Source organism: Schistocerca serialis, chromosome 1 (genome assembly GCF_023864345.2).
Source record: "Schistocerca serialis cubense isolate TAMUIC-IGC-003099 chromosome 1, iqSchSeri2.2, whole genome shotgun sequence".
NCBI classification, from domain to species: Eukaryota; Metazoa; Arthropoda; class Insecta; order Orthoptera; family Acrididae; genus Schistocerca; species Schistocerca serialis.
In genome coordinates this window covers 1,105,552,615-1,105,624,703 of record NC_064638.1, presented here as the reverse complement: position 1 = coordinate 1,105,624,703, position 72,089 = coordinate 1,105,552,615, and the positions used below count along the sequence as shown (strand labels likewise).

The following is a 72,089-nucleotide window of genomic DNA, read 5'->3' as shown; positions in this document are numbered from 1 at the left end:
TAAACACAACACCGTACTTAATAGCTTCCATAGTAATCACCTCCGGGATATGCAAACATGTCGGTCGGCGGTCTCGTTGAGGAAAAGAAAGCTATTCCTAAGACAGCGGTTTGGGAATTCATATGTGTTAGACTAATGACCACTAGACCGATTTTATTTCAGTGTTATTGTCAGCCTTATGGTGATTTTTCAATCAAGATGTTTTCACTGCGATATTACGCTGCTACATGAGGCAGAGAAAAACCATAGGATTTTAACAGGGTAGTTACTATTATGTATTAATGTTCCAATACATCTTACAGAATAGTAAGTTTATTTAAAAAAGTTTAACGTTTTAATTCAGGCTTCGTTGCTAGATTCAGTTTGTCTGTGACATTCTCGACTCCATTCTTGGTAAACCATTAATTATTTTCGTCATCTTTTCTTTAGTTTTGTAGCAGCAATAAATATAATCTCACATTATGATCTATGGTAAAAGGCTGTTGTTGTGGTCTTCATTCCGAAGACCGTTTGATTCACGGCTCCATATTACTCTACGCTGTGCAAGCCTCTTCATCCCTGCGTAACTTCTGAAATCTACAATCATTTGAACCTGCTTCCTATATTCATGTCTTGGTCTCCCTCTATAACATGTGCCGATCTATTGGTATTAAATATTGCAATGCAATCGAGGAAGTTTCCTAAGAGTACAGACCTAGTAAAGCATCGTACAGAGGGACGCAAGGACCTTGGAAAGTCGGAGAAGAAGATACTGTAATCAGTCGAAATGTGGCGTGAGAGAAGCATCTAAAAAGGTAAGTGGCCACATAAATACAGAATCGATAGCTGCCAGAAATAAAAGATAATGACTGAATGACAAGGGATTTCAGATCGATTCCGTATTTCTGGATATCCGGAAGGCTTTTGACAGTGTACCACACAAGCGGCTGGTAGTGAAATTGCGTGCTTATGGAATATTGTCTCAGTTATGTGACTGGATTTGTGAGTTCCCGTCAGAGATGTCACAGTTCGTAGTAATTGACGGAAAGTCATCGAATAAAACAGATGTGATTTCTGGCGCTCCCCAAGGTAGTGTTATAGGCCTTTTGCTGTTCCTTATCTATATAAACGATTTGGGAGACAATCCGAGCAGCCATCTTCGGTTGTTTGCAGATGACGCTGTCATCTATCGACTAATAAAGTCAGAAGATCAAGACAAACTGCAAAACGACTTAGAAAATATATCTGAAAGGTGTGAAAAGTGGCAGTTGCCCTAAATTACGAAAAATGTGAAGTCATCCACCTGAGTGCTAAAAGGAACTCGTTAAGCTTCGGTTACACGATAAATCAGTCTAATCTAAAAGCCGTAAATTCAACTAAATACCTAGGTATTACAACTACGAACCACTTAAATTGGACGGAACACAGAAAATGTTGTGGAGAAGGCTAACCAAAGACTGCGTTTTATTGGCAGGACACTTAGAAAATGTAACAGATCTTCTAAGTAAACTGCCTATACTACGCTTGTCCGTCCTCTTTTAGAATACTGCTGCGCGGTGTGGGATCCTTACCAGATAGGACTGATGGAGTACATGGAAAAAGTTCAAGGAAAGGCAGCACGTTTTTTATTACCGCGAAATATAGGAGAGAGTGTCACAGAAATGATACAGGATTTGGGCTGGACATCACTGAAAAAAAGGCGTTTTTCGTTGCTACGGAATCTTCTCACGAAATTCCAATCACCAACTTTCTCCTCCGAATGCGAAAATATTTTTTTGACACCGACCTACATTGGGAGGAATGATCACCACGATAAAATAAGGGAAATCAGAGCTCGTACGGAAAGATCTAGGTGTTCATTCTTACCGCGCACTATACGAGATTGGAATAATAGAGAATTGTGAAGGTGGTTCGATGAACCCTCTGCCAGGCACTTAAATGTGATTTGCAGAGTATCCATGTAGATGTAGAAAGACTTCTATGATAAAGTAACAGCTACAGTGGACATAGTAGCTAAGGAAGGAGCAGTAAAGAGGAACATTTATAGAAGGTGATGGCTATACAACAGATAATGAATTGAAAAATGTTGTACGTATGAACGTCTCGGCTACTGGGAAAATATTTTATTTACACAACCAGTCTCAGTTGCCAGACCATCGTCAGGTTCATGAAGGTATTCACAGCATCATGTTAGGCTGAACATAAAGTCGTTATCGTCAGATGATAAACCATTAACAGTGCACTGTTATCACAACGTAATATAAATTACATCGTCAGTCTAGAGAAACTTTGCCAGGGAGCGTACGCGTTCGTATTAAAACTGTAATTGGTGTTTACGCTGTGAACAGATTCAAACAGCACAGAGGCGACTTTTATGAACCAGATATGGTCAGACGACTGAAACTGGTTGTGTAAATAAAAGTATGTCGCCAGCAGCTCAAGGCGGTAATATGACATTATTCAAATATATCAGAACTGTGAGGCACCGTGTCCTGAAAAGAGGCAGTGAACTGGAACGTGAGAAGAGACGATCGGATTACGTCAGTGATGACTACAAAAAGTGAAACTAAAGTTGTAATTAGCTTGGGCTACTCAAGAAATAGAACAACATCAGACTTAAGATATCTCTGAAAAGGCATGACAATCATTAGGTACATTTACATAATTTTAACTATGTCGTACATACCTCCCTAGCGTCACTCCTCCAACATGTTTGTTGTCGTTTGGCACTAAGCGCATACAACGTCACGTCTTTACTGTCAGAGCTAAGTTAATACAGTGCCATACCAAATACCAAATCTATAAAAAAATATTAAATAGTTGAGCGACAGGATTAAAAAGCATAGAAAAATTACAGTTCATTGTAAAGCCCGATATAACAGAAAATTTTGGTTGGTTCATGAAGCTGGATGATGGAGGTATTTATTTCTCCAACACTTCTTATAAAACTTGAGAAAATGAACCATAGGTTGCTGTCTATGCAAAGTTGTGTGCGTTTTGCCATAAGATTAGGAGTAGTGTAATCATGTATACCCTCCTGTTAGGAAATTGTGTGCACTTTTCCATACTGTAAACACAAACACTGTACGGAAGATCTCACGTCGGTTCTGAAATCTAGGAATGTTCCCATTTCAGAAGCGAGTGAAATGCACTTCATTACGCCATTGTGGCTGCAAGGGATCCCCATAAAGCTGTACCTACCATAGGCTGCTGTCCTGCTCTCACGGCCGAATATGACCCTACATGTCAACAACGAGCTTGGCCATTAAATCAACTACGCTAAAAGTACAGTAACGCTAATAACTTGTGAAAATAATAATATGTACCGCAACCTACATCCATCTGAACATGTTTACTGTGGAAAGACATTGGTCATCGCCTATAATTTTTACTCCATCTTCCCTCCAGTACCAAACTGACAATTCATTGATCCGTCAGGATGTGCCCTATCAAGCAGTCTCTTCTTTCCGTCAAATTCTACTATAAATAACTTTCATTCACGGTTTGATTCACTGCCACTTCATTAGTTATTCGATCTATACACCTTATCTTTACATTCTTTTGTAGTAGAACATTTCAAAAGCATAAAAATCAAATTAAAACAGTCTCTATCGCGAAACTTCCTGGCAGATTAAAACTGTTTGCCGGACCGAGACTCGAACTCAGGACCTTCGCCTTTCGCGGTCAGTGACGAGCAGATGGAGAAAAGGCGGGCAGGGGTCGGAAGGAACCCCCGAGGCGTGGCCGCGGCCCCCCCCCCCCCCCCCCAAATCCCCGAATCACTCCCTCAAAGTAGGTTTTTGATTTATTTATTTTTTATTTTATTTTATTATATTTTTAACCAGGAACAGGGTAAGTGAACAAAATATCTTTATTGGTACAAGTTTAAATACAACTTCTAGCGGAATCTGGAGACATTACACTCGTACAAGGCGAGCAATTTTTTTTTTATTAACAAGGTGTAGGAAAAAAAGAATAATAACACTGATGTAAGCTAAGAGGTGTGAAGCAATACACAGTGGAGTGGGGGAAAACCAACGTGTTCTGGTATAGTGCATAAAAGAAAGGAGCACGTGTCCATGCGCCTACTCCACTGTGGGTTACAATATAGAAAGTAGCGCGGAGAGTCTCACATGTCAGCTGGGGTGGGGGGGGGTGGGGGGAGACGGGAGTGCTGTAAACGTGTGGCACCATCCAACTGAGCGGGGGTGACTTAATTAATGATCGCGTGTAGGTAATTGGCGAAGAAGAAGCGGTACCGCGGTCGGTGTTCGACTTTCCTGTGTGGGCGGTTTGTAAGTACTGCCAGAAATCAAGGCGTGGTTTGTCGCCATCGTTATACATGTAGGCGATCGTCCATCCCTTGACCCATACAATCGCATGATTTTTGGTGGCGGGGAAATAAGTATCATCCGTGGGTCAATCGAGTCCGGCGGAACGCGGAGGTAACAGGCAACGAACTGTCGGACAAGTTTCCAGACGTCACTCGTGGCAGCACAATTCAGTTGGTGGACATCGTCATCCATGAGGTGGCCAATGGAACGAAGTGGAGAGTCCGTTAATCCGATGGCGTGAAGACGTTGACTTGTGGCGAATTTTCCACTTGCGACGTGGTATCATGTTGCCCGGACGCCAACTGAGCTACCCAAGCACGACTCACGCCCCGTCCTCACAGCTTTAATTCGGCCAGTACCTCGTCTCCTACCCTCCAAACTTCACAGAAGCTCTCCTGCGAACCTGCAGAACTAGCACTCCTGGAAGAAAGGATATTGCGAAGACTTGGCTTAGCCACAGCCTGGGGGACGTTTCTAGAATGAAATTTTCACTCTACAGCGGAGTGTGCGGAGTATCAGCGCACACTCCGCTGTAGAGTGAAAATTTTCATTTTAGTCTCCATCGCGATTTCACATATTTTTTATTTGTTAGCAACCCGTTTCGGCTCTTTCCTCAGACTATCTTCAGGCTTTTCCCTAACTTTAATTCCCTTTCCCATTTTTCCTTGGTCTCCTTTACTGTTTGCTCAGTACACAGACTAAATTACACTGATAAGCCAAATCACTGTGGCCACTGCTTACCGAGACGTTGGACGCCACATGGTGGCGTTGCGGGCACATGACGCGGTAACACAAGTATGTAAGCGAAACAGAAGACACTGACAGGAGATTGCCTTAGCGAAGACATGTGCTGCAAATGGGGAAATCCATTGACATACGCGACTTTGACAAGGTGCTGATTATTATTACTCAGAGTCTGTGAATGAGTATCTCGAAAACGGCGAAACTGTTCGAATGTTCACGTGCTACTGTCCTGAGCATATACGGAAAGAGGTAGAAGGACAGTGAAACTACCTCTAGGCATTAAATGGTTGGATGTCCAAGACTCTTCACAGAATGTGAGGTTCGGAGGCTTGTCTGCTCAGAAAAGTAGGATAGAAGGTGATCTGCGGCAACTCTGCCCAAAGAGCACAATGCTGGTGCACGCACAAGTGTTTCGGAGCACACCGTTGATCTTACATGGTTGAACATGGAGCTCCACAGCAGACCACTTCTACGTGTTCACATGTTGACACAACGACATCGTCAATTACGACTGCAGTGGAGACGGGAACATCGGGTCTCGACATCGATCAGTGGAACCGTGTCGTGTCTTCGGGTGAATCACATTTTTGTTACAGTAGGTCGATGGTCGTCTCACAAACGCCGCCGTCGAGTTGAACGGCGGCTCGAAACGTGCAGTGTATCTCGGGCGTAGGCTGTTGGTAGCGGTATTATGCTATGGGAGACATTCTCCTGCGCTTGCATGGGGCCTGTGGCAGTGATCGAAGACACGCCGACAGCTGCGAACTACCTACGTCCCTTCATGCTTGATGTCTTCCACGATGGCGATGTCATCTTTCAGCAGTATAACTGTCCGTGTCTCGGAACGAGAACCGTGCTATAGTGGTTTGAAGGGCATTATAATGAACTTAAGTTGATGTCCGGGACTACCAGATTCCCATGAAGTAAATCTTATGGGACCTATGTGAGTCGCTAACGCCGCCATCACCGCGAACGTAAATCAGCGGGCAGTTATTTACGCGAATTAGATGATCTGTGAGAAGGCATCTAACGCCACATACTTCCACAAACCTACTAACAAACTGTCGGATCCCTGATGTACAGAATCAGTGATATATTTCGTTACAAAGATGGACACACAAGTAATTAAGAGGTCCAATAAAAAAACCATGAACAATGCACTGTTATCACAACGTAATATATATTACAGACAGAAGATAGAGTTTCAGTTATTAAGCAGGTGGTTATAATGTTTTGGCTTATCGATGTATATGCAGGATAGGCTACTGCATTGTTCATTCCTTTTTTCAACTAGTACATTCGTTTTAACTTTTAGATAGCATTCCGTTCCCTCTAATTTATCCCTGGTACATTTAGAGTTTCAGAGAGTAACTTCTAGTCAACAACGTCAAAGGTTTCCTCTAAAGTCAAATAATATAAGCCTAGATTTGCCTTTCTTCAGTTGAGTCGTAGGTCAATATTCCCTCATGTGTTCCTATATTTCTACAAAACTCAGACTGATCTTCCTCAAGGCTGGTTTATTCCAGTTTTTTTTTTTTCATTCGTGTGTAAATATTATTTTGCAACCATGATTTATTAAACTGATAGTTCGGAAAAATTTACGTCTGTCAGCACCTGCATAGTTCGGATTTAGTATTACTACGTTCTTCTTGAAGTCTGATGGTATTCACCCTTCTCATGTAACATGCATGACATGTGTAGCCGTTTTGCCATGTTATCTTCTCCCAAGGATCTCAATAATTCCGAGGCAGTATCATCCACTCCAGATGTATTGTTTTCACTTACACTACGTTCTTCATATTAGGTGCATTGTGCTGCCACCTACTGCCAGGTACTCCATATCAGCGACCTCAGTAGTCATTATACATCGTGAAAGAGCAGAATGGGGCGCTCCGCGGAATCACGGACTTCGGACGTGGTCAGGTGATTGGGTGTCACTTGTGTCATACGTCTGTATGCGGGATTTCCACACGCCTAAACATCCCTGAGTCCACTGTTTCCGATGTGATAGTGAAGTAGAAACGTGAAGGGACACGTACAGCACAAAAGCGTACAGGCCGACCTCGACTGTTGACTGACAGAGACCGCCAACATTTGAAGATGGTCGTAATGTGTAATAGGCAGACATCTATCCAGACCATCACACAGGAATTCTGAATTGCATCAGGATCCACTGCAAGTACTACGAGAGTTGGGCGGGGGGTGAGAAAACTTGGATTTCATGGTCTATCGGCTGCTCATAAGCCACACATCACGCCGGTAAATGCCAAACGACACCTCGCTTGGTGCAAGGAGCGTAAACACCGGTCGATTGAATAGTGGAAAAACGTTGTGTGGAGTGACGCATCACGATACACAATGTGGCGATCCGATGGCAGGCGTGGGTATGGCGAATGCCCGATGCCCGGTGAACGTCATCTGCCAGCGTGTGTAGTGCCAACAGTAAAATTCGGAGGCGGTGGTGTTATGGTGTGGTTGTGTTTTTCATGAAGAGGACTTGCACCCCTTGTTGTTTAGCGTGGCATTATCACAGCACAGGCCTATATACAAGTTTTAAGCACTTTCTTGTTTTCCACTGTTGAAGAGCAATTCGGGGATGGCGATTCCATCTTTCAACACGATCGAGCACCTGTTCATAATGCACGGCCTATGGTGGACTGATTACACGGCAATAACATCCCTGTAACGGACTGGCCTGTATAAATTCATGACCTGAGGCCTATAGAACACCTTTGAGATGTTTTGGAATGCCGACTTCGTGCCAAGCCTCACCGACCGACATCGATACCTCTCCTCAGTGCAGCACTCCGCGAAGAATGGGCTGCCATTCCCCAACAAATCTTCCAGCACCTGATTGAACGTATGCCTGTGAGAGTGGAAGCTGTCATCAATGCTAAGGGTGGGCCAACACCATTTTGAAATCCACCATTACCGATGGAGGGCGCCACGAACTTGTAAGTCATTTTCAGCTAGGGGTCCGGATAGTTTTGATCACATAATGTGGGTCTTTCAGAGTTCTGTCAAACTGATCTCGCAGACTATATCTCCCATATAATATAACCAAGAGAAGTTCACTGGTACCAAACACAGGCCTTAACTGGAGGACGGGATTTCTGACAATGTTCGCTTGAGTCACAAAATTGTATGGTACTGAGTCATAGACTATGGGAAAACCGGAATGGAGGAGAATCGATGTGTTTGAGATGAGGTAGTAATGAAGAATGTTGAAAATTAGATGGACTGATAACAGATAAGCAGTGAGGAGGTTCTCCAGAGTATCAACGAAGAAAGGTACATATCGAAAAAATTGCCAAGAAGGAAGGACAAGATTATAGGACACGTGTTAAGACATCAGGGGATAACGTCCAATGTACCAGAGGGAGCTGCAGAGCGTAAAAGCTGCAGGAGTAGACAGAGATTGGAATACATCCAACAGATAATTGAGGACGCCTGGTGCAAGAGATGAAAAGGTCAGTGAGTTGAGCCCTTGACATCCGTACAGCTGCTTATGTTTTCTCGAAAGATTTCTTTAATTTTCCTATAGGCGACATCTGTCTTGCTAATACTCATTCGTGGTTCAACAGTTTTGTTTTCTTCCATTGTCCACTCCTACTTTGGCTATGGACACTTTCTGTTAATTTAATTTTTTATACGTCTGTATTTCCTTTTATCTGCACCTACTGCTGAATTTTTTATATTTTCTCTATTCGTCAATTAAAACTATACACTTTCATTTAATAAAAACAAAGTCGACGTAATAATTCGGTAGGTATAATCGTTAAAAGTTACTTCTTTAATATTAGCAGCCACGCTCTGTATGAATGCATTTGTCCGCGATCGGGAAAGTAACAGCGCGTAAATCCGTGGATTTCGCTATTTGTTTAATTGAATGGCGTGTTTACCAGATAAAGAAAACAGTTAAGATTGTCGTGTCTGTAAGGAGATTTAGCGGGCACTAGTGGTATTTAACGGCGGCCGAAATAACAGAGGGGGCATTAGTGTAGATAGCTGAATTTTGTTGATGGACTCGACTACGGTCCTACTGAAACCAACACTGCTGCGTTCATCTAAGAAATCAGAATGGCCGCGCCGGAATGAGTAAATAGTATCTCCAGAAGACGATCACATGCACTGAATTACGTTGTACGAACACAAACATAATTAAACTTAGTCCGCCGTATACATTCGAAACAGCTTGAAAGTTCTTGATCATTGAGACAGACAAATCCTGAGTGGAGGTGAATGGTAAGCACACTGTTTCAGGGAAGACGAGTTGCTAATAAAAATAATCGTGGACACTTCTAGCCGCACAGTTGCCGTAATATGCTATTCCCGGCTGGGAATGTTGTCTGTTGCACGTAATGAGTATGTTCACCTAAAATGGTGAATGGTTCACCAGTAATTATTTACTTTCAGGGTGATAGTATAACCCACTTTGAACAATAAGTTATCGACAGTAATATTAAAAAAACATAGCATCATACAACAAAACTGTTTCGACTGCACGCTTTCTGCCGTATTCTCGATATATGAACAAGTCATGTGGTAGAGAACAGAGCAATAATAGCGTCATCACATCGCATGACATATTTCTGGTGGACGATGGTTTATACGACTTTGCACAATTTGCAGCCTTCCTTTTGATTTCAGCTGAATTCTTTTCTTTTCCTTCTCCATATGTAGCAAACCTACTTCAAAAGAGTTGTGTTTTTAAGTCATCACTTTTTCGACTAGTTTATATTGTCCTCCATCTTTTCCATTCTTTTTTAGTCTTTTCATCCCTACGAAGTACTGCCTCCAACATCTTCTGTAATCTGTTTTGCCTAGTCTAGTATCTGTCTTTCTCTACTGTTTTTCACCTTTGCTGCTTCTTACAGCCGCATATCAACTATTACTGGATGTCGTAGTAGATGTTCAATTAACACGTCCCTTCATTTGCTAAGGATCTACCGTAAATGTGCATAGCCACAACGTACGTTATGTGCAGGAGATATCGTTAGCTTCTTCATAGGCATCAACAGTCATCAGACCGCCGAACAAATGAACACTGAGGCTTTTTGGGGAGTTCGATGTGCATTGCGGAATACGGACGTCAGCATGAACAAAAAACCGACGTGAAGGTTGCAGCAACTGATTGTGGACCATTAGTTTCCTCGTTTACTGGTTCAGAGCTGCTGTAAACTTTTTGAAATTTCAAACCATTCTGCATTTCACCCGACACGTTCAAAAAAAATTGTTCAGATGGCTCTGAGCACTATGGGACCTAACTGCTGAGGTCATCAGTCCCCTAGAACTTAGAACTACTTAAACCTAACTAACCTAAGGACATCACACACATCCATGCCCGAGGCAGGATTCGAACCTGCGAACGTAGCGGTCGCGCGGTTCCAGACTGTAGCGCCTAGAACCGCTCGGCCACGACGGCCGGCGTCCGACACGTTCAGACTATCAGCTGATTTCTAGCCATGTATCGGAATCAGCTGACTAGTGCATAACTGAATGATAAAATAAATAAATAAATATTCATTTCTGTTAATTTAACAGATAATACTAGCAAAATTATTGTGAACTGACGTAAATTTATTGCGGGCTCTTGAAAATGAACTGTAAATTCTTATAAATGTCTTGTGAAGTATTAGAAACGTGTTGCGAAATGTTTCAAGTGATTGTGAAATGTTGTACATGTATTACGCAATCTTTCTGAGGTAAACAGAAGACTAGAGTACCAACATCCGTTACAGTTTCACAGATGACACAGAAATACGAGAGAGCTGGTGATTTGACTGTTACTGTAACGTTATTACAGCAACGGTGGTGTTGAAGCTTCGGGTAGAACATTATATCCATAAGTTGAAGTTCTTGCGATCGGTGAGGACATTCGACATGTAGTAAATTAGTTAGTGGACAACTTGGATAAGACGTGGTCTTCCTGAAAACGTAAATATATATTCCATTAAAGAAGTTGGCGTTTGGCGCATTTGTAGGTTTCTGTTCTAATATTTTCTCTTACCAGTTAGTTTATCTGTTTCAGAATTGGGTTGCTGTCCCGTTTCACTGCTACATACAATTTGATCTCCCATATGGCTTAGAAAGTGTCTCACTTGTGTGTCAGCCGATATGGAATGCCGGGGTTGGAGCTCAGCAGAGAAATATCTGCTGAATACGAAGGTATTCAATGAGGAGGCGAGTGATGATTTTTATTGGAATATGAAGTGCACCGTGGCTCCCAGTTTTGTTAATATGCTCTGACAGAACGTAAAAAAAAGTTCTCGTTAACCTGAAGAATAGTGTGATCACTACGGTGCTTTAATATGCATCGTCCTACGTGCCGTTGCATTCCTCCGAGCCCTAAAATGACTTGTCCAGCCAGTCATAGGGGGACACACAGCTTAAAGTGTACTTCGAACTACGGAGCAACTCGGCACGTTTCACACCGACAAAATATTTTCACAGGAGAAAGAAGTGGTAAGTAGCAGATAAAGATAATGGGACTGACCAGGGGCCGTTCGCGCGACTTTTGGATCCTCCGTCTGGCACTTATGATTTTTCTTCTCTTCTTCAAGAAAATGAATTCGTTTCTTATTACTTAGCATGAAGAGAAATTGCAATAAACATATGACTTGCTGCTTCATAAAAATATAATTTATTCTTTATTCTTGATAAAACAAATAATTTCTCCTCAGTTAAACAAATTCCATAATTAAAATAAATTATTATTATTTTGCTCAAGATAAGTGAATCTTCATAAAATGGAACTTTTTCTATTCGCTTGCTTTCTCTAAAAAGAGAAAATAATATAAATAATAGAATATATCCGATTCTGCCTTATTTTTTTCACGTTCCTCAGAGAAAAAAATAAACAAAGAAAGTATACCTAAACAAACTGCTTCTTCTTTGAAATTCCTTGATACATACTGTGGAATTAATGTGAATTGAATGGCAAATCACCTCCATAAAGTAGTTTAAACAGAACTGAAATCAAATGCAAAATATGTAGTACACGAAGTTACACAAATGACGTATGCCGAAAGAGTTCAACGTGGTATTTATCCATCTTCAATATTTTTAGCAGCAGAAGTTATATCATGCTCCAATTCTACTGCCTTATTAGCCTATTCCTTGCCTATGAATTATTATTTTTAACAAATTGTCAAAATTTGTCTTATAATCTTGATACAAATCAAGTCTAGTATAATACTTGTATCCCTTAATTGATTCTGTTCCTCCTTACGGATCAGATAGTTGACGAAGCTGCCGACAGCCACATTTTACTAACGTGTAGTATCTGAAGAACCGGTATCTTTAGCTCCTGTAATACAGCAATTCCACTGATTTTCCACTGTTTGCCGCAACGAATCAGGATCAATTCCACGAAGGTCGTCATCATTTCCAGTATCTATCAACATCTGAAATGATCCAGTGGTTGTTAATGTCTGCTCGTCCTCTTCGGCTTATATTTCAGTGGCCCAGTCCTGTACACCTGAGGTTTTACCTCCATTTATCTCTTCAGATTTTATTCTTCTCGGAGTGAGACCTGTGGTTGTCGGTATGTCTGTGCTTTTACTTGAGCTGATAGAGGCTTTACTTCCGTTGTCTTCCTTGTCCAGACTGGTTGTGGAATCATCGGCGAAGTATCTTTTTCTTCCTTCTGGTAAGTCATGAGCTTGCTCTTTGTAGTTCAACTTGATTTGATGTGATTTGTCTCTCGTTTTGGGGACCTCAGTTTCAGCTTCCGGATGAGTTAGTCTTCTTTTTTTGTCCTTACGGGGTGGTGCAACACCACCTTCAGATCCATTGTTTCCTCGACATTCATGTCATTCGGCACAGACTTCGGTAGCAGAACTTCACAGGTATTGTTTTCTGTAGGTCCCATTTTCTGCTGACTAGACTCGCAGTGTCCTAACTTAGCGTTCCTGTCTAAGTTTTCAGTCCGTGACACTTTCTCATTCTCCGTTTCCTAGATGTTGTTTGTTCCACAGTCGGGGGTTGCGCTGTGCCGCAGGGAGCGGCCGCATACGTCACCGGTATGTTTACAACATCGGCAGCGCGCTAGACCGCGTCTCTGGACGGTGGCTGGGCCACGTCCTGCCGCGACCACTCAGCACGCGCTTGCTCAATGGAGTTGCATATTGTAAACGTTCTAGGTTGTCCATCGAAGGGAACTAGTGTACGGTAGCAAGTTACATTTACTAGTGGAGGGACGTATTTCAGTAGATCAATGTTAACGCGCCCAACTCCATTCAGAACAGGCACGGAAAATCAGTTACCACGCGTCTCCCCATAAACAGAAATTACTCGCCCATATTCACTTCAAAATTGTCTTACATAATCACATGGGATTTGAGAGAGGAGCTCGAATATCCTTACGGTGCACAACCCTAAACCAGCATAAGTTATTTGAACTTCACAATATTTCCGTCTAAAAAGAAAAAAAAAGAAAAAAAAAGCACTCCGTCTTCAGGCCATGAGCGGCCTACCGGGGCCATCAAATCGCCGTGTCATCCTCGGTGGAAGATGCGGATAGGGAGGGGGGGGGGGGGGCGTGGGGTCATCACACCGCTCTCCCGGTCGTAAGATGGTATTCTTGACCGAAGCCGCTACTATTCGGTCGAGTAGCTCCTCAATTGGCATCACGAGGCTCAGTGCACCCCGAAACATGGCAACAGCGCATGACGGCCTGGATGGTCACCCATCCTAGTGTCGACCACGCCTGACAGCGCTTAACTTCGTTGATCTCACGGGAACAGGTGTAGCCACTACGGTAAGGCCGTTGCCAACTTTTCCGTCTGCACGTGTAAATTACATAGTGTCCTTGTTTATCAATTACAAGATTAGAAATCTTTAAGCTTCACATACGCAACAGTGGCGAACTGAGGGAGTTATAAACTAACAATGTCAGCCGGGCGCTGTGGCCGAGCGGTTCTAGGTGCTTCAGCTAACCTAAGGACATCACACACATCCATGCCCGAGGTAGGATTCGAATCTGCGACCGTAGCGGTCGCGCGGTTCCGGACTGAAGCGCCTAGAACCGATCGGCCACACTGGCCAGCTGTGACTGATAACCTCACATAGTGCTTAGAGCCATTTTTTGAACAATGTCATCTGAAGAAATTCTAACCACCTCACCAACAAAACTGTAAAACTCACGTATACTAGGCTTCACACATTCATGATCAAAACTAAACTTCAAAGTGCAATAGCCACATAGTCAACGACCAATAGAGAGAACTTGTTTCGGTTTCAGAAGTGCACAGCTCAGCATCAACACGTCCGCTTGCAACGATGTTTTAATGAGACTACCACTGAGCTGTCTTCGTTTTAAACAAAATCGTTTATTGAACTGAAATACAATGAATTATGACGATTGACAAGAACTGAAGCACAGACAAACAAAGCATCCTGTAACAGCATACACTTTGTATCCACAACAACATAATATTTTTTAAACAACAACCATTGATTTTAAATTTTTACAGAACGTTATCTTTAAACTATATTGATATATGGTTTGAACTTCTTCTATATACAAAATGGAGAAGCGGAAAAGCAGTGACAAAGGATTTAAATTATTTGCTTAAATACGAATCTCACGTCTATTACAAGGCAGTGAACGTCTGGTATTTATGTCAATGAAATGAGTGATTTGTTCAAATTTTTTGTGGATGAAAGCGATTTGTCCTATTTTTTAAAATTAAACTGTATACTTAATGAATGCTGAGGGAATTAAATTACGAAATGAGATGCTTAAAGTAGTAAAGGAGATTTGCTATTTGGGGAGCAAAATAACTGATAATGGTCGAAGTAGAGAGGATATAACATGTAGAATGCTGAAGATTAGATGGGTAGATCATATAACTAATGAGGAGGTATTGAATAGAATTGGGGAGAAGAGGAGTTTGTGGCACAACTTGACTAGAAGAAGGGATCGGTTGGTAGGACATGTTCTGAGGCATCAAGGGATCAACAATTTAGTATTGGAGGGCAACGTGGAGGGTAAAAATTGTAGAGGGAGACCAAGAGATGAATACACTAAGCAGATTCAGCAGAATGTGGGTTGAAGTAGGTACTCGAAGATGAAGGAGCTTGCACAGGATAGAGTATCATGGAGAGCTGCATCAAACCAGTCTCTGGACTGAAGACCACAACAACTTAATGAATTAGACACCAAAACCTAAAATATCACTTTCTTTTTATAGTTAAAAATACTTTTAAAATAACAAAGAGAACGAATACCAATCAACGCTTTTTCTCAGTTGCACTCTCATATGCAGTCTGAAAAAAACGGCAACCGAAGTCTTTCGACATGTGAAGTCACCCTCGTTCTACCAACGGCCTTGTCTAAGAGGGAGCCGGAGTTGATTGAGGATCAGGGCACTCTCTTTCCTTTGGGGTGGGAAAATGCTCGTGAAAGGTAGATGAATAAACAATGATCAAAGGTACGAGCATCAGGAAGACAATGGAGACCACTGCATTAAAGATTCATCCAGTGTATCCACAGGACGCCTGTCCTATAATTAAAAAATTAGTCCATTGGCAAAAGACTCCAGATTAGTCTCCTATTCGGATTTCCGGGAGGGGACTTCCAAGGGGAGGTGACCGTGAGGAAAAGATGGAATAACCAACGAAGGGATAACCTTCTATGAGTCGGAGCGTCGAATGTCAGAAGTTTGAACGTAGTACGAAAGCTAGAAAATCTGTTAAGGGAAATACAAATGCTTATTTTAGATACAGTGATGCTCAGTAAAGTGAAATGGAAAGAAAGATTTCTGATCAGACGAGTATAGGGTAATATCAACAGCAGTAGAAAATGGTATAACGGAGGTGGAATTCGTTATGAATAGGAAGGCAGGGCAGAGAATGAGCTCCTCTGAACAGTTTAGCGATAGGGTTGTTCTCCTCAGATTCGACAGTAAACCAAATCCGACATCGATAGTTCAGATGTACACGCCAACGTCGCAAGTAGCAGATGAAATGGTTCAAATGGCTCTGAGCACTATGGGACTTAACTTCTGAGGTCATCAGTCCCCTAGAACTTAGAACTAATTAAACCTACCTAACCTAAGGACGTCACACACATCCATGCCCGAGGCAGGATTCGAACCTGCGACGTAGCTATCGCGCGGTTCCAGACTGTAGCGCCTAGAACCGCTCCACCACCCGGTCTGGCGCTATAAAAAGGTCGATCACAAATTTTGGGCAGACAGATATAGGTACAAGGAAGGTAACTCCGAATAAACCTTGGGCAACAGTACAAATATTTCAACCGATCGACGAAGGACGCAAGTACAAAATATTCACGGAAAGACAAGAATACGGCAACATACGAGACCGTGCTGAAAAGTATTGCCTCCGAATTTTTTATGTGAAAACTCTTAAAACATTTTAAATAAAACAAACCTTATTAACGTTTTAGGCCTTTATTCTTCATGTCTACATATTTATTTGTCATCATGTGACCTTGGCGACGAAGACATTTCACCAACAAGAGGCCATTTTGTTGATATCGTCACCGTAGGATGTTTAACTCTTTTGATGGAGCCATCTTCTTAGAGCGCTTCGTCACTATCAGACTTAAGCTGTCGGAGGTGTTATTTTAAGTTTCTGGAACAGATGATTATCCGATGGGGCCACGTCGGGACTCTATGGAAGATAATCGATGACAGTGAATTAAAAGGGCCGGGCTGTTGCAAATGTCGAAGCGCTCGCGTGTAGTCTGGCACTGGCATGCTGAAGAGGAGGGTGCTCCACATGTGGATGTGCTCTAAGACTTCGAAACTCGATTACAGCACACCGTTTCCTCGCGCCGACATAGTTACACTAATGGCCATTAAAATTGCTACACCATGAAGATGACGTGCTACAGACGCGAAATTTAACCGACAGGAAGAAGATGCTGTGATATGCAAATCATTAGCTTCTCAGAGCATTCACACAAGGTTGGCGCCGGTGGCGACACCTACAACGTGCTGACATGAGGACAGCTTCCAACCGAATTCTCATACACAAACAGCAGTTGACCGGCGTTGCCTGCTGAAGCGTTGTTGTGATGCCTCGTGTAAGGAGCGGAAATGTGTACCATCACGTTTCCGACTTTGATAAAGGTCGGATTGTAGCCTATCGCGATTGCGGTTTATCGTATCGCAACATTGCTGCTCGCGTTGGTCGACATCCAATGACTGTTAGCAGAATATGGAATCGGTGGGTTCAGGAGGTTAATACGGAACGCCGTGCTGTATCTCAAAGGCCTCGTATCACTAGCAGTCGTGCGGTTCTAAGCGTTTCAGGTTGGAACCGCGTGACCGCTACGGTCGCTGGTTCGAATTCTCCCTCGGGCATGGATGTGTGTGACGTCCTTAGGTTAGTTAGGTTTAAGTATTTCTAAGTTCTAGGGGACTGATGACCTCAGATGTTAAGTCCCGTAGTGATCAGAGCCATTTGAATCACTAGCAGTCGAGATGACAGGCATCTTATCCACATGGCTGTAACGGATCGTGCAGCCACGTCTCGATCCCTGAGTCAACAGATGGGGACGTTTGCAAGACAACAACCATTTGCACGAACAGTTCGACGACGTATGCAGCAGCATGGACTATCAGCTCGGAGACATGGCTGCGGTTACTCTAGACGCTCTATCACAGACAGGAGCGGCTGCGACGGTGTACTCAACGACGAACCTGGGTGCACGAATGGCAAAACGTCATTTCTTCGGATGAATCCAGGTTCTGTTTACAGCATCATGATGGTCGCATCCGTGTTTGGCGACATCGCGGTAAACGCACATCGGAAGCGTGTACTCGTCATCGCCAAACTGGCGTATCACCCGGCGTGATGGTATGCGGTGCCATTGGTTACACGTCTCGGTCAACTCCTGTTCGCATTGATGGTACTTTGAACAGTGGACGTTACATGTCAGATGTGTTACAACCCGTGGCTCTACCCTTCATTCGATCCCTGCGAAACCCTACATTTCAGCAGGATAATGCACGACCGCATGTTGCAGGTTGTGTACGGGCCTTTCTGGATACAGAAAATGTTCGACGGCTGCCCTGGCCAGCACATTCTCCAGATCTCTCACCAACTGAAAACGTCTGGTCAATGCTGGCCGAGCAATGGTGGCTCGTCACAATGCGCCAGTCACTACTCTTGATGAACTGTGGTATCGTTTTGAAGCTGCATGGGCAGCTGTACCTGTACACGCCATCCAAGCTCTGTTTGACCCAATGCCTAGGCGTATCAAGGCCGTTATTACGCCCAGAGGTGGTTCTTCTGGGTACTAATTTCTCTGGATCTATGCACACAAACTGCGTGAAACTGTAATCACATTTCAGTTCTAGTATAATATATTTGTCCAATGAATACCCGTTTAGCATCTGCATTTCTTCTTGGTGTAGCAATTTTAATGGCCAGTAGTGTACTTAACACGCCGCCACGTTACGTGCTACAATTCGGAGCCTTCTAGCGGCAGAGGTTTGCAACTTGCGTCAGCGAAGTGGGAAAATCGAGCGATTGATATGTATAACTTACAATACCACAACCGATATTGAGATGTATTTGTTCATTCTATTTATTAACATTACAGAGCGACCCACCGCGTTGTTAACTGTGACAGGTCATTTGCTATTAAAAATTAGTAACATGCTGAAGAGACAAGCTCTTCACCATTTTCTACAGCTTCTCTCAGTGCTGTTATTTCTCTTATCTTTTACTTAATTACATTGTTAATTAAAAAGTGCACTACATAAAGTAAATTTATACTTTATTTTTAGGAAGAAATAACAGAAGGAAGGAAAGATTTACATAATTAAAGAGGTCCCTTTACGTGGCTATTTCAAGTGGGTGGGCTTCGGTAAACACTTCGAGCCTGTCTTACCTGAATTAGTACATTCTGTTGTACTATGGATACTACTGTGTGTAAGTATGTCGTGAGTTTCACTCTACGTGGTTTGTGTACGAAGTGTAACAGTACAGAATGAGATTTTCCCTCTGCAGCGGAGTGTGCGCTGAAATGAAACTTCCTGGCAGATTAAAACTGTGTGCCCGACCGAGACTTGACCTCGGGACCTTTGCCTTTCGCGGGCAAGTGCTCTACCATCTGAGCTACCGAAGCACGACTCACGCCCGGTACTCACAGCTTTACTTCTGCCAGCATCTCGTCTCCTAACTTCCAAACTTTACAGAAGTTTTAATCTGCCAGGAACTTTACAGAAGTTTTAATCTGCCAGGAAGTTTCATATCAGCGCACACTCCGCTGCAGAGTGAAAATCTCATTCTGGAAACATCCCCCAGGCTGTGGCTAAGCCATGTCTTCGCAGTATCCTTTCTTTCAGGAGTGCTAGTTCTGCAAGTTTCGCAGGAGAGCTTCTGTAAAGTTTGGAAGGTAGGAGACGAGATACTGGCAGAAGTAAAGCTGTGAGTACCGGGCGACAGTCGTGCTTCTGTAGCTCAGATGGTAGAGCACTTGCCCGCGAAAGGCAAAGGTCCCGAGTTCGAGTCTCGGTCGGGCACAGAGTTTTAATCTGCCAGGAAGTTTCATATCAGCGCACACTCCGCTGCAGAGTGAAAATCTCATTCTGGAAATATCCCCCAGGCAGTGGCTTTTAATCTGCCAGGAAGTTTTGTAACAGTACAGTTTGCTTTTTATACTGTTTACATATTACACAATTACATGTGTGAAAATAACAATCCAAAAACCTAAAGAATTTATTGATTTACTTTGCGCAAAAACAAAAATTCGTTGATCTGTTTTTTAGTAACTTATTTCTAAATTCCATGTATATATTACACGCAGTATTTTTGCAGTCGTGTGATGTGCTTCTTTGCCGTATACGTATCTAGTGATACCGGGATCTTCATGTCATCATTTGTTTCCATATCAGTGTTTGAAGCGGTGTTGTCCCATGCATCATGTTGTGGTGTAGGGTTAGTGTCTAGTCGTGATCTTTTATACAGCCGTTGCTGCTTATAAGTCTCGTGCAACGCTCTTGCCATTTCGTCAGTGATCCGGTTAAGTAGGTTTCATTTACCTGGGTCTCTTAAAGCTTGCCCTATATCTTCGATTTCTGTCATTGGTCTTAAGTGTGTGTGTGTGTGCCGCATTTTAGTGCTTTGTGTTTGGAGGACCCATGATCCCCACTCCACACGTATCACTTTGGCTAAAGGCCAAGGCCTTGCCACAGTGGTAACACCGGTTCCCGTCAGATCACCGAAGTTAAGCGTTGTCGGGCTGGGCTAGCACTTGAACGGGTCACCATCCGCTCTGCCGGGCCCTGTTGGCAAGCGGGGTGCACTCAGCCCTTGTGAGGCAAACTGAGAAGCTACTTGACTAAGAAGTAGCATCTTCGGTCTCGTAAACTGACATGCGGCCTGGAGAGCGGTGTCCTGACTACATGCCCGTCCAGATCCGCATCCAGTGACGCCTGCGGGCTGAGGATGACACGGCGGCCGGTCGGATCCGTTGGGCCTTCCAAGGCCTGTTCGAATGGAGGAGAAGAGTACTTTGGCTAAGGCTAAAGCGGTGCAGGTGTGTAGGGTAAGGGCCATGGCCCGTCAGCAAGTGTACCATACAGCGACTTGAATTAATATGTGTGAGTCTTAAGCGTTCCCGGATGTTCGGGAAGAAGGAGAACACCCTACGATACTTGACAGACGTTTCCCATTCATTTTGCCATGTCTCAACCTCCCAAAGATTTAATTTGTGTAATATGCGCCTCTGTTATCTGGTGTACCTTGTCCAGTCTTCCCCGTTTGAGCCAGATGCTGCTGCTCCGTGTCCATTGATTATGTCAATGGGGTATGTCAATGGGGTATGTTGCAAGTACACTGCATTGGGCTTCATTAAAACGACCCTGACATTCTGAGCAATACATCGCTTTGGTCACGCCTCACAGCGGTTTTGTGGGTCATGAGTTACAGCCGATGTGCCCAGACACTGCTGCGACGCACGTAACAGACTCTAAAAGGGCTGTATGATACATTCATAGTGTCTGCAATGGTAGTCTGTAGTGAGATGAGTGTAGTATGGCAAGTTTGTGCATTAGTCTTGTCGCTTTTTTAATTGTAAGTCTTACGTGCTCGTTGAATGTTAATCTTTGGTCGAGGTTTATGCCTGTTGAGAACAGAATAAAAAAAAATCGGTATCATTACTTTTTGGCACGGCCTCGTAAATCACTTAGGAATGAAATAAATAGGAACTGCGGGGCAGCTAGTGTTAACGGCTGCAGGAAAAATGTGAAAAATCGAAAAAGAAATGATCGTAGGAGGGACTGACTCAGGGTACGGAGAAGTCAAACTACATTCAGTGAAATTAAAATCTAGGTCGGCAACACTGAGTCTGCAAAGGTAATTCCAATGTTAACCGCAGAGGAGAGAGCGAATAGGTGGAACGTCAAGGATTCTTTGAGAGAGCAGAGTTGCCTAATGATGTGATAGAAGAAGAAATTGGAGTCGATACGGAAGACATACTGGATCCAGTATTGGAGTCAGAATCTAAAAGACCTTTGGAAGACTTAAGAACAAATAAGGCAAAAAGGATACATAACATTCCGTCGAAATTTTTCGTCACTGTGGGAAGTGGCACTCAAACGATTGTTCAAGGATGTCAACAGAATCTATGTCACAGGTGACATACCACCAGACTTTCAGAAAAATGTCATCCAAGTTATTCCGAAGACAGCAAAACCTGATAAGTGCGAGAACTATCTCACAATCAGCTTAAAAGCCCATGCATCCAAGTACATGACAAGTGTAATATATAGAAGAATAGAAAAGAAAATTGAGGATGTGGTAGATGACGATCAGTTTGACTTTAGGAATGTTAAAGGCACCAGAGAGGCAGTCCCGACGTTGCGTTCTATAACAGGAGGAAGACCGAAGAAAAAATAAGAAACGTTCATAGGATTTATCGACCTGGAGAAAGCAAAAGGTAGTGTAAAATGGTGCATGATCTTCGAAATTCTGAGAAAAAATAGGAAGAAGCTACGGGGAAAGACGAGTAATACACAATAAGTACAAGAACCAAGATGGAATAACGAGCTTGGAAGACCAACAACGAAGTGCTCGGATTAAAAGCGCTGTAAGACAGAGATGTAGTCCATCCCTACTGTTCAATCTGAACATAGAAGAAGCAATGACGGAAATAAAAGACAGGCTCATGAGTGGAATTAAAATTCAGACTGAATGGATATCAGTGATAAGATTCGCTAATGACATTGCTATCCTCAGTGAAGGTGCAAAAGTACCACAGGATCTGTTAAATGGAATGAACGGTCTAACGAGTACAGAATGATAAATGACAAAAGCAATGAGAAGTAGCAGAAATGAGATTAGCGAGAAGCTTAACGTCAAACTCGGTGGTCACGAAGTAGACGAAGTTAGGCAATTCTGATGCCTTGAAAGCAAGATAAACCATGACCGAAGAGGCAAGGAGGACATAAAAAGCAGACTAGAACAGCAAAGAGGGCACTCCTGGCCGAGATATGTCTACTAGTATCTAATATAAGCCTTAATTTTAGGAAGAAATTTCTGAGGATGTATGTTTGGAGCGCAGCTTTGTATGGTAGTGAAATATAGACTGCGGGAGAAACGGAACAGAAAAGAGTCGAATCATTTGCTACAGAAGAAAGTTAAAAATGGAGCGGTCCGATAACGTAAGGAACGAGGAGGTTCTCCGAAGTAAGAGGAACATGTGGAGAAAATTGACAAGAGGAATGGACATGATGATAGGGAATAACTTCCATGGTACTAGAGGCAGCGGTTGATGGTAAAATTTGTAGAGGAAGAGAGACGAGCAAGGCAAGGCTTCAAGGAAAAATTTTAAATCCGGTCGCAAAACGTCTTCGAATTTTATGATATGTATGGCGCTTCTCGAGACGATAGAGGGGTTCTTATCACCCAGTTCCAAGTAGTAATCGTTTTCTTGCATAGATAAATGTGTGCCATATTTGCTTCAACACTAGACACTTCGCTTAAAGCTGAACAGGTGACAAGTTCTTGAGCTCTCGTCCGCTTGCAGTCTTTAAATTCCAGAAAATTTCAGCCAGCAATTATAAAAATCAGCGTTCATAAAAATTTACGGCCAGCCTTTGTCGAAATTTCCGGTCTGCCAACCCGGTAAACAGGTGGGAGGTATTTTTGCAATACACCGTACCTCATAAGCGACTTCTAATCAAGCTGCGGGCCTATGGGGTATCGTCTCAGTTGTGCGACTGGATTCGTGATTTCCTATCAGGAAGGTCGCAGTTCATAGTAATAGACGGAAAATCATCGACTAAAACTGAAGTGATATCAGATGCTCCCCAGGGAAGCGTCCTGGGACCTCTGCTGTTCCTGATCTATATAAATGACCTGGGTCACAACCTGAGCAGTTCTCTTAGGTTGTTCGCAGATGATGCTGTAATGTGCCGTCTAATAAGGTCATCCGAAGACCAGCATCAGTTGCAAAGCGATTTAGAAAAGATTGCTGTATGGTGTGGCAGGTGGTAGTTGACGCTAAATAACGAAAACTGTGAGGTGATCCACATGAGTTCCAAAAGAAATCCGTTGGAATTCGATTACTCGATAAATAGTACAATTCTCAAGTCTGTCAATTCAACTAAGTACCTGGGTGTTAAAATTACGAACAACTTCAGTTGGAAAGACCACATAGATAATATTGTGGGGAAGGCGAGCCAAAGGTTGCGTTTCATTGGCAGGACACTTAGAAGATGCAACAAGTCCACTAAAGAGACAGCTTACACTACACTCGTTCGTCCTCTGTTAGAATAATGCTGCGCGGTGTGAGATCCTTACCAGGTGGGATTGACGGAGGACATCGAAAGGGTGCAACAAAGGGCAGCTCGTTTTGTATTATCACGTAATAGGGGAGAGAGTGTGGCAGACATGATACGCGAATTGGGATGGAAGTCATTACAGCAAAGACGTTTTTCGTCGCGGCGAGATCTATTTACGAAATTTCAGTCACCAACTTTCTCTTCCGAATGCGAAAATATTTTGTTGAGCCCAACCTACATAGGTAGGAATGATCATCAAAATAAAATAAGAGAAATCAGAGCCCGAACAGAAAGGTTTAGGTGTTCGTTTTTCCCCTCGCGCTGTTCGGGAGTGGAATGGTAGAGAGATAGTGTGATTGTGGTTCGATGAATCCTCTGCCAAGCACTGAAATGTGAATTGCAGAGTAGTCATGTAGATGTAGATGTAGACTAAGTGCGAAACGTGTCCAAAAAATGTCAAAACATACCATAGTAGTGGCTGTCATGCTGAAGTGTCATTGATAGTGGGGAGTCGGAAGGTATCACTACAGTTGTCTGCGCACATTGCTTCTGCTTCATGCAGTCACTCAACGAAAGACCTAAACCGTTTGCTAATACCCGAGTTTCTCATGTGTGTGCGTCATGTAATGGCACAGCTGAAGACTACTCATTGCTGGGTTGTCAGATCTGCTTGTTCCATGATCGTTTTCCTGTAAAGCACTTTATAAGGACTGAGTCACGCCGGCCTTTGTGGCCGAGCGGTTCTAGGCGCTTCAGTCTGGAATCGCGCGACCGCTACGGTCACAGGTTCGAATCCTGCCTCGGGCATGGATGTGTGTGGCATCCTTAGGTTAATTAGGTTTAAGTAGTTCTAACTTCTAGGGGAATGATGAGCTCAGATGTTAAGTCCCACAGTGCTCAGAGCCATTTGAACCATTTTTTATGACATCAGATGTTAAGTCCCATAGTGCTCAGAGCCATTTGCACCATTTTTGACTGAGCCACAACTTGTTGGATGGACTAGTAAAGGGGGTGCAAGGGGGAGATCACATCAGAAGTTGCCAGCGTTATTAAGATCTGGAGATTCTATTCTACTTTAGACTGTTACAGTGCGATCAGTTTTTTTTGCCGGCCGCGGTGGTCTCGCGGTTCTAGGCGCGCAGTCCGGAACTGTGCGACTGCTACGGTCGCAGGTTCGAATCCTGCCTCGGGCACGGATGTGTGTGATGTCCCTAGGTTAGTTAGGTTTAAGTAGTTCTAAGTTCTAGGGAACTAATGACCACAGCAGTTGAGTCCCATAGTGCTCAGAGCCATTTGAACCATTTTGAACAAGTGCGATCAGTTTGCGATCTGTAGACACAAATAGGTTGCCGTGGTGGCCACTGTAATGTTATTAATACTTGTTGCTGGCTGAGACTGACCTCTGAACTGTCTGCCGCGGTGAGCGTGTATCCCCGTAGCTCCGCAAAACGTTGAGACTATCGACCGACTCGCCGTTTTCTACCCAAAAATACGTGAAAATAGATCACTTTGGCGTTTATAAAAGGCTTAACGTTATGGTTACTTTGCTACTCTTGAAAGGGGTGACACGCGTCTTGCTGTCTTTTTGAGAGATGTACTATAGTGAAGCCAAGAGAGACTGGGCTAGTGCAAAGTGATTGATGACGTCACATTGTTGACGCCACAGCCACAGACACGTCAAACAGGTCTGTCGCAAGCTTCAGAAATGGTCACGTTGACTCAGATTCAAGGAATGGACAATTTTGTGCATGAAGTAGTTGTTTGTGCAGGTCTTGTGCAAGGCTTATTGCGTGAAATTAACGAAAACAATTGGTAGCAGGACATGGACACGTGAGATGTGAGAGTAACAAAATGGCTCTGAGCACTATGAGACCTAACATCTGAGCCCATCAGTCCCCTAGACTTATAACTACTTAAACCTAACTAACCTAAAGGACATCACACACATCCATGCCCGTGGCAGTTCGAACCTGCGACCGTAGCAGCAGCGCGGTTCCAGATTGAAGCGCCTAGAACTGCTCTACCACAACGGCCGGCGTGAGAGTAACGTTATACACATATGATACTAATCTATGAAAACAACTCAACTGTCACGGACAATGGGGAAGGAGGAGAACATTCATACTGTTTTTGTTTATGAACATTACTACTGCTTGATGCACGTAGTAAGCGAATCAACGAGAATCCTCAGCAGCATATAGAATACTATAGTCCACAAGAGAAACTTCATCAACCATCCAGTTACAATGTGACTGACTGACAAAAAAGATATGATTTATAGGTCGAGCGCATCCATTCAGTGAATATAAAGTAGAGGACGATATTTTATGGCGACAAGCCATAGGGTTTCAAAGCGAAATTGAAGGTCTTTACTACTGGAAAACTCTTCATATTTCCTACAGAATGTTTTTCGGTCCCCTTAACTGCATTTATTATTGCAGTTACCGGGAATGATATGAATAGTAGACCATACTCTTGACATAAAACTACCTTAGACTTGTCTTATTCTGCTATTGTAATTGCAAGGTAGTAATAAAAAGGGTTTTTATGTAAAGAGAAGGTGGCCTCTTTCTTTGCCCTTTTGATTTTGGTTTACTATGTTTCTCCCATATCATTCACAGCCAATATCGGCATGGCTACGAGTAAAAGATCATAGGCGATTCTTCTTTCACACGACTTGCAAAATTAAGTAAAAGTTTCATTTTTTGTTAAATATTATAATTTTGTTATTATTGAAGTTGTTGTTTGATGAAGCACAAGACACAGATCGACAATGGATAACATTTTCATCTTACGAAGCCTACTCGAAAAGAAATTTTAATATGCTCTGCATGTGCACATGTTTTTCATATACTTTATGAAAGTACTTGATAGTATATACAGAAAATATATGTGGATGACTATGAAAGACTTTGGAATTCTAGGTTTAACTGGAGTTGACGTACAAAACACTCTCTCGGAAATGTTCCATGTTACTTCCGGAGTGAAACAAGACGATGTTTTGTCACCATAATGTTTCAACCTTGTTGTAGGGCAGATTTTCAGCGAAAAGAATAATCGGAAATTGGAACAAGCCTAGAGAAAATTTTTAGCATACTGGTATATGAATGTGACATTGTTATCTTAGAAGAAAATGAGCAAGAAACTTTGGAAACAGGTTGGAGACATTGGGTCAAGCTGCTGGAAAACCGTTCTGGAGTGAAATTAGCAGTCTTCGAAAGGGAGGTAAGAAGGACAGGTCGGGAAAACTGCTGGTGAATCCTGTGGATGCCTTGGGCAGATGGTGGGAATATTTTGAAGAGTTGCTCAATGTAGGTGAAAATACGATCAGTAATGTTTCAGATTTCGAGGTAGAATGGGATAGGAATGATGATGGAAATAGGATCACGTTTGAGGAAGTGGAGAAAATGGTCAATAGATTGCAGTGCAATAAAGCAGCTGGGGTGGATGAAATTAAATCGGAACTCATCAAATACAGTGGAATGTCAGTTCTTAAATGGCTACACAGGATAATTGAAATGGCCTGGGAGTCGGGACAGGTTCCATCAGACTGGACAAAAGCAGTAATCACACCAATCTTTAAACATGGAAACAGAAAAGACTGTAACAACTACAGAGGTATCTCTTTAATCAGCGTTGTGGGTAAAATCTTCTCAGGTATTGTTGAAAGGAAAGTGCGAGTATTAGTTGAGGACCAATTGGATGAAAATCAGTGTGGGTTTAGTCCTCTTAGAGGTTGTCAGGACCAGATCTTTAGCTTACGGTAAATAATGGAGAAGTATTATGAGTGGAACAGGGAATTGTATCTATGCTTTATAGATCTAGAAAAGGCATATGACCGGGTTCCTAGGAGGAAGTTATTGTCTGTTCTACGAGATTATGGAATAGGAGGCAAAATTTTGCAAGCAATTAAATGTCTTTACATGGATAGTCAGGCAGCAGTTAGAGTTGACGGTAAATTGAGTTCATGGTTCAGAGTAGTTTCAGGGATGAGACAAGGCTGCAACCTGTGTCCACTGTTGTTCATATTATCTACGTATCATATGTTGAAAACAATACACTGGCTGGGTGAGATTAAGATATGTGAACACAAAATAAGCAGTCTCGCATATGCGGATGACTTAGTTGTGACGGCAGATTCGATTGAAAGTTTGCAGAGTAATATTTCAGAGCTAGATCAGAAATGTAAGGACTATGGTATGAAGATTAGCATCTCCAAAACGAAAGTAATGTCAGTGGGAGAGAAATATAAACGGATTGAGTGCCAAATAGGAGGAACAAAGTTAGAACAGGTGGACGGTTTCAAGTACTTAGGATGCATATTCTCACAGGATGGCAACATAGTGAAAGAACTGGAAGCGAGGTGTAGCAAAGCTAATGCAGTGACCGCTCAGCTACGATCTACTCTCTTCAGCAAGAAGGAAGTCAGTACCAAGACTAAGTTATCTGTGCACCGTTCAATCTTTCGACCAACTTTGTGGTATGGGAGCGAAAGCTGGGTGGATTCAGGTTACCTTATCAACAAGGTTGAGGTTACGGATATGAAAGTAGCTAGGATGATTGCAGTTACTAGTTCAAAAATGGCTCTGAGCACTATGGGACTTAACTTCTGAGGTCATCAGTCCCCTAGAACTTAGAACTACTTAAACCTAACTAACCTAAGGACATCACACACATCCATGCCCGAGGCAGGATTCGAACCTGCGACCGTAGCAGTCGCGCGGTTCCGGACTGAGCGCCTCAACCGCGAGACCACCGCGGCCGGCGCAGTTACTAGTAGATGGGAACAATGGCAGGAGGGTGTCCACAATGAGGAAATCAAAGAAAAAGTGGGAATGAACTCTATAGATGTAGCAGTCAGGGCGAACAGGCTTAGATGGTGGGGTCATGTTACACGCATGGGAGAAGCAAGGCTACCCAAGAGACTCATGGGTTCAGCAGTAGAGGGTAGGAGGAGTCGGGGCAGACCAAGGAGAAGGTACCTGGATTCGGTTAAGAATGATTTCGAAGTAATAGGTTTAACATCAGAAGAGGCACCAATGTTAGCACTGAACAGGGGATCATGGAGGAATTTTATAATAAGGGGGGCTATGCTCCAGACTGAACGCTGAAAGGCACAATCAGTCTTAAATGATGATGATGATGATGATGACTAATTCACTCACTATAGTGCTATACTACAGCTTATTTCGAACAGAACTAGAAATTAATGCCACTAAAATGAAGTACTTCACTGTCTCACGGCAAAATAAATCAGATCATACCTTTAAAATAGGTGTAGATAAAATCAAAACAGTGACTGAGTTTGCTTGCCTTGGAACATTGCTAACTGCGCAAACAATGTCAAATATACAGGGTGGCCCACTGATGGTGACCGGGGCAAATATCTCACGAAATAAGCGTCAAACGAGAAAATTACAAAGAACCAAACTTGTCTAGCTTGAAGGGGGAAACCAGATGGTGCTATGGTTGACCCGCTAGATGGCGCTGCCATAGGTCAAACGGATATCAACTGCACTTTTTAAATAGGAACCCCCATTTTCATTACATATTCGTGTAGTACGTAAAGAAATATGAATGTTTCAGTTGGACCACTTTTTTAGCTTTGTGATAGATGGCGCTGTAATAGTCACAAACACATGACTCACAATTTTAGACGAACAGTTGGTAACAGGTAGGTTTTTTAAATTAAAAGGGCCATGGTATATGGTGCTTCGACGACCATTCCACCTGTCATGAAATATGCTATTCAACTCCGCTTCAACCGTACGCGAGCTATGTGGCGGACATCCATCATGTTGGAAGTACATCGCCATTCTGTCATGCAGTGAAACATCTTGTAGTAACATCGGTAGAACATTACGTAGGAAATCAGCATACATTGCACCATTTAGATTGCCATCGATAAAATGGGGACCAATTATCCTTCCTCCCAAAATCCACTTGTCGCAGCCATCGTGGATTTTCCGTTGCCCAATAGTGCGCATTATGCCGGTTTGCGTTACCGCTGTTGGTGAATGACGCTTCGTCGCTAAATAGAACGCGTGCAAAAAATCTGTCATCGTCCCGTAATTTCTTTTGTGCCCAATGGCAGAACTGTACACGACGTTCAAAGTCGTCGACATGCAATTCCTGGTGCATAGAAATATGGTACGGGTGCAATCGATGTTGATGTAGAATTCTCAACACCGACGTTTTTGAAATTCCCGGTTCTCGCGCAGTTTGTCTGCTACTAATGAGCGAATTAGCCGCGACAGCAGCTAAAACACCTACTTGGGCATCATCATTTGTTGCAGGTCGTGGTTGACGTTTCACATGTGGCTGCTATCCGGCGAACAGTCCGGACACTTGGATGATGTCATCCAGGATACTGAGCAGCATACATAGCACACGCCCTTGGGCATTTTGATCACAATAGCCGTACATCAACACGATATCGACCTTTCCCGTAATTGGTAAACGGTCCAATTTAACACGAGTTATGTATCACGAAGCAAATACCGTCCGCACTGACGGACTGTTTCGTGATACCACGTGCTTGTACTTTTGTGACTATTACAGCGCCGTCTATCACAAAGCGAAAAAAGTGGTCCAACTAAAACATTCATATTTCTTTACGTGTTACAAGAATATATAATAAAAAATAGGGATTCCTATTTTAAAAAAACGCAGTTGGTATCCGTTTGACCTATGGCAGCGCCATCTAGCGGGCCAAACATAGCGCCATCTGGTTTTCCCCTTCAAGCTAACGAGTTTCGTTCTTTGTAGTTTTTTCGTTTGATGCTCATTTCCTGAGCTGTTTGGTTCGGTCACTATCAATGGACCACCCTGTATAGTAGAATGCGAAACCCAACAAAAGTAATTTTGCATAAGTGAACGCAGTAAAAAACGTGGTTCAAGAAATATGCAACTCTTATCATTCCACTTTTGACATACGTTTATGAGACGCGGCCTTAAAAAAATCAGGAGAAGCACAATTAAGACTCTTTGAAAAGAAACTTTGGAGGAAGATATTTGGCCGCATTCATGACAAGAACACATCGGATGCAGAATAATTAATAAACAAAAAAATATACACTGTCCAGTCACGTTAGTAGACCACCTGTGAAAAGCCTGAATAACCGCCTTTCGCAGCGTGGACCGATGCGAGACGCGCAGGAAGAGTGTCACTGAGGTTCTGGAAGACACCGACATGGAGCCATGCCAAACCTAGTGCCAAGGACAGCTGCGCTAAGTTTCTCGGTTGAGGTTCCATGGCGCGAACGGCCATCGAAGTGGACCCACAGATTTTCGATTAGGTTTAAATCCGGGGAATTTGGTGGCCAGGGTGAAAGGTAAACTCATCCCGATTCTCTTCGAAAACAACGAACTGCATATAGGGGCGGAGATGGTCCTCAAAAATAGATGCACACTTGCACGTTTCATCCATTGTGCCTTCCAGAACGACGAAGTCACCCAGGGAATGCCACGAAAACATTGCCCAGGCGTTTGCTTTCAGACGTTTCACGCCATACACACCAACAGCCATGTGTCCAGTGGAGCATAAAACACGATTCATCCTGAAAGACCACCTGTCGCCACTCAGTGAAAGTCCAGCTGCCGTACGATCAGCAGCAGTCAGCATGGGTGCGTGAACAATGTGCCTTCTGTGGAGACCCGTGCATAGAAACGCTAGCTGAACAGTCGTTGTGGATACACCATTGGTAGCCCCGTGGTTCATCTGGGCGGTCACTTGCACGTCTATTCTCCCGTACAAACTCCGCAGCCGTCGTTTATGCCTGTCATCTCACGCCCCTGGTGCTTCACAGTTGCCTCGGCACCAGTTTGGAAAAGCGACATTTTGTCATGCACAGTGTATTTGAACCATGACAACACGCATAAAGTTCACAAATTTAGCCGTTTCGGAAGTGCCCAACCATGGCCCGAAAGCCACTGATCACGCTCTTTTACACGTCAAATAAATCGCCCCGTTTCCATATTATGACAATGACTGCACTGTTTTCCGCTTTCCCCCAACACGCTTTATATACCCTCCACTGCTAGTGCTGCCACCTGACATCTGTGAGTGATTACTGAACGTTGACATTAAACATAGGTGGTTCACGTTGATGTGACTGGACTGTCTTTGATCTGTAAGTAGAACCAGATATTGCCCCAAAAATTAAAGCTAGGAGACCGTTGGATTGGACACTCAATTCGATCTCCAAAAGAAAGGAAAATTTACCAGTATATAAGCAACACCCTCTTAGAAGACCAAGACTACGCTTCTTCGACAATATCAGAGAAGGTAAACTGTGCGTGATGAATTGGAAAATTAAATGCCAAGATAAAAAAAATGGTTCAAATGTCTCTCAGCACTATGGGACTTAACATCTGAGGTCATCAGTCCCCTAGAACTTAGAACTACTTAAACCTAACTAACCTAAGGACATCACACACATCCATGCCCGAGGCAGGGTTCGAACCTGCGACCGTAGGGGTCGCGCGGTTCCAGACTGAAGCGCCTACAACCGTTCGGCCACATATGCCGGCTGTCAAGATAAAACTACATGACAAGATAAAACTACATGACAAGATATTGCGACGTCAGCTGTGAACAGCTTTCACGGCTTGTAAAACTTGCTAATAATAATAACTGTTGTCGTTTTCTTTGTTGTTTGCAATGTAGCATCTGGGTTTGTTTTCTTTCAATACATTCTGCATGTGTTCCGACATATTCGACTATACTGAATCAGTATTAAACATTTTAAGAAGTATAAAAATGAAAATTTAGTGTGTTTCAGATAATTCAGAAAACTCGCTACGGAAATTTGTGGGTAGATGTACACACGAACTCTACAAATGGCATATGAAGCATAGGAAGAATGTGTGTTTAAATGTCTCTGCACGCTACAATTAGTCCAATTTTGTCTTCACGGTGACTAGGGGAAGGTACGTAAGGGATCGAAGAAAACCTCTAGAGTCTTCACCTACTACTGGTTCTTGGTACTGTTTAGCCAAGTAGGTTTTGCAGGGCTACTGGCGTCTGTCTTCAAGCACCTGCCAGTTCAGGTTTCTCAACGCATCCGTGACGCTCTCAAACAAACCTTTCACCATTCGTGCTCCCCTTCTTTGTATCCGTTCAATATCAATAACAATAATCCAATCTGGTATGGGTTCCATGCCACTGAGAACAATTTTGAGATAGAACGCACAAGTATTCTGTAGCAGTGTACTATCTAGACTGACAGTATTTTCTGAGTACCCTGCGAACGAACTGAAATCTACCGTCCGCCTTACCTACGACTGAGCCTATAAATTGTTGAACATAAATTTGAGTTGATTGATTCCAGTTCTGAGTCGTTTATATTGCAATCATAGGCTACTACTGTCCTCCGTTTTGTGAAGAGCACAATTCGACACTTATGTGCATTTAAAGCAAGCTGCCAGTCTCTGCACCACCTTGAAACCTTATCAAGATCCGACTGAACATTTGTGCAGTTTTTGTCACACAGTACTGGATTATAGATAACTGCGTCATCTGCAAAAAGTATGAGGTTACCATTAATATTGTCTATAGGTCATTATTACAGAATGCAAACAGAGCACCAGTACACCTCCATACGACACGCGTGAAGGTACTTCTATATTTGTCTGTTTCTCTACATCCGTTTTTAACAAGCTGCGGCTTCCTTAGAAAGAAGTCCTCAGTCCAGGTACAAATGTTGTCTGATACCCATTATTATCATACATTTTGCTAATAAGCATTCATCTGGTACCGAGTCAAACACATTTCCAGTGTCAAGAAATACCGTACCGAAATCTACCCGACTGCCTTGATTTACCGTTTTGGGGAAGTCATCTGAGAAAAGAGAGAGTTCGACTTTCGGATGAGCGATATTTTCGGATACTATGCTAGAAGGCATGGATGAGGTCGTGCTGTTCGAGATACCTCATTTTGATTGAGCTCGGATATATTTTAGGATTCTACAACATATAGATGTCTGCGATGCTGGACAGTAGTTTTGTGGATCACATCTGCTACCGTTATTGTAGACGGGCGTGACCTGAGCTTTCGTCCAACTACTGGACGACGTTTCATGTTCAAGGGATCTACAGTATTGCTAACACTGACGATCACAACGATTTTAGATTTCTGTAGATTTAAGGCAAATTGCTACCTTACTGCACAATCGAAGATTCAATGTTGAATTCCAACGAAGACACAGCCGTTGGAGGAACAAAAGAAATAGTCTACTCCAAAAGAGCATGTTGTTACGGGTGTTCTTCAACATTTACACAAATTATCAGCCAATATTTAATCCATGCAAAATTTTCATATATGCTGATCAGCTTGCTTTGACAATACAGACAGATGATTTTGAAGTAGGAGAACAGGTGCTGATAAGACTTCTCCGAATGTTTTCTGATTACTATTACAAGAACCACTGAAAGCCATACAAAACTCATGTCTGTACTTTCCACATACGAAACAGACAGGCGGAGAGGAAAAATGTTCAAATGTTTGTGAAGTCCTGAGGGACCAAACTGCTGAGGTCTTCAGTACCTAAACTTACACACTACTTAAACTAACTTATGCTAAGAACAAACACACACATCCATGCCCGAGGGAGGATTCTAACCCCTGACGGGAGTGGCCACGCAATCGGTGACATGGTGCCTCTAACCACGCGGTCACTCCACGCGGCTGGGGTGGGGGGGGGGGGGGATAGGAAACTGAAATTGATTAGGGAAGATATCGAGTGTAGCACTGTTTTACCCCAAATACGCAGGAGCTACTTAGATCACTCACTTGCCGCATTGCATTAATAGCAAACATACGAAGTCAGTCCGAAACAACATTGTCCGGAAACCTGTTGATAGTAATTGGGATGACCGGTTCTAGGTGATCTGTATTTCTGCTACAGCACTCTGTTTATTGGCTGGTGAACATGCCTGCCCACTGTAGTATAAATCCGCCCTCATCAAAGAAGTAAACGAAAACTTTAATGAAACTGCAAGGCTAATTAATGGACACCTGAAACCAAATAATAATGACAAATTGTGCGGAACGATAAGCACTGCTCATCATCGCATTCGCCGGGAAGTAGCCGCAAATGTCAAAAGGAAGAAAGTTGAAGAAAATGCGTTACAGCCACTACATGGGCATACTCGACCAAGACATATGTTGAAGTCTACGAAAAGCTTTTTATAGTCAACATTTGCACTAAATACATCATCCAAGGAAGCCTAAGAAGAACTGTTGGCAGCCAGAGTAAGTCATCCTCTAGCAGGGGTAAAGATTGCAGAATGCTTACCAATTGGACAACTTGGAATGGAACAGACGGGTATCACTGAAAAAGCTACGAACGGGCGTTGGCAAATCTAAGGATAACCTAATGAACAGCGAACATTTTGTGAGTGTGAGGAAGTACAGACAAAGAAACATCTACATCAGTGTTTATGTAGTCCTGATTCTTGCAACGAGGAAGAGCTGTCCAACGCACAGGAAAACGTTTCAGAGCAAATCTGTTTGATTGTAATTTTTATATGTGTATACATATGGTCAATCCTTCTATTTCCTTACCTGAAATTGTTATTTTACAGAATCCTTTGCGTTTTCTGCTGACTTGAGTGTTTAAATAAAATGTTAAAATGAGAACTAACTCTGCGACAAATTCCGTATAGACTCTTTCAGGAATCGAGCCTAAATATTTTTTTTTTCCGTCTATGACTACAAAATTATTGGGTCCTTAGATCACCGGTTTCGGTCAGCAATGACCGTCTTCAGATCTGCAACAAAAGGTGAAAAAAAACACATAATCGTTAATTATATCATTGTACGATATAGAATAAAAAAGAATGCGATAGATAAAGTCTATAGTAATCTTACCAGGTGTATAAGTTATTACAATAATAAAATATAACAGTATGTTGTTTCATCTATTTGGCTTCTTTCCCTATTTATTTTATCATTTTTATATTATTCTGGTAGCTCCGTAAGCTTGTTCTTATGTATACCATTACAATTTTATCTAAAATTCGCCAAAAGAGAGTATCAGAATTATTGTCAGTTAACTACTTCCTTTTTAACAATCTAAATTTAGTTGTGTTTTTAATTTACTACATTTTATTACTTTAATAGCTTATGCACCTGGTAAGCTCTCAATGAACCTTACCTTCCGTACTTTTTTACTTCATATTGCACAGTTATATAACTGATGAATGTGTGTCGCCGCTGCGACCGAGCTGTTCTAGGCGCTTTAGTCCGGAACCGCGCTGCTGCTACGGTCGCAGGTTCGAATCCTGCCGCGGGCATGGTTGTGTCTGATGTCCTTCGATTAGTTAGGTTTAAGTAGTTGTAATCTAGGGGACTGATTACCTCAGATGTTAAGTCCCATAGTGCTTAGAGCCATTTCAACCATTTTTTTAAATGTGTGTACACCTAAAGTAGAGAGGACTAAGGAGCTTACAATGCAAACAGTATGTGGTTGTTGTCCAACAGTTTGTTATGAACAGTAGCGCTGTTAACAAGACGACTCCGCCAACACTATGTGTAGTATATATTATATTTTAAATATGTGCGACGATGCTAAGCTAATCTTGTGTTTATCTTCTGACGATAGCACTATTGTTTCATTATATTGGGACATGTTTTAAAACAGGTACGCCTCGTCATATTCATGCGTCTGTTTTCCACATTTATGTCAGTAACGCTTTTCCATATTTTATTGTTTTAATGTCTAGACAATCCATTAATTGTATTTGTCTTTTCTCCCATGTTTTGTTGCAGGTTCAAAAATGGCTCTGAGCACTATGGGACTTAACATCTGAGGTCATCAGTCCCCTAGAACTTAGCACTACTTAAACCTAACTAACCTAAGAACATCACACACATCCATGCCCGAGGCAGGATTCGAACCTGCGACCGTAGCGGTCGCGCGGTTCCAGCAAGCGCATAGGATCGCCCGGCCACACCGGCTGGCTTTGTTGCAGGTATGAGGATGATCATTGCTGACCGAAACCGGTAATCTACGGACCTGACAATTTTGTTATCGTAGACGGAATAAAGGAACTTATTCTACACTTTCTGGATCAAGATTTTATTCGCGTCCTTGTCACAGCTTGCGAGGAATCGACATAAACTTGGAGCCTTGTCTATTTTTAGCGACTTCCGCCGTATTCCAAAGACAGTGGCACAGGTATATTTTACTTACCTGTACAGAGGTACCAGTATTCACAGCGTTTACATTGCTCGGTATAACCCAACGCCTTGGAGCGTGGTCCTTCTGACGAACGGTGATCTAACACCAGTGAAAAACAAGGAGAGAAGAACACGACGAAATGTTTCTGTGTTGTCGTTACGTACATCGTAGGCGGAAATGCGTAGGTGACGTGGCGGTCGTAGCGTGCAGAATTAGAGCACTTTCTTCTCTGCACGTTTTCACGTGGGGGTGGCGAGATGGTACCGAGATAGGTGGGCGAGCGATGCTTCGTGATGGCAGCGAGTCGCCCGCGGCTAGCTGTCGTTAGGGATGATAAGGCGTGGTTTCCCCGCTAATGGAGAAGGCGGTGCGGGCATATAAGCAGAGGGCGGTGAGTCGCGACGCTGCCGCCGCCACCGCCTGCAGACGCCGCTGACCACGATGGCCTCCCGGTTGCTGCAGCTGCTGCTGGCGATCGCGCTCGCCTCCGCTAGCGCAGGTAAACAGCCGGCACCGCCATTAGACAGGTCCGCGTAGCTAACAACTCACTTAGTGCCACATGTTTTCGTCGGGCATCTTCTCAGGGGACACTTTACAGCACCGTCTACTATAGTTCAATTCTTTTATCTTGGCGGTTAGCGCATGCCCGCCCAGAAGCGGGAGATTGCTGCGTTGCCAGTTGCACGCGCCAAGAGAGGCAGCGCCGTAGTATAGTTCGCAAACTTAACGTTTAGGGGGGAGCGCGCAGTTTATGAAGTAAAGCCACCACGGCCGCAGTAACCCTTTCGCTGCTACAGAGATGTGCTCCCCGCATTCCGCACTGTGCGCGATTTTGTTATCACTGCACTCCTCGCCTGTGAAGACACATGGTGTTTCGACTGCTTTGACACACTTTATCATTCAATTTCACAAAAACTATTTCGCCAAAAATTTGATTTTTACACATCTTCTTGACTGATACCTTCCCCCCATAAACGACTTAATTTTGTTTCGATGTTCAACGCAGTTATTGTGCAGCATTAGATGTACTAAACCATTGCACGAAATTTTGAAGAGTTTGCAGAGGTAAAAGTCCATAGTGTATACTTTCCATATGGTCGATTTTCGTTACACTAGAAATTTCAAAAAATCACATTCAAACGAATAAAATTCATGAAGTAAGACACTTCGATATTGTTTCTAAATAAAGAAAAAATTAAGCGGCGAACAAGGTTTGAATTCAGAACATCTCGTTTAGCAGCCAAACACCTTAACCAATACGCTAACGCAGCTCGTCATTCAATAGTCCTCCCGGAGGACTTTAAAATATCACGCAAAATACCGACAAACACTGATGGTATGACTATGAATTACTCACGTTTCGTACAATAGGAAATAAACAATTACCGCTGTTCTTTATTGCGAAGAAGCGGTTAGTTAGAATGATACAAACACCTTTCCTTGCTATCACCTGAATTAGGAGGCTTATTGCTTGTTTGGTTTAATTAATTAATAGAATATGAAGCAACTGGTATAAAGAATGCTTTTTCCAAACTTTCTATAAAAGAAAGTCTGTTATCAAGACATTGCTTTTGTTCAATTACTTTATTTATGACTGAACGTTTCTAAAACTGAAGACACTCGTCCGTGCTCTGGTGACTGTGTTTTGTGACTTCAGATGCTCAGAACGAACCTAAACTCGGCCGCCATCGTAAATGACGCTCACTTTACAAAACTGTACTAACTAGAGTACAGTCGAGGTTATACGCCCAAGGTATCACAAAACACGACAGGGCTCTTCAGAGTGTGGTACAGCATCGATGTATCTCCTGTGACGTCTATGCTCGCATTTGTATAGCATTTCTGAGATGTTGTTGTTATGGTCTGATGCAGTTCTTCACACACCTCACCTCGGGCAAGCCTCTTCATCTCCGGATAACTACTCCGATCTACATGCTTCTGAATCTGCTTACTGTATTCATCTCTTGGTCGCGCACTACCATTTTTATCCCCACACTTATCTCCAACACTAAACTGATGATCCTTTCATGTCTCAGAAGGTATCCTATTGACCGATCCGTTCTGTTGGTCAAGTTGCACCACAAATTTCTTGTCTGCCCAATTCTATTCAGTACCTCCTCATTAGTTACCTCTACAAATCTTATCTTCAGCATTCTTCTTTAGTACCACATTTCAAAAGCTCCTCTTCTCTTCTTGCCTGCTGGTCGGAGTGGCCGAGCGGTTCTAGGCGCTACAGTCTGGAGCCGCGCGACTGCTACGGTCGCAGGTTCGAATCCTGCCTTGGGCATGGGTGTGTGTGATGTCCTTAGGTTAGTTAGGTTTAAGTAGTTCTAAGTTCTAGGGGACTGATGACCTCAGCAGTTAAGTCCCATAGTGCTCAGAGCCATTTGAACCAATTTTTTCTTCTTGCCTAAACTGTTTGTCGTCCATGTTTCACGTCCGTTCGTTGCTACACTCCAGGTAAATACTTCCAGAAAAGACTTACTAACACTTAAGTCTGTATTCGATTTTAACAAATTTCCCTTCTTTAGAAACGCTTTTCTAAATCTACATCTACATTTATACCCCGCAAGCCACCCAACGGTGTGTGGCGGAGGACACTTTACGTGCCACTGTCATTACCTCCCTTTCCTGTTCCAGTCGCGTATGGTTCGCGGGAAGAACGACTGTCGGAAAGCCTCCGTGCGCGCTCGAATCTCTCTAATTTTACATTCGTGATCTCCTCGGGAGGTATAAGTAGGGGGAAGCAATATCATCCAGAAAGGCACCCTCTCGAAACCTGGTCAGCAAGCTACACCGCAATGCAGAGCGCCTCTTTTGCAAAGTCTGCCACTTGAGTTTGCTAAACATCTCCGTAACGCTATCACGCTTACCAAATAACCCTGTGACGAAACGCGCCACTCTTCTTTGGATCTTCTCTATCTCCTCTGTCAACCCGACCTGGTACGGATCCCACACTGATGAGCAATACTCAAGTATAGGTCGAACGAGTGTCTTGTAAACCACCTCCTTTGTTGATGGACTACATTTTCTAAGGACTCTCCCAATGAATTTCAACCTGGCACCCGCCTTACCAACAACTAATTTTATGTGATCATTCCACTTCAAATCGTTCCGTACGCATACTCCCAGATATTTTACAGAAGTAACTGCTACCAGTGTTTGTTCCGCTATCATATGATCATACAATAGGGGATCCTTCTTTCTATGTATTCGCAATACATTACATTTGTCTATGTTAAGGGTCAGTTGCCACTCCCTGCACCAAGTGCCTATCCGCTGCAGATCTGCTTTCTTGCCATTACCAGTCTACATTTTATATCCTCTTTACTTCGGCCATCATCAGCTATTTTGCTGCCCAAATAACAAAGTTCCTCTACTACTAAGTCTCGTTTCCTAATCTAATTCCTTCAGCATCACCTCATTTAATTTGTTTGCATTCCATTATCCTTGTTTTGCTTTTACTGACATTCGTCTTACATCCTCCTTTCAAGACACTGCCAATTCCGTTCAAGTCCTCTTCCACGTCATTTGCTGTCTCTGACAGAATTACAATGCCGTCGGCAAATCTCAAAATTTTTATTTCTTTTCCTTGAACTTTAATTCCTCCTCCAAATTTTTCTTTGGTTTCCTTTACTGCTTTCGCAATGTACAGACTTAATAACATTGGCTACAGCCCTAGCTCACTCCCTTCTCAACTGTTCATATGGCCTTCTGCCTCTTTCTCAGTCCAATTCGGTAAGATCCCTAACCTGTCGAATGATACTCGAGAACAACCAACAAGGGGCTAACAGACTGGCGCTCTTTAAGTTTCTTCACCCTTACAAGCCTTGTAAATCAGTGCGCCGACATTCAGTTTTCTGAAGAAATACGACACAGTTCTCAAAAACACTCAAAATAAATCTACTTTGAATTTTTCCGGGTGCTGTTAAGTGCGCAACAATGAAACCCCTTTAACTGAACCGTTAATGGTTACAAAAAAACTGAGCGTGTACTGTACTAATTCCGTATTCCGATGTTGCTGTTTCGACTATCGATCGAGGTTTTTTCCTTTTTTTCAAACTGTGAATTTAATATTTAGTATCATATTGAAATTTGAACTAATAAATACTGACTTGAATGATAATTTTTTAATCAAAATAACATTTTTACTGCCGGCCGGTGTGGCCGTGCGGTTAAAGGCGCTTCAGTCTGGAACCGCGTAACCGCTCCGGTCGCAGGTTCGAATCCTGCCTCGGGCATGGATGTGTGTGATGTCCTTAGGTTAGTTAGGTTTAAGTAGTTCTAAGTTCTAGGGGACTGATGACCACAGATGTTAAGTCCCATAGTGCTCGGAGCCATTTGAACCATTTGAACATTTTTACTGATCGTTTGGAAAAGTGAGTATTCACGATGAATTACAATTTGTTACAAAAATTGAAAACATGAAATAAAAATATATTTCTTTCTAGAGATTGCGATAATAGAAACTTAATATAAAAATAAAAGTATTACATTATTAAAAATATTTAAATTATTATTTTTCAAGCGATTCGTAATTAAACAGCGCTTAGAATTTTCAAATCTTTTAACTTGACTGTTTCCTAGCTTTTATTAGAATTGCATCATACTGCTTTAGGAAGCCGATGTCCGCGCGTTGCCCTTCAAGCACTACTAGTATAAAGATAATCGAAGATGCTCTGTAAGCGAACCACGTTATGAAAATAATAAAAAGTTGTTTAGTTTCGACAATGAAGTCATCAGAGACGAAGCGTTTAACTCGCACAAGTATTAGAAAAGGAATCAGTCATGTTCTTGATGTTGGTACCATCTCGGCATTCACCTGCAGCATTTATGGAAAACGGAGTAAATGTAATCCCTCGACGATGAACCGCCATTTTTTTTACGATTCTTCCACTCAAGTCTTACAAGGAGCCCACACGACTGTCGGATTTTTATACATTTTTTTGTATTTCAAGACTCAAATACTTCTCCCCCAAAGTAGCTACATGCATTCTCAAAAATTCTCGAGGAAGTCGACTTTCCAAGTTTTACGAACGCATTAAACACCCTAAAAGATAGTGACTACTCAACAGGCAGGTGGCTGTGCTTGATACCCAGTTGACCAAAACTTTAACACAAAGGTTCAAGTTTTGTAAGAATTTCCGTGCAGCATGAAATACAAAAGGTAAAACAAATTAATTTGTATTTTTAAAAATTTAAACAATCTTCATTAACAATTTTAAAACTGGATTCTTGTATGCAATACCGGTATGTAATTAAAAATAGGAAGGCGTGCATTTTCATTAAAATCACAATTAGATATATGCTAATTAGCATATATTTGATAAATTTTATAGTTCAGGGACATAGATATTCAAACTGAATGAAAAAAGAAAAAATAATGACTGAAACGAGACTTGAACAAGCGATCCAGTACTTATCAGTCTGTCAATTTTCTTTATGTATTTCGCGTATCACGCAAATGCTCGTAGAACATGCAACTTAGATTATAATTTTGCATTGGATGGGGACCGAAAGGAGCCGCCAAGCTCCCGCCCGCCCCCCCCCCCCCCCCGGCCCCTCCCCCGCCACGACACCAGCATCCCCGTAGGGCAAGCGAGCATTCCGCCGCCTGTCGAATAGTCGACTCTTCATTATGATATTAAAGCGCCGCTCAGAAAGTTCAAAATTTGATTTTCTCAAGAATTTTTGAGAGTTGTATCGAATTGCCTTGAAGGAATGATAGATCAGTTCTATACTTCACATACTATAAATATAAGAAAATGCAAAAATCGGCTGACGCGTTGTCGTCTTGTTAGCATGACGTCCGCCTTCCCCACCACGTATGCGATAGCTCCGAATTTTATGGCTCTAGAATTACTCTGTATGTCGGTGCATCGTCTACGAACTCTCGGGAAGCTCACAACATTATTTATCAGGTCATCTTTTCAGCCAGTAAAATTAAACACAATGAAGCTGGCATGCAACAAACGTCAGACACTAAGTGTACCCCAAGCTTGGATGTGCAAATGAATACCATTTCAACGCAGCTTCACAAAGTAGGAGTAACACAAAGAGTAGGTAAGGAAAGGTTATGCGGCGGATTTCTCATTCAGAAACTGTATTGTTCATGACAATACTGTATTGCGTAAGAAGGATAAATGTCCACCAGCAAGCGTCGGAATTAGACATCGTGGTTTATACAGTAGTGGAAATCAGTGTAAAGGCAGGTTTTCTATGAAAGTAATATAAATTGTCCGAAGCATATACGTACCGAATTACGAAAGTGTTCAAATGTTCAAATGTGTGCGCATTCAAAAATGGTTCAAATGGCTCTTAGCACTTTGGGACTCAACTTCTGAGGTCATCAGTCCCCTAGAACTTAGAACTACTTAAACCTAACTAACCTAAGGACATCACACACATCCATGCCCGACGCAGGATTCGAACCTGCGACTGTAGCGGTCGCGCGGTTCCAGACTGTAGCGCCTAGAACCGCTAGGCCACTTCAGCCGGCTGTGTGCATTCCTAAGGGACAATTACGAAAGTAATAGACACATATAAGACATAAGCAATCATGGCGGAATTATATAATTTATTTCATAGCACGAGGAACAAAATAAGGCGTTTGCATTTCCTGGATGGAAATTGATATAAAGGCGCTCGCTGCCCTGTTGTCTTATTGCAGTGTTAGTACTCGGTTCAACCTCCGTTCTTCCTAATTACATCAAAAACTCTCTTAGGCGTTGATTTTCTTAGGGTTTGTAGTTCTTGCAGTGAAATTGTTGCCCACTCTTTTCGTATCGCTCTTTTCAGCCTACATACGAGCCCACATTGCCTTCCATTGCGATTAACACGCCTTGCAAGGTTTTCCACGTGGTTCAAATCTACGCTATGTGCAGGCCAGGGCACGACATAGATAACTTTACCTTCAAGCAACTTTTTTGTCGTAGCAGAAACATGTGCAGATGCTTTATCTCGTTGAAACATTGCACTTTCATACTCTAAGTGCTCGTACATTCTAATCCATTCTGTCTCTAACACCTCCGTTTACATATTGAGTTCATTCTAGTGTTCATCCAAGCAAGACGTGCATAAGGCTACCCACTTCCACCACCAAAATTTCTGCTCATTCTTACCTGCTGCTCTGTTCTCAGATTATGCCAGACGTATCGAAATCCATCCGGACCATCTAAATTAAACTTCTTGTCATCACTGAGGATCACTTTAACCGGTTCTCAAGTCCGTGACATACGATTTTCAGCAAACTCCAATCTAGCCTATTTATGTTTGGGCGTTGGAGCAGGTTTGTGCGGTCGCTTCTTGAATGCAAGCTGTTTTCATTTGACTGAATTTGTCGTGCATGTCTTGCACTTACTGATAACTGTAAATTAGCAACAATTTGAGAAGAATAACGGTTAATAGCGCTTGCTTTGCGTAAAAGTAACCTTTTCGACGCCTCAGATAATTTCCTACATTGCCCATATTTTCCGTTTTATCCACATCGTGAGCCCACTCCATCGAAATTATAAATCACTGTAGTTGAACGGTTCAACTTCTTGGCGATTTGGATATTACAGAGTCCCGTTTCCTGCGATTTTTGTTTTTTTATCACATGATAACCGATTTCCGCATGGCAGTGTCACGCTCTTGGTTTACGTACACAATTCGCAGTGGCATTAGTGGTGTCTGTTTCCTGTCTGCAGGAAAGGCACATACGCACACACTAACAACGCACTGAGCCGATTGCATTTATACAGAGCTCCATCCTCTGGCACCTGAATTGCTGATAATTTGTTATACACTGTACTACTGGCATCAAATGCGATAGCGTTTGATTGGACTGCATTTGTCAGTACACTGGAGCTTATACTGCTGCATATACATTGTGCACAACTATTTCAACCAACAATTTTAATTTTCGTACAAACAACCATGCTTTTATATTGGTTTACAGGACTGAAGAGGCTGCGATTTATCCTTCCACGATGTTTCCGCTCGCGTTGGGCACTGTCTAAACCTACATGGTACTGCGTAATTCATATTAAGTGCCTGGCAGAGGGCTTAACCCGAACCACTTTCACGATATTTCTCTACCGTTCCACTCTCGAACTGCGTGCGGTAAAGGCGAAAACTTAAATATTTCCGTGCGACCCCTGATTTCTCTTATTTTATTACGACGATTTCTCCTGATGTAGGTAGAGCCAGCTATGACGAAACTTTTCCATTTGGCGTGCAAGTTTAAATCACGTGATGCTGAGCGCGTTAGTTTAGAAAACGAGAAACTTAAAGTAGTAGATGAGTTTTGCTATTTGGGCAGGAAAATAGCTGATGATGGCCGAAGCAGAGGATATAAAATGTAGACTGGCAATGATAAAAAAAGCGTTTCTGAATAAGAGAAATTTGTTAACATCGAATATAGGTTACGAGTTAGGAAGTCTGTTCTGAAGGTATTTCTCTGGAGTTTAACCATGTATGGAAGTGAAACATGGTTGATAAACGGTTTAGACAAGAAGAGAATAAAAGCTTTTGAAATGTGCTGCTGAGAATAATGCTGCAGGTTAGATGGGTTGATCACATAACTAATGAGGAAGTACTGAATAGAAGTATAGCGACAAGAACTTTGTGGCACAACTTGACCAAAAGAATGGATCGGTTGATAGAACACATTTTGAGACATCAAGGGATCACCAATTTAGTGTTAGATGGAAGTGTGGGGAGTGAAGGTGATAGAGGGAGACCAAGAGATGAATACAGTAAGCAAATTCTGAAGGACGTAGGTTGCATTAGTTATTCGGAGATGAAGAGGCTTCCACAGGATCGAGTAGCGGTGAAAGCTGCATCAAACCAGTCTTTGGACTGAAGACCACAACAGCAACAGGTGGACGTCAACTAAATATTAAGGCGAGAATATGGAATCGGTGGGTTCAAGGAATCTAAACTCCATACAGGCTGGCACAGCCACGTCTAGAACCTTGGATCAGGAAATAGGCTTGTTTGCAGTAAGACAAGTATCCATACGTACAGTGCGATGACTGCTGAACCACCACGGAGAGTCGGTGAAGTAGCCGTTGTTGAGTCTTCCCCTGAGACACCTATGTTTACTGGACATTTTTTCCCTTGTTTTGGTTCGTACTACCTCTTCCCAAAATATGGAAAGCAAAGAACTCGCAAGAGATTACCGAAGATGAAAATGTGGTCATAGTTCTTCAGGTAAGAGTTTACGTCATAGTAACGGGTCTCTCAACACTCTTTTGATGTGCTCCCGCAATTAGCATTATATCTGTTTCCTCCCGTTAAGAACGACACGATGGGTTCAATGTGCTTGCAAGTCCTGCATCGCCACAAATCTGGTCTGCTACCCCGTAAACTTGTATCTTGTTCGCTAAATGGCGGTGTGGAACTACGGAGGGTGTTTTGAAAAGTTCTCGGAACTGAATAGAAGAAAAAGTACTTACATCACCGAAGCTTTTTTTTATTTTTCAGTGTAGTCTCCTTGTAGATTCATGCACTTGGTCCAACGATTCCCTCCAGGCCTGCAAAATAGTTGTCAACTCCGGCTATCAATTCTTCATTTCAAGTGAATCTTCGTCCGCCAAGAAAAATTTTCCATTTTGGGAAGAGTTGGGAGTCTGGCAGAGCCATATCAGGTAAATAAGCGTGCGTGGCACCAACTCATACCTTACTTCGTGTAATTTTGCTCTGGCGACGGCACATGTTTTTGATCCAGCGCCACGAGTCACGGCACCCATCATAATTTTTTCATTTCTAATTCTTCAGTTAAAATGTGATGTACCCTTTCAGATGACATCTGGCAAACGTGAGCAATTTCACGCACTTTCAATCGGCGATCCTCCATGACCACTGGCATTTTTGCATTGATTTATGGAGTAGTGACTCATCTTGGTCGACCACAGCGCGGATCATCATCTAAGCTCTCCCGACCAAATTTAAATTAATTTGTCCACTTGGCAACAGTTGGAATATGAAGGAGCAGAGACATCCAGTGCATTCTGGAAATCGGCATGAATATCCTCTGCTTTCATACCTTTCTTTACGAAGTACTTAATCACTGCTCGAATCTCGATTTTTTTCCATCTTCGCAAATCACAACGCGGGAACAACAACAGAGCCACGTCACCGCCACAGCGCTCTTCGGAGAGCACTGACGTGGCACTTGTTCACAGGCAAGAGTCCAATGAATATCACGCGAACAACTCGTTGCGCTAGTGCTGACTTCTCGCCGGGATTCCGAGTACTTTTCAAACCACCCTCGCATACCGAATGTCTTCAGGATATCAACCAACGATTCACTAACCAATCTCTCATCATTTACAGCGCTAGAGATCTGATGGACGATCAGAGCGATCTGACTTTCACAAGATGTATGTTACAATACAGAACTCCACTATTAAGATTTTGGTTCTCTAAAAGGGTCATAATTGGTGAGCATACCACGACTTACATGACTACAAAGCAGACTGACGTAAGCGATATAGGTCCCTAATTATACGTACCTGTCCGACGACCCTTCTAGAAAACGGGAATTATTCGCTTCGACTTTTCTTACTACATGTGACATAGTTTTAATATTTATTAGTACTGTTCTCAAATCATCGTTTCAGGCCTACAAATATTTTACTTCTCCATACGCTCACCTATACAGTTCTTCTGCCTCTATTCTAATACATACATATTTCAATTAACTCACTCATATTGCAACAAATAAATTAAAAATTACGTAGTATAATAACTATTAAAAACTTAAACTAAAGGAACAGATATCTATTTTGTCCACAGCAGTTTTTCATCACAATCGCAGGAATTGTGGCCAAACATGGCACCACTTCGATGGTGATGTCGTGGATGTCTTGCAACGCATCTTTGAACGATGTATCAGGGCAAACCAGGGCCAGGTAGGCGGTTTTTTGCTCTTCGGTCATTAAAATTGAAGTGACCAGGACCAGTCTTATGAAATGGACACAAATTTCAAAACGCATTAGAAGATCGTTAAGATGTTTCTTTTTCTCTATGACGTTTCATACATTGTTAAACGAAACTTCAGTCAACTCAACTAGAAGACCACATCCAGGACCAGCCACTTCACAAAAGTAAATGGTTTTCGAAATTAAATTTCACTGTTTTTAACAGTAACTTCGATTTAATTCTTCTACAGTGCATATAAGTTATGCCAAGCAGTTCAGCAGAGAAACTGAGCAATAAAAGATAACTCTACATGTTAACTTGCAGAAACAGCTTACTTTTATTTATATAAATTAAACACAAATTTTCTTTCAGGACTGAAACAAGAAAAGCGGAACGTCCTCGACAAGGAAATTGGAATAGCTACAACAGGCTCAGAGTCAACAGCGTCCGCTGAAGGCGTGTCAAGTCTGGAAGCAGGAGCAGACCACTTAGGAAGAAGCATATTATATGGACGCATTAAACCAGGTGGAGCTGCAGTATCTGAATCGGCAGCACAGTCTTCAGCAGCGTCATTAGGCGGTGGTTCCGGTACAATTAGCGGATCTTCATCAGAGTCAAGTTCAAGTGCTATTGGAGGAGGATTCAATGGTGTCGGTATAGCTGGATCCTCTTCAGAATCTTCATCTGGCTCTTTTGGCACTGGCCTAGGATACAATGGTGCATTTAGTGGGTCGCAATCCCAGTCTGGTGCAATAGCAGGCGGACTAGAAGGATTTGGCGCATCTGGATCTAAGTCACAATCATCAAGTGGATCTTTTGGGGGCGGCTTAGGAGGAATTGGCGCCGCTATCAGTGGATCACAGTCTGAATCAAGTGCTACTGGTGGAAGCTTTCTAGGAAGACATGAAATCAGTGGTGCAGGGTCACAGTCTGGAGCAAGTTCGATTGGAGGTGGAACAGGTGGAATTGGTGCAGCTGGATCACAGTCACAATCCGAAGCATCAAGTGGATCCATTGCAGGTGGATTTGGAGGCCATGGTGCAGCTATCAGTGGATCACAATCTGAGTCAAGTGCAATTGGTGCAGGCTATCTCGAAGGGCATGGAATCAGTGGTTCATCATCTCAATCAGGTGCTAGTTCCTTTGGAGGTGGAGCTGGTGGATTTGGTGCATCTGGATCTCAATCACAGTCAGCTGCTGGATCTCTTGGTGGAGGGTACAGAGGTCATGGTGGAGTTGGTGGAATTTCTGCATCTGGATCACAATCACAAGCAGCAGGTGGATCACTTGGAGGTGGCTATGAAGGTCACGGTGCAGCTATCAGTGGCTCACAGTCTGAATCAACTGCTATTGGAGGTGGCTATCTTGGAGGGCATGGAGTTAGTGGAGCAGGATCACAGTCTGGTGCAACCTCTGTTGGAGGCGGAATAGGTGGAATTGGTGCAGCTGGATCACAGTCACAATCATCTGGTGGAGCTATTGGAGCTGGACATGGAGGTCATGGTGGAGTTGGTGGAATTGGTGCAGCCAGATCACAGTCATCTGGTGGAGCTATTGGAGGTGGATACGGAGGTCATGGTGGAATAGGAGGAATTGGTGCAGCTGGATCACAGTCACAGTCATCTGGTGGAGCTATTGAGGGTGGATATGGAGGTCATGGTGGAGTAGGTGGAATTGGTGCAGCTGGATCACAGTCACAGTCATCTGGTGGAGCTACTGGAGGTGGGTATGGAGGTCATGGTGGAGTAGGTGGAATTGGCGCAGCTGGATCACAATCACAGTCATCTGGGGCAGCTATTGGAGGTGGGTATGGAGGTCATGGTGGAGTAGGCGGAATTGGAGCAGCTGGATCACAGTCACATTCATCTGGTGGAGCTGTTGGAGGTGGATATGGAGGTCATGATGGAGTAGGTGGAATTGGTGTAGCTGGATCACAGTCATCTGGTGGAGCTATAGGAGGTGGGTACGGAGGTCATGGTGGAGTAAGTGGAATTGGTGCAGCTGGATCACAGTCGCAGTCATCTGGTGGAGCTGTTGGAGGTGGACATGGAGGTCATAGTGCAGTAGGTGGAATTGGTGCAGCTGGATCACAATCACAGTCATCTGGTGGAGCTATTGGAGGTGGATATGGAGTTCATGGTGGAGTAGGTGGAATTGGTGCAGCTGGATCACAGTCATCTGGTGGAGCTATAGGAGGTGGGTACGGAGGTCATGGTGGAGTAGGTGGAATTGGTGCAGCTGGATCACAATCATCTGGTGGAGCTATAGGAGGTGGGTACGGAGGTCATGGTGGAGTAAGTGGAATTGGTGCAGCTGGATCACAGTCACAGTCATCTGGTGGAGCTATTGGAGGTGGACATGGAGGTCATGGTGGAGTTGGTGGAATTGGTGCAGCTGGATCACAGTCCCAGTCGTCTGGTGGAGCTATTGGAGGTGGATATGGAGGTCATGGTGGAATAGGTGGAATTGGTGCAGCTGGATCACAATCACAGTCATCTGGGGCAGCTATTGGAGGTGGGTATGGAGGTCATGGTGGAGTAGGCGGAATTGGAGCAGCTGGATCACAGTCACATTCATCTGGTGGAGCTGTTGGAGGTGGATACGGAGGTCATGATGGAGTAAGTGGAATTGGTGCAGCTGGATCACAGTCGCAGTCATCTGGTGGAGCTGTTGGGGGTGGACATGGAGGTCATGGTGGAGTAGGTGGAATTGGTGCAGCTGGATCACAGTCACAGTCATCTGGTGGAGCTACTGGAGGTGGGTACGAAGGTCATGGTGGAGTAGGTGGAATTGGCGCAGCTGGATCACAATCACAGTCATCTGGGGCAGCTATTGGAGGTGGGTATGGAGGTCATGATGGAGTAGGTGGAATTGGTGGAGCTGGATCACAGTCATCTGGTGGAGCTATTGGAGGTGGGTATGGAGGTCATGGTGGCTTAGGTGGAATTGGTGTAGCTGGATCACAGTCACAGTCAAGTGCTGGATCTATTGGAGGTGGATTTGGTGTAGGTGGTGCAATCAGTGGTTCACAGTCTCAATCTGGTGCTATTGGAGGTGGGTACGGTGTTGATGGAGGAATCACTGGATCACAGTCACAATCCAGCTCAGGAGCATTTGGTGGTGGTTATGATGGATTTGGTGGTTCATTTACTGGGTCTGGATCCCAGTCATCAGCTGGCTCGCTAGGTGGTGGATTTGGTGGTGGTTCATTTACTGGCTCTCAGTCTCAGTCATCAGCTGGTTCACTAGGAGGGGGACTGGGTGGTGGCTCTTTTACTGGGTCTGGATCACAATCGTCAGCTGGTTCACTAGGAGGTGGACTGGGTGGTGGCTCATTTACAGGGTCAGGATCTCAGTCATCAGCTGGCTCATTAGGTGGTGGATTTGGAGGTGGTTCATTTACTGGATCTGAATCTCAATCCTCAGCTGGCTCACTAGGTGGAGGATTTGGTGGTGGTTCATTTGCTGGGTCTGGATCACAATCATCAGCTGGTTCACTAGGAGGTGGCCTTGGTGGTGGCTCATTTACTGGGTCTGGATCACAATCGTCAGCTGGTTCACTAGGAGGTGGACTGGGTGGTGGCTCATTTACAGGGTCTGGGTCTCAGTCATCAGCTGGCTCATTTGGTGGTGGATTTGGCGGTGGTACATTTACTGGGTCTGGATCACAATCATCAGCTGGTTCACTAGGAGGTGGCCTTGGTGGTGGCTCATTTACTGGGTCTGGATCTCAATCCTCAGCTGGCTCACTAGGAGGTGGACTTGGTGGTGGCTCATTCACTGGATCTGGATCTCAGTCATCAGCTGGCTCACTAGGTGGCGGATTTGGTGGTGGGTCATTTACTGGATCTCAGTCTCAATCATCAGCTGGTTCACTAGGAGGTGGACTTGGTGGTGGATCATTTACTGGATCTGGATCTCAGTCATCAGCTGGCTCACTAGATGGCGGATTTGGTGGTGGGTCGTTTACTGGTTCTCAATCCCAATCATCAGCTGGATCACTGGGTGGTGGGCTTGGTGGTGGCTCATTTACTGGGTCTTCTTCTCAGTCATCAGCTGGGAGCTTTGGAGGTGGGTTAGGAGGAAACAGAGGATTTCCTTTAGGTTTTTCAGGATCAGAATCCCAATCTTCGAGTGTAGCAGGAGGAGCAGGTCATTTTGGAGGTCTTTTGCCAGGTGGTATAGGAGGTGGAGCTGGTGGTCTGTTTGGTTTGTTTGGATAAGTTTCATTATAAGTGACAGACTAAACGCTTAGTGAAATGACTAAATGAGAATTCTTTATATTTATATAAATCATTGTTGATATACATGTGTTTAGAAGAGTATCCTTTCATAATTTGCCTTTACATAAGTGTGGACAAGAAATGACCTCAAGTATCCTAATATAATGTGCTGTATTATTCCTATAATGTACTGCAGCAATGCTTCTGTTGTCAAAGTAGTGAAATAACTTAGGCAACAGCGTTTAAAAATTTCAGTGATGAGCCTCTGAAAAATTTGTGTATTTTATTTATTTTTCCATGCAATTTATTCTGCTCTACTGAGAAATGTAATATAAGCTGGGAAAAATTAAGAACTAATCTTCTTCCATATGAGCTCATCAGTCCTGAAGTCTCTGCAAACTGTGAGAAATCTTCATTTCTAATAGCTAGCATTACATTCTATCGATGTTAGCGTAAGGTTATTGAAAGATAGAAGCAGAAGCCTGTTGGAACATGTTTAGCGTTACTTTTTTAAAAACGGCTTACATGTTCTTCTTCTGCGTCACTAGATAGCACTGTGTAGATCAGAACTGTGTATTTATTTAATCTTATACTATGCCAGACTGTAAGTAGCGTTTTCAAAAATCATTATATTTGTGTGAAACTTAAATCCCTTTTTTTTCCTCTGTCGTCCATTCGGACTGATTACACAACATTCATCTTTATGCATAATTCTCCTTGTTATGACGCTACCTAGGCTCGACAAATAACTGCAGCGACAGACGGAAGGTGTTAGGATGCAGAACTCGACGTCTCGGAACAACAGTCTTCTGAAAAATGGCAAGGATATGCTAAAGTCTGTTCAGATATGTCACCAACTATATTTGCTATGTGAAAAGGTGTTTATTGTGACATCTGAATAAAACCCATCCCTCAGAGTGAAGGGAATTTGTTAGATGTATTTCGTGCATTCTGCTGTCACTTATAGCATCAAAGAACTGAAAATGTTAGTGTCGTAAATGTGCAAATTTATTACTCGAGATTTTCTGCATAAACGTTTTTGTCAGTTAATCAGAAAGCGTATTTTTATTTAAAAATCTCGCCGAATGAAAACTGAATACTGTCATGGAGGGAAATGGAAACCTGCCCATTAGTGTTTGGCAGTGAAACACTCGAAACAATTGTTCATAAGGCCCAGGTTCAAGAAAGATCATTAAGTTCCAAGGTAAGTATTATATATTTATTTGAATTTTACGAAGGGTTTTTGAAAAATGTACATCATCTAAACACAGTTTTTGAAATCTCTTACATAACATCGATATTCAAGTCAGTCAGTTATACACCACAAGAATCTAGAACGCAATATACCATATCTTCTATTGTGTGATCTCTTTCTGTAAGAGTAAACTTCAAGCAATGGGCACTCCCGGCGGTCTGCAAAATCCGTTGCGTAGTGTAGCTGTTACGAGCAGATGTGTGCAAAAGTAAATGAGTGAAGCAATATCAAAAAACTTAAATTTCCAATTTTTTTCCTATCTTGTAGCGTAGGAATTGTGTGTAGACAAAATTCCAAATTAATGGTATCAATAGATGCGTCACAAGATACTGATGCCAACAGGTTATCATAGTTATATTTTTAACATTTTCAGGCATCTGAAGCTATAACTGCACAGTGCCTGTCGGATAAAAAGACACAAATAAATAATCTTGCAAGTATTAACTATAGTCACAAGTTACGATACTTTCAACATAATTTGATTACATATACAAAATGTAAATCTGCAAGGAAACTACCTAATTTCGTTTAATAATTGCTCTTCTAATCTACAGGTTAACCAGAATCATTAAGTTCAAGATTGAACAGACGACACAGGATCCTACCCTAGGTGCAATTTTGTCAAATATAGACGTGGTTGGAGACAGTGGCTGTCATATGAAATAAATTGTTGATGGCGTACAGCAACCAGCCACAAATTCGTTTTAGGCTACTTTATTTAAAAAGTACCGTTACTGGTTCCGAATTTTTCAGATTCATCATCAGACAGTTTTTTCATGCTTTCATCAAAACAAAATATACATTGGTCTCCTGTGAGTTGCCCTAAGAGAAAACAAGAATTCACAAATACAAATGTGTAATCAAATGGATGCATTACATATTTGTGTTAGAATCTCCATCTGGCGCATTTGTTTTTGCAGTTTTCTTGCAATGAAATACATTCTCAAATATGTTTGTATTTTCACAGTCACAAATGTCGTTCTGCATCATAAACCACTTTTGTTCGGTCACAAAACGAATAAATTGTCAATGTGCACCACACGTTTTGATTTACAACGTACGTAAATACATACATACTTAACAAAGTACATGAACATGGAAGATGTTGCAATGCAATGATATAAAGATATTGCATTTTTTGGGAAAGGAAGCATAAATTACTTTTATGTTAGATTGACCAAGCTTTTTACACTATATACACTCCTGGAAATTGAAATAAGAACACCGTGAATTCATTGTCCCAGGAAGGGGAAACTTTATTGACACATTCCTGGGGTCAGATACATCACATGATCACACTGACAGAACCACAGGCAAATAGACACAAGCAACAGAGCATGCACAATGTCGGCACTAGTACAGTGTATATCCACCTTTCGCAGCAATGCAGGCCGCTATTCTCCCATGGAGACGATCGTAGAGATGCTGGATGTAGTCCTGTGGAACGGCTTGCCATGCCATTTCCACCTGGCGCCTCAGTTGGACCAGCGTTCGTGCTGGACGTGCAGACCGCGTGAGACGACGCTTCATCCAGTCCCAAACATGCTCAATGGGGGACAGATCCGGAGATCTTGCTGGCCAGGGTAGTTGACTTACACCTTCTAGAGCACGTTGGGTGGCACGGGATACATGCGGACGGGCATTGTCCTGTTGGAACAGCAAGTTCCCTTGCCGGTCTAGGAATGGTAGAACGATGGGTTCGATGACGGTTTGGATGTACCGTGCACTATTCAGTGTCCCCTCGACGATCACCAGTGGTGTACGGCCAGTGTAGGAGATCGCTCCCCACACCATGATGCCGGGTGTTGGCCCTGTGTGCCTCGGTCGTATGCAGTCCTGATTGTGGCGCTCACCTGCACGGCGCCAAACACGCATACGACCATCATTGGCACCAAGGCAGAAGCGACTCTCATCGCTGAAGACGACACGTCTCCATTCGTCCCTCCATTCACGCCTGTCGCGATACCACTGGAGGCGGGCTGCACGATGTTGGGGCGTGAGCGGAAGACGGCCTAACGGTGTGCGGGACCGTAGCCCAGCTTCATGGAGACGGTTGCGAATGGTCCTCGCCGATACCCCAGGAGCAACAGTGTCCCTAATTTGCTGGGAAGTGGCGGTGAGGTCCCCTACGGCACTGCGTAGGATCCTACGGTCTTGGCGTGCATCCGTGCGTCGCTGCGGTCTGGTCCCAGGTCGACGGGCACGTGCACCTTCCGCCGACCACTGGCGACAACATCGATGTACTGTGGAGACCTCACGCCCCACGTGTTGAGCAATTCGGCGGTACGTCCACCCGGCCTCCCGCATGCCCACTATACGCCCTCGCTCAAAGTCTGTCAACTGCACATACGGTTCACGTCCACGCTGTCGCGGCATGCTACCAGTGTTAAAGACTGCGATGGAGCTCCGTATGCCACGCCAAACTGGCTGACACTGACGGCGGCGGTGCACAAATGCTGCGCAGCTAGCGCCATTCGACGGCCAACACCGCGGTTCCTGGTGTGTCCGCTGTGCCGTGCGTGTGATCATTGCTTGTACAGCCCTCTCGCAGTGTCCGGAACAAGTATGGTGGGTCTGACACACCGGTGTCAATGTGTTCTTTTTTCCATTTCCAGGAGTGTATATAAGGCATTAAATGCAGAGAGAAAGGATAAATACATGGGATTAGTGCATTCTTGCACAAATATCCTTGAGAATGTATTGCATTGCAAGAAAACTACAAAAACAAATGCACCAGATGGACATCTCACGTAAGTTACATTCCAACATAAATATGTAGCGCACCCATTTGGTAATACGTTTGTAACTGTGAATTTTTGTTTATTCTAGGGCAACTCATAGTAAACCTTCTAATGATCAATTCAAAAAATTCGGAACCCTTAACGGTACTTTTTTAATACAATAACGTAAAATCAATTTGTGACTGGTTGCTGCACACCATCGACAATTTATTACCCTAAGTATTTTGAAATTAGACCAAAGGTCAGGCATGAGTATTTCAGAACGGTAAGAGGTCTTGAATGAGCAATATATGAGACATACATGTTGTGCACATTGTTTTTGTTTAGTTAAAAGTAAATGCCCTCTGCACTATGTAGAGAGTCAATAGTTATGGATATCCACGGGCAAAATATGAAGTGGGCGCCAGTCCTCCTCCCTAAGCTGGCTCCCTCACCTTTTCCTAGCCGTCCAACACAGTCAGACGCCCTACACCCCCACAGTATGCCCCCCTCCCCCACACACTCAGATATCGCCATAACCCTGGCCACTTTCTTCCACTTGAGCCGAAAAGTAAAACGAGTCAGAAAAACTTTTTCAGAGATGACAGTTAAGGGGAAAACGAAATACAATACTAACAGTTTCAGACGGCTTGTGCAATGTTAAGACAAAGACTTCGAAACATATTTTAAGCTGAAAAACATTTCCAAGGGCAGGTATAGAAACTCGCTGTAATTTGTTGATCATGAACTCAGGTTAAAACTGAAGAAGCTTTAGAAAGGCAGGGTATAAAGTAAATGAAACAAGGATAAACTGAAAGAATCAGTGGCTGTTCAGAGCAGATTAGACATGGAAAAGGAAATACAAACGTCTAGAAAGGCAGGGTATAAAGTAAATGAAACAAGGATAAACTGAAAGAACCAGTGGCTGTTCAGAGCAGATTAGACAGGGAAAAGGAAATACAAACGTCTAAAAAATGAGATTGACAGGAAGTCCAAAATCGCTCAGTAAGTACTGGCAGAGGGCAAATGCAAGGCCGTGAAAGCACGTATAAATAGAGGAAAGATGGTAACCACCTGTGGGAAAATTAAAGACACTTTTGGAGAAAAGAAAAGCGACTATGCGAATATCGAAAATTTAGATGGCAAGCCAGTACGGACCAGAGAAGCTGAGAAGTGGAGGGAATATGTAAGAGAGTCACAACTAAAGTGGACCAAATACGTTTGAAACAGTTTAGAGCAATAGTCCTGAAGTTCCTGGTTCATTAATATTTCCTGGAAATTTAAATTTATTATTGAGAATTATTAATAACTAGGGCATAGTTTAAAATAAATTTTGGCACACATATGAAATAACAATTTCGTAACTCTGGTTACCAACTTAATTTGGTAAAAGGAAAAATGGACTTTGTTCACTCTGGTTGTGAATTTTAATTTGTTGGATGGAACAAAAAATTCAATTCATGCAGTGTTCTTTAAATGATCAATGTATTTTCTAATAGACATAAGTCAGACTATTACACGTACAGTTTAAGACAGTTTAATGCCAAAACAGAGATTTTGTGATATTTTCCCACGCAGCCATATCAGGACAATTCAAGCCAATCAATATATACATATTCATAATTTTGATCTTCTTTGTTGTTTACTGTATCAGTTGAGCTAGTAATAATTATGTAGTGATTATTGATTAGAGGTATATGGGGCAAGAGATCTGTCATGTCCTTCTTCTTAGATGCAGAAATCTTCCATTCCAATCCACCTGGGATCTCCTGAATGACAGTCGACAATGATAATAATGGTCATCCTCCACTCTTATTTCCAAAGAAAGGAATATTTTCATTCAGAGTTTCCCTGAAAAACATTTTGAATGGGAACATTTCACCACTATCAACCGCTTTTTGTTTAACCAGTCGAAGGCGTGCCCATCCATAGTTTTTTTTCTGTTGGTAATTACTATCTCCAAAACCTTAATGGATAAGAGTTCCTCTTTCTTCCTACTGATAACATTAAAATGTGGAACCTTCAACTTCAAGGATTTGTCAATTTGGACCCAGTCTTCCAGTGCAAAGATAATTGCATCTCTTTGCTTGCAGATTCAGTTACTCCAAATACAGAATCATTTGGAGACACGAATGACCAGATATCGTGAATATATGATCTCTTATATTTGCTGAAAAATCTGGGTCATAAACAAGGTTCAGAAGAGCTCTGATTTCTCTTATTTTATTGTGATCATCATTTCTCCCTACATAGGTGGGTGTCAACAAAATATTTACGCATTCGGAAGAGAAAGTTGGTGATTGAAATTTCGTAAATAGATCTAGCCACAAAGAAAACCGCCTTTGTTTCAGTGACTGCCACCCCATGTCGCATATCATATCAGTGACACTCTTACCCCTGTTGCGCGATAACAGGAAATGAACTGCCCTTCTTTCACTTTTTTTGAGATCCCCTTGCACAACTTGTCTCATCCCAAACATACATAAAACCTTCATCAGTTTTGAAGCAATGGTCTCTCAAATTGTACATGAAGATGTTTCTTTTGCAATAAGCAGTGAGATTATAAGCTTCAGAAAAGACAAGGCCTTCTACAGATCAAATGTACAAGACACACTGTTTGAGGCGTTCTCCTTGTCAGTGGGGAGTGCTGTTTTAGGCCGCTCAACTCTCCAAATGAGGAGTTCTGTAGCAAGGGCTATTTTGACTGTCTCATCTGCTGCACGGATTTTCATTTCTAAAGCATCATAAAGTCGATAAGTATTTTTATTAGGAGGCGTAGATTGCAAATTAAACTTATTGTTGATAATCCTGTGATACATTTTCTCATTTACTGGTTCCATTCCCTGTGATCCACATTTTTCCAAATAAAGAAGGTACTTCTGTGAGCTGAAAGGTTAGGATGCGAATACTTCCTGTCAGGATTATCTGTTCTGAAATAATGACTGCAGTATGCACGAAAATATTTTATATGTGCAGTTACACTGCTATGATCTACCTTATTGCCTTGGATATGTTATCCACCTTTATCTATGACTGAAAGAACTTCCTCGTTCGATATGCAGCTTGTAATGTAGCAAAATTTACTTCTTGCATACTAATATTTTCCTCATTTGCCCGAAGAGTATAGAGGCATTTGTAAGATTTTGCTGTTCCACTATTATCACGATGTCAGGATCTAATAGCTCTGTTTACTTTTACTAAACCCTATAGATAAGTGTTGTGCTTTGAATAACCCCCCAGTTTCCAAAATGAATCTAATACATTATATTTTCTTCGTTGAGAAATTTATCAGTGACTGATACTTCTTAACATAATTTTACAAGTGCTTCCTAATATTCTCCTTCCAATAGCGCTTTGTCTTTCACACTTTCTCCCTCTTTCAACATTTTCAGTTAGACTAAACTGAGAATATATCTTGGAATTTCCTACAACTGGTGGGGATGCTCCTTCATACACTCAAACAAATCAAAACAAAGTAAATTCCATATAGAACACAGTACCTCATAGGAATAATTCTTATACAGTTATAAAATACAATTCTTAATTTCCTATAGTGTAATAGAAGCAGATTAGTATAAACGTCCACTTACCATCAGTAGAATCACTAGCAAAATACCTACTTCTTGCACTGCGATCTTCATGTGTCTTGTTACTAAGTTCGGAAATAGTATCTGAAAAAATATAAATTGTATAAGGTTATATTCAAGACTTGGTTGTACAATCGCTGTTAAAGAACGAAGCTAGAACACAGCAACTAAATATATAAGTGACAATGCACACTATATAACCAGTTTGTTGATACACAAAACATAACCCCAAAACGAAAAAAGCTGAATTTTCGACTAGTAATAATTATGGCTTATGACCTAGGACTGAATCAAATGGTCTGACAGACTATGAATTCGGAACATACTCTTCATAAGGATCATAATCAGCTTTGGTAGACATGTTACTGAGCACATAAAACACGCACAAAGAAAGGACTTGGTTCGCTAGGGTAACAGAAAAAGGCAAGTAACATTCAACTTGCACGGATAGTGCTGCCATCTGTGAAGAAGGAAACGAGTTAGGGACTCTGTTCGGTGTGGCAGTGACTATATCAATGTCTCCTTAGTGACAGACTGCATTTATCGCCAAACTTCATACAACTAGACTTAGTCCAATTTGACTGTGAATCCCTCACGCAGAATGGCTATACAAGGGAAGTGAACTTAAACACAGTACGACAGAAAGGAGAAGGAAGCAAATGAAGAAGAGGTGGGAGATACGACACTGCGAAACGAATTTGACAGTGCACTGAGCCACCTAAGTGGCGACAAGGCCTCTGGAGTGGAAGACCAACATTCCCTCATCGGAATTATTGACATCCTCTAGAGAGGATGAGATAACTATTCCACCATGTGTTAAGGTACCTACGACTTCAAGAAGAATTAGACCAGTTCCAAAAAATGGCAGCTGCTGACATGAGTGAATATTATGGGGCCATCAGCTTAGTAAGTCACGAATGCAAGATACTGACATGGATTATATGCAGAAGAATGGAAAAACTGGTAGAAGCCGCCATCAGGAAATATCAGTTTGGGTTCTGAAGAAGTGTGTGTGGCAGCAGTTACTATACAATTTACCTTAGAAGACAGACTGAAGAAAGGAAAACCTACCGATAACGTTTGTAGATTTAGAGAAACCATTTGATAATATTGACTCTAATAGAATCTTTGAAATTCTGAAGGTAGCAGGAACAAAATGCAGAGAGCAAAAAGCTATCTGCAACTTGTACAGAAACCAGACTGAAGTTATAAGAATCAAAGAACAGGATAGGGTGGCATTAAAGGATATTATTGTATCTGAACCTTGTACGATCAGTAAAGGAAACAAAGGTGGAATTCGAAAAGTGGGTTAAAGTTCAGAGAGAAGAATTAAAAACTTCGAGGCTTTCCGATCACATCGTAATTCTGTCAGTTAAAGAGCAGTTGAATGAAGTGGGCAGCGTCTTGAAAAGAGATTATAAGGTGAATACAAACAAAAGTAAAAGAGGGTAATGGAAAATAGTCGAATTAGGTCAGGCGATGTTGAGGGAATTCAATTAGAAAATGCGAGGCTAGAAGTATGAGATGAGTTTGCTATTTGAGTAGTAAAATGACGGATGACTGCCAAAGTAAAGCGAATATAAAATACAGACAGGAAATGCCACAAAAGGTTTTTCCGAAAAAAGAAATTTGTTGACATCGAACGTAAATTTATACGTCAGGAATCTTTGCTGAAGATGTTTGCCTTGTACGGAGGCGAAACTTGGACGATAAACATTTCAAACAAGCGGAAAACAGAAGCTTTTGAATCGTGGTATTACACAAGAATGTTAAAGATAAGATGGGTAGACCGCAAAATTAGTGAAAAGTACTGAATCGAACTGGGAAGCAAACAAATTTATGACACAACCTGTCTAAACGAAGGGATCTTTTGATAGGACACTTCCTGAACCATCAATATATCGTTAATCTGGCAATGGAGGGATGTGGGCGCAGACTGTGGGTTGGGGAAGAAGATTTTAGAGGAATATCAAGGCCTGGCTACAGTAAGACAGTTCAAGATTGCTGTAGATTGCAGTAGTTACACATAGATGTAAAGACTTGCGCCGAACAGACTAATGCAGAGAGCTGCATCAGATTAGATTTAGGACTGAAGACCTCATAAACACTATTAGCAATATTATCCTTGATATATTAATACCTGAAACAGCTGTTCGTATCTGTATCAATGCATATAATATACAGCGCACATTACCTACCGAATGGTGCACAAAGCAGAGTATTCTCATGAAATTTGCGTTTAATTAGTAAGACAAGATTCTTCTGTTCAGATTAAAAACACTATAAATTAATGAAATACAACGCAGATTAATAACTTTTTTCAGGCGACGATCTATAACACGAATATATTTTAAGAAATACATGTTAACTTTGCTGTCTTGAATTTTACACTTTTATTCCTATCTGCCTTGGTTTTCAGTCATCATCCACAATGAATGAGTCACGATTATATATTTTGTTTTCTGCTGTTTCCTGGATCTTTATTGAAACTGGTTGGAATAAATGTGTAAAATTCAATACAGCAAAGTCAACAAGCATTTCTTAAAACAGACTAATACCACAAAAAGTATAGTAATAACTGGTATAGTATTGGAAAACAAGACAGAAATGGGAAATTAATTTAAAGAAAGAATCTAAGTTAAATATCGATGTTAAAATATAAACTGCTAATGAAATGAATGTGCTTATTTTATCTCTGCCTCTGTACCGAAATATATTTGGATGTCTGTGTCTCTTTATCTGTTAGTTTGCTATTTGAGAACTGAACTGTTTGTATCTATAACAAAGTACATGTGATGCAAGTGTTATAATCTAATGAGTTCGGACTATTCAGCACACTCTCACACAGACCACATCATAAAAATCAGATTTCAGTCCCAGAATGGTTAACATCTTGCGCCCAAACTGGCGTTAACAGTAATGATAAAGTATTGTTAATCAAACAATGAATTTAAATAACTATAAATTATAGAACAACTTCCGTTCAAAATTGTCTAATACATGAAATTTTCATTTAAAGCAATAAGTAATAAGACACAGAAACAACAATGTCAATTAACTTCGGTATTAAAAATCAGATTTCGATTCCAATATAACTAACTTTGGGAGCGAAAAAATACTGCTCCCAAATGGTGACGACAGTAAGACCAAAAATTCTCCATTTGAACAGTAATAACTAATCACAGAAAATTATGAGCATTCAACAAACAAGAATAACCAAGTGGCTGGGCAGACAACCACCCCCAAGACGCGGCTCAACACTTCGACAGCACGACGATGCGCCGAAACTGCCCCACGGTCAGAAAGGCCAGACAGATGCAGTGTACATCTACAAAACACTAAGGTTGTGCACAACGACCAGTAACAGCCAGGATACTATAGTAAATTACACCGATACAATGCCATGTAAGAACAAGTCATCGTGTGAGATACTTTAAGACACAGAGCGGAAATCAACAAGCACGGGAACGAATCGCACACGAGCATCATAATGGCGGCCGCTCTACACAGAACCTCATCACAGCTAATGCGGCCCGTAAAACGAACTCGTAAGCGCAAGGGAAACCAGAAAAGCTAACGAATCTCCCACAACAGTCTGATCCTCGTTAACTGCAAACAGAGCGTTCCATCTAAACAGTACAGTGGCCAGCCGAGTAACGGTTGTGTGCAACCAGTGCTGGTTGAAACTCACCTGGTGCCAAGAACAAATAACTCATTTATATGATATTAAATAACAGAAAAATCATATTACACTCGGTTTAAAAGTGTTACATAATTCAATGTAACTTACCACTGCATGGCACGATTGAATTAATCAAAAGTAAATGCTCCAAATCGACACAGGCCAGCTAGAATACTTATTACAGTTTACTGTCAACGGACTGCTAAACCTCGTTCTTGCGGCAGCACCTAATCATAAGTTATGTACAGGGACGGCTTACTAGACACCAAATATTTATACTAACAGCTCGCTATTCCATCCTCAGAACACTTCCGCTAACGCGCATAATTTACTGCGTTACGTTGAACAATACTCGGTCGGTGGCAACCGTCAACACAGCTTTCCTACTCGCGCTCAGCTGACAAATCCGAGACAGTCTCCTTCCAGCAGGTCACTCTAATCCCCCTGCTGTGAATACAGCCTGTTCTCCAGGCGACTTGACCCACTGTAGAAATACTAAAATGGGGATAATGAACACCAGGCTGTACCCGGAAAAAGGCGAGGACTGCTCTTGACCGATGTCCGTTTTCAACTTAACTCGCCGGCTCCGAGCCACCTCCCCGCTGCGCGAAAAGGCCGGCAAATGGCGCTGCAGATCCGCCAAAGTGAGAGCTTTAGCCAAAAGGCGCAGCGGAGAGATACCATGAAATCGAATCGATACACCGCGGGCGAGCCACACGGCTCATTCTGGAAGCCCATTTCAGAAAAAACCAGCAAATTTGACAGTAATGTAGGAGCATAGTGGGAACTGTCGAAGGGAGGAAGTAGATACATCAGCTGTAGCGGGACATGGTTTGTAGTGAGAAAACTACTAGAGAATGTTTAATGGACTCAGGTACTGGTAGCCACAAGCGGATACTACAGTAACCCGTAGACACTGCTGACAGTGTTTACTTGCTACATACGCCAATAATTTTAATCCGAAGAGGAAGTTATGTAGCTCAGTGATATGTTGTTTTTGTTTCTGAGGACCAACCGTACCTGTCTTCCAACGTTGGACAATATCGGCAGTGCTGACAACAATCAACAGTGATGGCCAAATTGCAGTAGAAGTTAAAAGGCAGTCAGCAACGATACATTGTGTGAATATGATGTATGTCTAAAAGACTACCGCTCTAGAAGCTGTCCTCCCCAAATAGGGTCACAGCATAATAGCCTCGAGAGATAAAGTGTAACAGGTCAGTTCCCCCAGATGCTGACCACTTATTAGCCCGCTACCGTTAAGTGTTAACATACTCGTAGTTACAGCTATAATACTCAAATCGACGAACCGTCTATATGAAAAATTTGTCATTGGAGAAACTTTCCGCACACACAGGGAAATAACAGAAAGGGAACCAGGTTTTAAATGAGTAGACCAATGTTAGGTAATGAGTATTTAATATTTTATTGGTGTAAGTGACATAACTGACTTAATATGAAGTGAGCCTCAGGGACAGGTAAGATCTCAAGAACATTAAAACACGATTTGTATTACAGACTAATACATAGGATGTCACAGGGATATAAATATAGTGTAGCTAGCCAAGTACACAAAAAATTCTTACGATATTATAGGATATTATAGGAACACAACGCCAGATTAAGAAAAATTACAGTATTGCTTATACCGGTCGTACTACTGCACTTCAAATGTGGAGAATTTGAATAACACATACCACTCACATTGAATGGTATTGTATCAAATTGGGTCTGTTAAGAGATTCAGTGATCGAGAAGCAGTTTCCCTACAGAAAGCTCAAACGTGTCTTAACCTGTACTTTATTGGTAGCTCAGATTTTTATGCTTGCTAGAAAGTTATTAACAACGTGAGTTTCTGAACATGGGCACGATTTTTGACTATAGTGAGAGTCTTTCAGTCTTTATGTTTATCGTTCTTATTCCTGATGCTGATTTTGTAAAGTGAAGTACGTCTCGGCGACGACTTGGTCATTAAAGGCGAATGATGATGATGACGATGTTTGATTTGTGGGGCGCTCAAGTGCACGGTCATTGGCGCCCGTACGAAGTCCCAATTTTTACGCAGTCCAATTTTTTCACAGTCCAATCTCGCCACTGTCACGAATGATGATGAGGATGAAATGGTGAGGACAACACAAACACCCAGTTCCTGGGCGGAGAAAAGCCACAGCCCGACATTAGAGGCGAAGTACAAACTTGGATTGTGCGAGGAAATTGCTCACGGTAATCGAAAGCAAACTTCTCAGCATTCACCTTGAGTTACATAGGAAAACCACAGGAAACCGAAATCAGGATGGCCGAACGAAGATTTAAATCGCCGTCGTTTCGATTCCGAGTCCACCCAGTATTTTACCGCTGCGTGACCTCAGCTAGTGAACGGAGTTGTTTGTCAGAAAATCAATAACAATGTGAAACTAAAGAGTTTCTCCTGGTGTATGAAGCGTTCAAATAACTTACGGGAATCCCGCCGGGCGACCACTTCGACAACCGCCGATATTTCGACAGGAGTACACCCTATCATTTTCAAGGTACAGACGATGCAGCGCTCTGCAAGGAAATCTAAAACCTCGACATGCAGAGCATAAAAGGAAAGACAACACACACACACACACACACACACACACACACACACACACTCACACACACACACTGTAAACACTAGCACACAATCAAAGATGACCAACGTTAGAAGTTATTGGTAGTGAAAATTAATAACACACACACGCGCACATACTGTAAACGCTAGCACCGTAACACAACCAAAGATGACCAATGCCAGAAGTCATCGATAGCTAATATTAATAACCAACGGATGGGGTAGCACTAACTTTGTCCCACTGTTGTTTGACCAGGGACAGAGTAGAATTCCGAACAGAATTTAAGCAAAAACCTCCAGCTCTATTTAAAAGGTCACTTGCTAATTGATGTCCCAATTGCTGTAGGTACGTGCCAGAATCTCCGAGTTGTTATATTCAATAGGATGACCTTGCCAAGGCAATGTTTTGCTGTAGCAGATTTGCTCGACTGTTGTAAGCTATGTGACTCTCATACTTAAACGGATCCCAAAAGAGCAATAAATATAGGCGGTGGTTGAAAAACTCATTTCACATCGTGCTTCCGCAGAGTACAACGAATCCTGTTGAAAATGCTTCCGGCTTAAGGCAAAACGAACGTAGAATTAGGTGCCATCTCATTATTATTATCACTTACCCGATTCAAGGTTGGTCGACAGCACAGCCATGTCTGATCTGTGTTTCACGATAACTATTCTGACGAAATGGGACTTAAGGGAAGGGACTTAAGGATGGGCTAATTCACCTGACAGACTTTCTAGGTCTGTGATGACGTGCACCCTATGAACCAAGGTACGAAGTACTCCTTCATGCTGGGCCGGAAGGTAGCAACTGCCAACTTGTAGATACACTAACACGATAAAACGCAACACCAACAAGGAGTTGTGTGAGAAACGTAAGTTGGTAGGCGCGTTTCTGCATCTGAGAGATGATATCTACTCAAATTCCGCGCCAGTCGCATGAGAGTGGTGCTAGTAGCGCCACAGTCAGGATGCAAATCAGGTTTCCGTTAAACCCTGTAACGGTCGTCAACGTTAGGAGCCTTTGAGATTGGACGTGCTAACTTGATGTTAGTCAAGAATGACTTTAAGGCTGCAAAGTCGCCATTATAAACACCTCACCGAGATTGAACGAGGCCATGTAATACGACTGCAAGAAGCTGGATGTTCGTTCTGCGAAGCTGCAGAAACACTAGGCAGGAATGTAGCCACTATTACACAGTATGACTGCTGCATAGGTGGTCACGAAATGAACGGTCGCAAAAAGATCAGGCTCCGGACGGCTACGTGGCATTACCGAGGGGGAAGACTGTCATGCTCGGCAAGTTACTAACAGTAACTCTAGTTTTACGGTTGCAGTAGAGATTAAATTAGCAAGTGACGTTATAAATAGAGCTGGAGGTTTTTGCTGAAATTATGCATTCAATCCTCCTCTGTCCTTGGTCAAACAGCAGAGGGACAAAATTAATGTTACCTCATCCTTTGGTTATTAATTTTCACTATCGATGACTTCTGGTGTTGGTCATCTTTGGCTGTGTGAAGGTGCTAGTGTTTACAGTGTGTGTGCGCGCGCAGTGTATGTGTGTGTGTGTGTGTGTGTGTGTGTGTGTGTGTGTGTGTGTGTGTGTTATCTTTCGCTTATGCCCTGCTCACCGAGGTTTTACGTTTCCTTGCACAGTGCTCTCTCGCTGCCGGCAGTTGTACTTTGAAACTGACGGGATGTTCACCTGTCGAAATATCACCAGGCTGCCTTACCTGACGTTATTCGAGCAATAAATATCTAGTACATGTATTTTGTAGTGGTCTGCAGAGTACAGATGTACACTACTGGCCATTAAAATTGCTACACCAAGAAGAAATGCAGATGATAAACGCGTATTCATTGGACAAATATATTACACTAGAACTGAAATGTGATTACACTTTCACGCAATTTGGGTGCATAGATCCTGAGAAATCAGTACCCAGAACAACCACCTCTGGCCGTAATAACGGCCTTGATACGCCTGAGCATTCAGTCAAACAGAGCTTGGATGGCATGTACAGCCCATGCAGCTTCAACATGATACCACAGTTCATCAAGAGTAGTGACTGGCGTATTGTCACGAGCCAGTTGCTCGGCCACCATTGACTAGACGTTTTCAATTGGTGAGAGATCTGGAGAATGTGCTGGCCATGGCAGCAGTCGTACATTTTCTGTATCCAGAAAGGTCCGTACAGGACCTGCAACACACAGTCGTTCGTAATCCTGTTGAAATGTAGGGTTTCGCAGGGATCGAATGAAGGGTAGAGCCACGGGTTGTAACACATCTGAAATGAAACGTCCACTGTTCAAAGTGGCGTCAATGCGAACAAGAGGTGACCGAGACGTGTAACCAATGGCACCCCATACCGTAACGCCGGGTGATAAGCCAGTATGGCGATGACGAATACACGCTTCCAATGTGCGTTCACCGCGATGTCGCCAAACACGGATGCCACCATCATGATGCTGTAAACAGAATCTGGATTCATCCGAAAAAATGACGTTTTGCTTTTCGTGCACCCAGGTTCGTCGTTGAGTACACCATCGCAGGCGCTCCTGTCTGCATGCAGCGTCAAGGGTAACCGCAGCAATGGTCTCCGAGCTGATAGTCCATGCTGCTGCAAACGTCGTCGAACTGTTCGTGCAGATGGTTGTTGTCTTGCAAACGTCCCCATCTGTTGACTCAGGGATCGAGACGTGGCTGCACGATCCGTTACAGCCATGCGGATAACATGCCTGTCATATCGGCTGCTAGTGATACGAGGCCGTTGGGATCCAGCACGGCGTTCCGTATTACCCTCCTGAACCCACCGATTCCATATTCTGCTAACAGTCATTGGATCCCGATCAACGCGAGCAGCAATGTCGCGATACGATAAACCGCAATCGCGATAGGCTACAACCCGACCTTATCAAAGACGGAAACGTCATGGAACGCATTTCTCCTTCTTACACGAGGCATCACAACAACGTTTCACCAGGCAACGGCGGTCAACTGTTGTTTGTGTATGAGAAATCGGTTGGAAATTTTCCTCATGTCAGCACGTTGTAGGTGTCGTCACCGGAGCCAACCTTGTGTGAATGCTCTGAAATGCTAATCATTTGCATATCACAGCATTTTCTTCCTGTCGGTTAAATTTCGCGTCTGTAGCACGTCATCTTCGTGATGTAGCAATTTTAATGGCCAGTAGTTTATATGCAGATAAATCCTTACTGCGCGAAGCGCTGTAACAAATATACTGGTGTCCAAAATTAATCAACGAACGGAAATTTTGCACGGTTGCTTTTATTTTGCCCGTCTCCCTAGTGTATCCCAGACATGGTCTGTGGGATTCAAATCGTGAGAGCTAGCAGGCCAGGCCTGGCTGCAATATATTCCGCTCCCAAGAAAACATCAACCACCCGTGCTGTGTGATGTCAAGAATTATCGTTCATCAGTACGAAGTCAGGTCTCAAAATCACCTCGCAACAACCGCATATGAGGTTCCAAGATCTTGTCAAGATATCTGACAGAAGTTAAAACTTGCCGATTCATCCGTACAAGTTCGTGAGGAGTTGGTCGTGTGGTTAACATAATCCCTGCCTTCACCACTAGGGAACCTCCTCAATAACGGTCTCAGTCCACAGTGTTTGGGTCCCGAAAAGGAATTCTACGTTCCCTCCAGATGCGAAACAGTCGAGTGCTACTCTCCAGACCAAATCGAGACTCATGTGTGAAAAGAACATTGGCCCACAGTTCGACCATCCAGGTGGCACGTTGACGATCCACTCTAGACGTTCCCTTCTGTGAAGACGTGTCAGAGGTACACATACAGCAGGTCTCTGACAACAAAGGCCGCTCTACCGAAGCCTTCTTTACACCGTTTGCCTCGATACAACACGTCCAGTGGTTGCCGCAGGGTCAGTACCGTCGTACCGTTGTAGCCAAGTAACAGTCTTCTCTTTCTGATGTAACAAATGGTCGGCCCTGTACAGGCTTCGGGATACAATTTCAGTCTATATGAACTGTCTTCACATCCGAGAAACAACAAAATGATTCACATTAAGCCATCGGGCCACAATAATTTGCGACTGTCCTGTTTCCATTCTTTCTTTGGCCCTCCACCGCAGAGAGTATGTGTCTTCTCTGTGCCATCCTCTGGAACTATGTGCACAGTAATTGTGGATGAGGGACTACCCACCAACACTACCAAATTTGATAGGTGCCCTGATGTCATCGTGAGACACAGAACGGGGAAATAGCGGATTGTTGCTTTAATTTTGGACACCAGTGTACGTATGAGAAGGCCCCGTAGATTTGCGTTTTTCGGGGGGTGGGGTGGGGCGGGAGGGGCGGTCTTTGTGCTTGGTTCTTATTTGAGTAAGGAACATGGGGTAAAAAGTTTTTGGTTCAGCCCGTACCAGTGACAATTTGTATAGCCATTCGTACCTTTGTCTTACTGTAGCTATGCTACGGTGTATTAAGCAAAGTTTGAACGACGAACAGGAGCCGGTAGCCAGGCAAATTATGCGAGTCGATTAATTCCATTTAAAAAAGTTTTTAATTGGGTTGAAATTAATGTTCAGTTAATGGTACCATTTGTATATGTACAGTTCCTGTTTTACGTCAAAAACAGTCAACATCATATAACTCCTGAGAGCCGGCCGGTGTTGCCGTACGGTTCTAGGCGCTTCAGTCTGGAACCGCGTGACCGCTACTGTCGCAGGTTCGAATCCTGCCTCGGGCACGGATGTGTGTGATGTCCTTAGGTTAGTTACGTTTAAGTAGTTCTAAGTTCTAGGGGACTGATGACCACAGATGTTAAGTCCCATAGTGCTCAGAGCCATTTGAACCATTTAACTCCTGAGTGGACCGAGATTAATGGTTCAAGTTTAATTCACATGTGCATCGGATCTTCGTCTAAAACAAGTTTGAATCATCTCAAAGAATCTTGCTTCGTGCAAAAAACACGTTTTATGGGAGCTTTTTGAAGCGCGCCACTTCTATCCTCTAAACTTGTACTAATCGGTTCAAACTTTGTGTGAAGGTAGATAAATGGATAAAGTTAAAAGAATTTTTTGTATCCAGTAATCTTTATCAGTTGTCGAAATACGATGGTTTAAAATCGAGCTAACTGTAGCGTGAACTGTATGCTCGGAATCGGTTTAAAGTTAATGAAATAAATAAAAAATGCATTCTGTAGATCAGATTAAAAATTTGTTTGCAAAAATCTAGTTTTTACGTGCTGAAAACATTTTTTGTGTATTTTTTTCCGTGCACCAATTGTTCAAATTTTGTAAGGTAGGCAAATACATGTAATTAATGGTCGTCCTTTTTTTAGTGAATGCTTTATCTATTGCCATAATATAAGCAATATGGTTCGAAAGACAATAAGAAAGCTACACCGTATCAGTCGTTTCCCGAATCAACAAAAGTCTACATCAATGAAATATAATTAAATCAAGACCCTTAGCTGTCGACATGCGTTGATATACATCAACTGGGACAGTTGAAAATGTGGGAGCGTGCAAGGGATAAATCCCCGCAGACGCACTGTCCTCTGTGCCCCCGCTGGCTCCGATGGATAGAGCGTCTGCCATGTAAGGATGAGATCCCGGGTTCCAGTCCTGGTCGGGGCACACAGTTTCAGTTGTCCCCGTTGATGTATATCAACGTCTGTTGACAGCTTAGGGTTTTGATTGAATTATATTTCATTCTAAGAGAGCTGCATGGTCATCTTCATAAAGTCTACATCGGTTGCCATGCTATGGCGTTCTAATGTCAAAAAAAATCTTGGCAGAGGAACCAGAATAAAATAAAGCTCCTATTACACCACAAAAAGGTGAATATGCTCTGCGCAGAGTTAGGGGTGTAAAAGAAGGGAACCAGCCTATCGATTTACCTGGCAGCATCAAAGACATTTAAATCAAAACATCTTGATATATTTGCGCTTTTTTGCTAGTTATCCCTACTTCCCCAGCGGAGTAAGCTCCTTTAGCTGCAAGGTCTTGGCACATGCGCATCTTGCAATTTGCACGTTAAATCCCTGACCCTGTGACCAAAATCCAGAAGCTCCGTCACCCATAGCAAAATATATGTAATGTCATTTGGGTGAAGAGCATAATGTAA

At 42.7% G+C, this 72,089-nt stretch overlaps 1 protein-coding gene across 1 annotated transcript; it reads left to right on the top strand.

Annotated features, from left to right (window-relative positions):
- The first annotated feature begins 37,449 nt into the window (after positions 1-37,449).
- LOC126455738 (spidroin-1-like) lies at positions 37,450-52,139 on the top strand. Its single transcript, XM_050091509.1, has 4 exons — positions 37,450-37,507; positions 48,289-49,584; positions 49,873-50,139; positions 50,458-52,139. Exons 1-4 carry the CDS (start codon positions 37,450-37,452, stop codon positions 52,137-52,139), a joined length of 3,303 nt encoding a protein of 1,100 aa, XP_049947466.1.
- Positions 52,140-72,089: the final 19,950 nt, after the last annotated feature.

Coding starts and splice junctions, on each gene's coding strand:
- LOC126455738 (XM_050091509.1), top strand. CDS start 37,450: ATGGCCTCCCGGTTGCTGCAGCTGCTGCTGGCGATCGCGCTCGCCTCC. Junction 49,585..49,872: donor TGGAGGTCATGGTGGAGTAG/GTGGAATTGGTG, acceptor GTGGAGCTATAG/GAGGTGGGTACGGAGGTCAT. Junction 50,140..50,457: donor CGGAGGTCATGGTGGAGTAG/GTGGAATTGGTG, acceptor ATGGTGGAGTAG/GCGGAATTGGAGCAGCTGGA.